Source organism: Callithrix jacchus, chromosome 9 (assembly GCF_049354715.1).
Source record: "Callithrix jacchus isolate 240 chromosome 9, calJac240_pri, whole genome shotgun sequence".
NCBI lineage: Eukaryota > Metazoa > Chordata > Mammalia > Primates > Cebidae > Callithrix > Callithrix jacchus.
This window is the reverse complement of record NC_133510.1, coordinates 67,385,335-67,447,951: the sequence shown is the minus strand read 5'-3', so window position 1 is coordinate 67,447,951 and position 62,617 is coordinate 67,385,335. Positions and strand designations below refer to the sequence as shown.

The window sequence follows — 62,617 nt, the reverse complement described above, 5'->3', positions numbered from 1 at the left end:
CGCGACGCAGCGCAGCGCGGCCGCCCCTGAGAGCGCGGCGGGGGCTCGGCCCTGTTCCTTCCGCCCAGGCGTTCCGGCCGCGGGCCCCTGAGGGAAGACCCACTGGGCCAGATCCCATCTCTGGCGACGAGGAGAGAAATTTGGAAGCCGGCGCGGGAGGATGACCAAACCTGCTCTCCTTTGGGAATGCGATTACGGGCCATCCACTTCGTAAATCACGCAGGCCTGGAACGCTCGCGTTTGTTTACCACGAGCGTGTTTGATTTTGTAATTTAACAAATACAATTGCAGGGAATTTTTAAGAGCCCTGGCCTGGATGTAGGGGAAATCTCGCATTCATTCCAGTCCGCCATTTCCGGTCTAGTGACCTTGGTCACTTTCTCCTGGGGCCCTGACGCTTTCCATGGCAACTCAGGAGAGCAAATGTGGAGACGCCTCGACCGAGTGCGGCTCCTCGTCCTTCCGCAGTTTGGAGAGTGTAACCCCATCTGGGCGGTGTCTCTGGACAGCCCCAGGAAGACCCTCTTTTTTTGGCCCTTGAATTGCTCTTAAGCCTGGGGAGAGGTGGGGGGACTCCGGCCAGGTAGTTGTGAATCCACAAGATGAGGGAGGAAACATGAAGGGAATCCCTTCCACAGCCCCTCTCCTTATTCAGGGCCAGGGCCTGAGCAGGGGAGCCCCTTCTTGGCCCAAATGCCCTAGGGAACCCTCCTGACATCCTTTGACCCCCGCCCCAGAGGGCCAGGGTGGAGGTGGAGTGGAAGGGTGTCTCCTAGGCAGGGTGAAGTTTCAGGTGCTGTGAGATGGAGGGCACCTGGGGAGGGCCACTAAGTCCAGCCCATGGTCCTGGGTCCTGTGGCTCACCTTGGCCCGCTGCTTTCCACTCTCAGGATCTCAGCCCTGCCCTGCCACATACCTAAACGTTGGGGGCAGCTTCTCTCCTCCATGGAGTGCCTTTCCTCTGTCCCCTGCCTGTCCTGTCTCTCACACTGGGCCCTACATTCTCTTCCTCCAGGGAGGCCTCTCAGACTAGTCTCTAGATTCCACCCCAATGCCAGCTCAAGCCTTCTTGGAGGCCACTTCTTAGATCTCCTGGCAATGTTTTCACACCTAGTCTTGTGTCCTGCCTCCCACCAGACTAGAAGCCAGCTTTCTGCGGAGGAGTCTGTCCTCTAGGAACCTCCCACACTGTGGGGTGGCACTGGCCACGGTGCCTGTCTGCCCTCTGCTCCTACTCCCTGGGCCATGCCTTGTTCATCTTCTCTCTCCTCAGCTTTCCTATCTGCAGTAGGGGCTGTGAAGCCGTGCCTGTAGAAAGGAGAGGAGTCAGATATGAAGAAATGCGAGGGTGCGTAGAAAGAGCGCTGGTCTAGGAGTCGGAAGACCAGGACTATGGTTCTGGCTGGGCCACTCACTAGCCAAGTGACCTGGATCAGAGAGACAGCAACGGGGCTGACATGTACTGGACCTTTGTAATGACTAAGAGGCAACATTGCTCCTATCTGTGCAGCCCCCAAGGCCCCCAGTATTCCCAATCAACATACCAGCTGGGCAAAGCTAGGGTAAGCACCTTGGATACACAGCTTCAAGACATGATCCCAGCCCTGGCTGTCCTCCAAGTCCTCCTGTATGGAAATGGCAGATCTGCCACATTGTGCCACACTCCCCTTCATGCTTTATGTCTGCTATCAAAGAGGGACTCTAATGGCAACTCTATGAAATAGGTTTCTTATCTTTGTGTTTGAGGTGAGGAATCGGAAGCCCCAACCCCATTGCTCCAACGTTGGCCTGCCTGGCCTTCCTGACCAGAGAGGGCAAGTAACTTCCCTGAAGTCACACAGCTGGTAAGAGACAGAATGGCTTGTGGATTAGGGGAATCAGACTCCTGGGGCACAGCAGGGAGGAGAACTAACTCTGAGTGTCTGCTGTGTACAAAGCACCTCCATAGCTATTCAGCCCTCCGACCAGTGTCAATCCCTAGGCCTCTAGAGACTGCTTCTTCCACCATCTCACACCGCCTCCACATGCCACCCAAAGCGTGCGTGATCTGGCATTCCACATTTTAGAATATGTTTTATTTGATTATAAATAGGAGAATATATAATAAAGACAAGTTATGCTAAAAGTATTTATGGAAAGGAGAGACCTCTGTGGGCTGGAAGCCTTCATGGAAAAACTGGTAACTGAGCCCTTTTTTTCCCTTCCTGTCTAAATAAATGTATTTCTCCCACACAGGCAAATATTTTAAAATGTATTTCAAAAGTTAGACTTCTGGAAAAAGAAAGGAAAAGAGGGAGTGGGGTAGCTGCTTCTCTAAGAAGCCCATCTGAAAGGAGCTGCTGGGTGGCAAAGAGGAGGGCACGGGTGAGTGAGGAAAAGCCCTACCCTTTCCCCCACCTGACACCTTGTCATTTTTGAAGCCTCAGTTTCTCTATCTGTAAATTGACCTAATACTTGAACCTGGGAGAGAAATGTACAGGTTATTGGGAGGTGATTTTGAGACAAACGAGAGGTTCTTGGGATCATTATGAAGAAAGAGAGAAAGGGAATTCCGAGTTGTGCCGTTAGGATCGGTCCAGCAAAGGATTTCTGGGGGTGGGCAGTGGGGTGGAGAGAGGAATGCAGCCCTGGAATGAGGGCTGAGTGGAGGTGTGGGGCCTCTTTTGGAGAATTTTGAGCACAGAAGAGATTCTTTGCTGCGTGGGGCCTGGCCTGGTGCTGGGGATTGTATAGCATGCTCATCATTTAAGGTGGCTCAAAAAGGAGCAGGGCTAGTGGCTGGCACAGCAGGGCACATGACTGGATCCTCCCTAACTAGTGTTCCCCAATGGCCATGTCTGTATGGGGGTACAGGAGCAGTGATGGTAACCCCCAATCCCACCCAGTCAGCCCCAACCCCATTGCTCCAACCTTGGCCCGCCTGGCCTTCCTGACCAGCCACTCCTGAGTGGGCAGCTGCTGGGGGAGAAGGATTTGCTAAGGAGAGGATGGTTCCCCCCAATCCCACCCAGTCAGCCCCAACCCCATTGCTCCAACCTTGGCCTGCCTGGCCTTCCTGACCAGCCACTCCTGAGTGGGCAGCTGCTGGGGGAGAAAGATTTGCTCAGGACAGGATGGTTCTCCCATTTCCAAAGACGGCTCCAGTCACGTCGGAGACAGGAACATTCCAAGTGCCTGCAGCCCCAGGAAGATTCTTACCGTGGAAGCCTGGGCCTGGAGACTCTGGTTAGGCGAGGGTGGGCCTCCCAGGGCTTCCTGGCCACGGCGGTGGGCCACTGAGAGCATTAAGCACTCTTGTGGACTGGGGAGAGCAGGGAGGAGAACCAGCTCCGAGGGTATACTGTGTACAAGGCACCTCTGCAGCTGTTATTGTCCTGACAACCAGAAAGGGTGGATAATCGGACATATCATCTTCATTTTAGAGCTGAGGAAGCTGAGGCTCCGAGAGGTCAAGCGACTGCCCTAGGCCACACAGTGGCATGGGAGCAGCCAGATCAGTGAATCCATCACCTGGGCTTTGCCGCGGCCTGCTCCCGCTCCTCGGGAAGTGCCCTCTTCAGGAGAAATCTCACCCTCTGAGGAAGTCGTTTTTTTCTATAAGCTGCCTTCTCGTGTGGAAGCTGGGTGCCCTGCTACCTGGGATTTTTTGTTCTTGGGGTGGCATGAAGGCCAAGCGATGCAGGCAAGGCGCCCGCAGACTCAAAGGCCAGGCCCTGTCTTCGCGAGCAGACGAATTGCTGTGTGACTGTGGGCCGCCACCGAGCCTCTCTGAGCCTCGCTCTTTCCACTTCTTCCTGGGGAAGCCCCAGGTAAGTTTATTTATAACCTAGCCCCGGGTGCGCCGCCTCGGGAGGTGTGAGTGAGGCCTCGGTTCCCTCACCTGAGAACCAGCTCCCCGGCTCCGGCCGCAGGAGGCGGGTTATGTAACCGGGTGTGCGGCGTGGGGGGAGCCGCGGGGCGGGGCGCTCGCGGCTATTCCGGGCGCCGCTATTTTTAGCCCCATTGATGAGGCTGCGTCGGCCGCCGCCGCCGGGATTCCGGAGACGTCAATGGGCGCGCGTCACGGTCCCCGCCCCTCCCGCCGGGGGAGGTGCGCCGGGGCTGGGGCAGAGCGCGGGCGGCCGCGGGCGCGGGGGCGGGGAGCGCGGTGCTGCCGGAACTGCGGGCGGGGGGCTACCCGGGGGCGGGGGGCGCCGAGCGGCGGCGCGGCTGCAGGAGCGCGAGGCGGCGGTGGCGGCGGAACTGGCGGGATCCCAGCGCGGCACCCTCGACCCCCGGCCTGCCGGCATGGGCGCCCCTGCGGCGCGGAGCAGCTTCGGGACTGCTGGGGCGCGACCCCGGAAAGCGGGGGTGGAGAGGCGAGCGGAGCCCGCAGGGTCAGGTGAGGGGCCGTCGGGGTGGCTGGAGGTGGGCCCGGGAGAGGCCGGGCAGTCTCGGGGCCTTGGTGGATGCCTTGGGGCGGGCTCGGGGCCATGCCGGGAGTCCCGCTTGGAAACTAGGGGAGTCGGGGAGAGGGACTGGATTCCCAGCGGAACCTCCTGGCTCCGAGTCAGCCCCCAAGAGCGACCGCCAAGGCTTTCTCTCCCCAGCCCGCCAAGGGTGGGGTTTGGCCCACGAGGGGCGCTGGAGGTGGCCAGGCCAGAGAAATTCCTTCCATTTCCCCGCCGGCTGCGGGAACCGGTTCCAGGAGCGCGGGAGCTCGTCTGCCAGGAGACCCAGCCGAGAGGGACCGATGCTGCGCGATGCAGCCCCTTAGCGGGACTGAGTCGAGGAACCAAGGCTGGGGATCTCGTGGAGTCAGGCGGAGCTGGGGCTTAGGACTCGGGGTTCGTGTCTCCCAGGCGTGTTGTTGTTGTTGTTGTTTGCCGCAACATCTTCCCTCCTTACATTGGGTGGGGTGGGGGCGGGTATTTCCAGACCTTCTTACCCTGGTGGTCTGTGTTGAGGGCCCGGGGCACAGTTCCTTGACTTCTCTCATTCCCTTTTTATGTCTTCATTTTTGATAGATGACCTGGTGGACTCGAGAAATGCTGCAGAGGTGGTTTTCAGTGAATTGTGAATTTGGGTATAGGGCTATATTAGGGGCACATTGGGAAAACGCAGGCTGGGCAGAGGTCGTTAGGTTCCCTACAGTTATGCCCAATGGGTGCTGATGGATTTGGGGGCTGCTGTCGGCCTGGTCTGGGGCCCTAGTGGTGGGGCTACAAGGCTTGCCCCTAGACCTACTCAAGTGAACGTTCTTATCAGTGACTTGGATGAAGACTTAAACAGGAAGTCAGCCAACTCCTTGTAGTCACCCAGAGCTGTGAGGAGTGACACTTACAGTGTGATAACATCAAGATTCTAATTGCAGGCGACTGGGCAGAAGGATGGGCTGAGATTAACAATGTGAATGTGACTGACATCCCGGTTGAGGCCCGTGCTGGACTCAAGAAAATCAGCTGAGGAGTTCAGGCCCTGTGCCTGGCTCAAAGGCCCTTAGCTTCTGACCTGCTCTCTGGACAGAGGCTGTGGGACTGCTCTGTGCAGTGTGTACCCTCCATCCACTACACAGGTCCAAGCGGGTGGCAAGGGGGAGGAAGGATGCTTGATTTGGACTCCTTGGTTGGGCTCCCTGGGTTCTAAACCCAGTTTTGCCAATTCCTAGCTGTGTGACCTTGGACAAGTTGCTTAACATTATAATCCCTTCCTCATAGCATTGGGAGGCTGAAATGAAACAATGTGTCTAAAGTGCTTAACAGTGTATCTGGCACATGTTGTCAGATACACTGTTAAGTGTATTAACTGCTGTTTATTATTATATATATATAATATATATATTTTTATATATTATATTATATTTATACTTATATATATAAGTATATTAGCTGCTGTTGTTATTGCTAATAATAGTAATATGCCCATTTCTGGGTGGGGACATTGGCCAATGCAGAGCTTGTACTCAGGAGGCCACCAGGGCCTGTCAGGCAGAGGGCCTGTCAGTGGTATCCTGTTGCAACAGGCAGTTTAGTTAGGAAATGGCTAAAGTACTCGTTAGGAAGGACTAGAATGAGGCTTCCCACTGGCCAGTACAGGGGGCAAAGCTGGGATCCAGGGCTGGGGAATTTTAGAATCTGGGTTGTGATTCAACATAAGGAAGAAGGCTCTGGCGCTTGGATCTGCCCCCAAAAGGAAGGGATAGCTCTTGAGCTGGAAGGCTCTTCCCTTCTGAGCACCTGCCAGTGCTGAGCAGGGTTTAGAGACTGCAGACTCCGCAGTGATTGAGGGGGACAGCATCCTTAGATTCTGGTTGGTTAGAAAGGTGATAAACCAGTGAACAGATGTGAACACAAGACCTATGGTGAATAAAATTAGGCTAGTGTGGTGGGGTGGGGATGTAGGCCCTTTAGGGAGATGACATGGGAAATGAAACCTGATTGATAAGGAAGAGCCAGTTCTGGGCAGAGGGAATGGCCAGTGCAGAGACCCTGAGTGGGGAGAGAAGGCCCACATGACTGGAGCACAGTGAATGGCTGGGAAATGAAATTGGTGGGGAGCAGTAGCTAAGGACTAAAGTCTGGCCTGATGCTCCACCCCATTTTGGGGGTCACTTGTCCTCCTTTTTTTTTTTTTTTTTTGAGACAAGTCTCACTCTGTTACCCAGGCTGGAGTGCAGTGGTGGGATCTTGGCTCACCACAATCTCCGCATCCTGGGTTCAAGTGATTCTTCTGACTCAGCCTCCCAAGTATCTGGGACTACAGGCGTGTGCCGCCATGCCCGGCTGGTTTTTGTGTTTTTAGTAGAGAAAGGGTTTCACTATGTTGGCCAAGCTGGTCTCAAATTCCTGACCTTGTGATGCGCCTGCCTTGGCCTCCCAAAGCGTGAGCCACCTCGACCAGCCACTTTCGCCTCCTCCAAGCCCACTCAGCCTTTGGTTTGCCCTCTGCACAGTGCACATTGTACTTGACCTTGGTTCATCCCCGGTCAGCTCCTGGGGCTCTGAGATCTTGGTGTGCTCATTCTTGGCTCTCCCATTGTTCAGGGGACACTGCCTGGCTCCCAGGGGGTCCTCAGTAAATGCTTGTGGTATGACTATTGAGGGAGGCATTTTGATCTAGGACAAGCGGGGGAACAGATACCTGTCTGAAGATGTTATGAATCATTTGTGGGCACCACGTGGTGCCAGACTCTGGCCCCTGTTCTGAGAACCGGACGGGGAAGACCTGGGCGCTCAGGTTGGGTCTGACTGTGGTAGGTGGTATTTGGCCCTTCCTACCCTTCCTTCCTCCTTAGCAGTGAGCTGGTAGGGAGAAAAGACAAGGCTGGGGGAAACTACAGACCCATTTCCGGGGATGGAAGGATGACACTGTCACCCTGGAAAGCAGGTGTAGTCCATGGGCTGGGGCACATTGGAAGCCTCGTCTTACTTTCTGTTTAGGGTTAGAGGTGCTCTAGATGTTTCAGTCTGCCCTCCCTTTCCTCCTTCTCTCCCGTGGCCTTTTCCTGCTCCCCTACAGCATTGGGAGGGAGGGGTGTTGGCAATGTTGTAAGGGGAGAGCCTGGGTGCTATGGGCCGGAGGACCTCACCTTGGCCTGGGGACCTCAGGCAGAGGTCAGGAGTGTGAGGAATCCCATTGCCCACCCTCTGGGGTCCTCCTCCTCTCTGCCCCTCCTAGCTTCCATCATCTCTTTCTTTTTTCTCAGACCTCATTTCAGTCTGAGGGGCAGTCCAATAGCTAGTGAAGACATGGTCTTGCCCTCACTCTGGGGTGTGGTTGAAACGAAAGAGCTCTGGAGGGGGTGGAAGAAGAGAAGTGGAGATGTGGGTCAGGGGGCCCTGGCTGAGGGGGGCTTTGGCTCAGTGGGTTTGGGGGAGAGGCTGGGGTGAAGCACACAGTTAGCTTCCACCCTGGAAGGAGAGGTCCGCTGCCCAGTGCTGCCTTGGACTAGGAACTAGGGTCTGGGGCTAGCTCTTATGTGTGTGTCCTCATGGAACTTCTCCTAATAATGGTATGCAGCAGATGTGCACATCCAGCACTGTTATAAGTCTTTTACACGTTAACTTGTTTTAAGCCTGCTGATAACCCTGTGATTGTTAATTTTAGAGATGTCATCATTTCTACAGATGAGGAGTATGAGGTACAAAGAGATTATATAATTCATCCAAGGTGACAAGCAGTGGAACCAGGATTCGAACCCAGACAGTCTGGGATCCCGCATCTGCTCTGCTTTAAGTTGGGCTTCCCATTTGGGGACTGGTGACCCATCCCAGAAGATTTCTGAGAGTCCTCATTGCTCTGATTATAAGGCTGGGCTGCCTGATTCAGGGGCATGGAGCCCCTGCTTTTTAGGGGCCTCTGAGGCTTTAGGGCCCAAACTGGAGCCCCTAAAGGAGAGAAGGGTTTTCCGCTTTTTCCTCACGATAGCTCTCTTCCTGTGCCTGTAACATGCCCTTTTGGACGCTCAAAGGCCGAGAGCCGGGAGGGGTATGAGGCAGAGGGGCGAGGTGCTGATATGTCTGTATGGCTCTGAAATGCTGTCAGCAGCTCCTGGCCACACCCTACACCCCTGGAAGCAGATTGCCCAGGCCCCCAGGCTCTGATGCCTAATCCAGGGAAGTTCTTGGGCTGGCTTGTTCTCCTTTTGTGGCCTGGGTCCTGCCACTGCTCCCATTCCTGTGTGTCCTGGCCATGCTGTCTCCAGGGAATGTGCTTGCTACTCACATCCACTCTCTCTCTGTAGGCCTCCACAATGGACAGAGGCCAGGCCCTGCCCCTCCCAGGCAGCCTGGCTCCTGCTGGGCCCTGCAGGCTGAAGGGATAATGTGTGTTGGCCAAGGCCTGTTGGTCCATCCGGAGTCGTAAGTGCTCTGCTATTGTCCTTTGTATGCCCCTGGGCTCCCCTCCCCCTCCAGCAGGTGGGGTTGGGGGGGCAGAGGTGGGGGTGGAGCTGCCCAAAGCGGATGTGGTTAGGGGGATGGAGGGAAGCCCTGCAGAGGTGGCAGGCAAGCTGCTGTTCAGTGTGGGGGATCTGATTTCTTCAGAGGTGGGGGTAATGTGGGTGTGGGGACTAGGGAAGCCTTACTTTCTTGGCAGGATAGGCTGGAGGGCTCTGGGCCCAGGTGACATGGGCTGGTGGGAGTGGGGGATGACAGCTGCTCCCAAGGCAGCTTATGCCTGGTTCCAGGAAGCAGACAGGGTGGAGTAGAGTAGCTGGGGGCTGGGCTGGGAGCATCATGGGGCAGAGGAGGCAGCAGGGAGCTGGTCTGTCTCTGGGGTGTAGACACTTCTCCAGGTGAGTGCATGAAGGGAAGGCCGGGGACCCCCCCACTCCTCCATTGCAGAAAGCATGGTGCCTGCCCTTTCTCACTGCGCTAGGCCTGGGTGCCTATGGAGTCTGTGGTGTGGGGGGTGGCCTTTGTGAATGGGAAAGCAGGACAGGCCTTCCACTACTGGTGATCTAGCACATCTCCACTTACAGAAGAGGAGACTGAGGCACAGAGGGGAGAAATGACTTTTCCAGGGTCCTGCAGTAAGGATGTGTAGAGCCAAGCCCAGAATCCATGCCTTCTGGGTCGCTGGCAAGTGCAGGCGCCTGGTCTGACGGTGGAGGACATACCTGCTTTGTCTGAGGGTGTTTCCAGAGAAGGCCCATGCTGATCTGTAGGTGAGAGGTGGAGGGTGGGAATGGGATTTCCCTCAGGTGTTTCCTGGGGACATAAGATGGGGCTGAGGGCACCGTAGTCCTCGTTCTGTGCCTGAGGAAGCTGGAGCTCCGCCTTGCACCCCAGACAGGCCATGAGATTCCCTGCCTCCTTCCCTGGAAGAGGGCCATCTCTGAGCAGCAGCTCTCCCCGAACTTGAGAGATCCCAAATGAAGCAGGAGCTGGCTTAGTATCTTCCTCAGCTTTCCAAACAGTTGCCTCATGGGGCATTCAGGGTGCAGAGAACCCTGGAGAGGTGGTTGGGGTGGAGAGGACAGGGTGTCTGGTTGGAGCCTGGAGGGAAGGGGGACACTCTGGGAAGCAGGGCCTCCTGTTGTGGGGGCGGGGTTGGGTGTGTGCCTGACCTCCCGATGGCGGCAGGTGCTGTACCACCAACCTTGGGCAGAAGACAGGGAGAGGAATTACTGTAAGCGAGAGAGGCAGGTGTTCTCTGGTCAGTTGGAGATCTGGACTTGGGGAGCACGTGAGTGAAGATGACAGCAGTGGCCAGGTGTCCCTCCCGCAGCTCGGCCCCCACATCCGCCCCCAGTCCAGACTCGGCTTCCTGAGCACCTAGCCCTCCCTCTGGTACACAGCAGCCCTGGTGGGCAGAATTCCTTGTGTCTACCTCGTTGTCTGGGTGATGGTGGTGATTGGGTGGAATTCCTATGCCAGATACACTGCCAAGGCCACCCTGAGGGGCTGCCAACCAGGGCCCCATAAGTGCTAGAGCTGCTGGTCTTGTGACGTGGGCACCTGTCTGCCAGGCCTGGGCATGGGCCCAGGGTCACGCTCATGCCGGGGCTCCCGTCAGCTGACTATTTTGGGCTCTTGCTGACCTGGGCCAAAGTCAGGCCCAGCCAAGAGGACCCAAAGTGGCTCCCCCCATCCCCAGAGGCCGGCTCTGGTTTCTGCTATAAAAACAGAGGAGGACACGCCGGCTTGGAGGCAGCACCACATCCAGAGCCCGCTCAGCTGCTGCCCAGCCTCAGCCACGAGGATAGGCTGGCTGGGCAGCACTTCTCTCCCTGCAGGGCTCCCTGAGGCCTTCAGGAAGAGCCCCCAACCAATCTTGGGATTCTCCCTTCATGTGGTTGTCTGGGACCTTCGTCCAGGGTCAAAGCAGATTGTCAGGAGGAAGCTGGTGAGTCTTGGATGGGGACATTGAGGAATGGGAGCTGGGCTGTTTGGAATTTTTCCCATTGTGACTGTCGTGCCAAACCCTTTGGCCTTGGATTTGGGGGAGGAAGCAAGGGTGGCTGGCCATCGGAGGCATGAGAGTGCAGCTTGACCCCAGTTGGATGGCGGTAGTTGGACTTGGGAGCACTGTGACTGACAACCAGGAGAGGTGGACAGAGACAGGTGATGCGGTCCAGTTCCTTCCTCACAGCTTCCCCACAGGGCCTCTGTCCTCCTCTCCCATCCACCCCGCCTGGCCACTGTGGCGAGTTTTTGGTTTCCATCAGGGTACCTCAGGATTGGCTTCTGAGTGGAGCCCCTGAGCCCCCACTGGTTGGGACTGAGTGGCTGGGCCAGGGGCTTGGCGTCCTGCTGAGCCCTCAGCCCCTGGCCTGCCCCCTTTGCTGGGCCTCCCAGTTGCTTTGGGTGCCTGAGAAGCAGGGCTGGAGAGAGGTCTGGCAAGTCTGCCAACCAGCTTGCCACAAACACACTCCGGGACCGGGGCCAGGGGCTCTGGCCCGGCATGGAACAGGCAGCAGCTCCTTACGTGGGAGGCTCCTGTGCTCTCCTTCCCAGTTCTCAAAAAAAATTTTTTTTCCCCTTTCTGAACGTGAGTCTCTAAACGAATCCAGAGTGCGCGACTAAAAATACTTTAACAATAGGAAAGTGCATCAGTCTTTCCGGCTGGGACTCGTTATCAGAGGGTTTTTATTTTGGAATTTGAAATTTTGCCCGCCTAGGCTGGGTGGAGACCTTGGGCAGAGGCAGGGGAATTTGGTGGGTGTTGATGTTCTGGTGGTGGGAGACCATCCAAGGTGAGAGGGGAAGGGAGCTGGCCAGGAGCTGAACAGACTGAGGGGGAAACTGAGGGAGGTTCAAGGCGGGGGCCAACCTTTCCCAAACTCTATGATCTTGTCTGTGTTTTCTAGCCCCTCTGGCTGTTCGTCCTGAAGTCTGATCTTATTCTTTTGCTCTGGATGTTCATTTCTTCTGGCCTGAGAGGGAGGGGTGTAGGGGTAGCCAAATCACTGGACTGAAGAGAGCCTCTGTGGCCGTAGTCTGACTTCCTTAACTAACTAGTTCTCTCCAGAGTATTAATTGAGCACTTGCTGCATACACAGTCTGGAATTCTCCCAGAATTCTTCCCACTAAAATGGGTACTGGGTAGAGCCACATCTCTGGGCACACTCTCGTTTCCTCTCAACTTAGCCCGGGAGTGGGAGAGAGAGAGATGTTTGTCTGTAGTTCCTGGAGCAGGAGGGCTGCTGGCTCCCCTGTCTAGCTGAGGACCCTGCTGTCTCCTGTCCCTGCCACCCTCCCTGCCAGTCCCAGAATTCTGCTGTAGGCTGCTCTGGTTGTCCCATTGCAGACATGAGTACCACAGGGCTGAGTGCAAGACTTTAGTATGCGTGGATTTTGGTATATGGGGTCCTGGAACCCATCCCCCTGTAACACTTCCCCGTGCCCTAGAGGCACTGCCTCTTCCTGACTTCCACCCTACCTTTCCATCACAGGTTTCCCACGACAGTGGGGGAGCCCAGGCCTCAGGCAGTGCTACATTTGGATTCTGAGCTTCTCCCTTCTGTGGTGAACTGAATTCTCCCTGCACTGGGACTGGTGATGTCTGCATTAGGCAGATGAGGAAGCTTGGAGAGGACAGGGGACTGGCCTCAGGACACATATAGGGCTTGCTAGCTCCTGGTCAAAGATGCCTCTGATAGCTCTTTCATCTTTCGCCCCGCTGAGAGCTAAGGGGAGGAGTGGGGGCACTGGCTGACCTAACTGCATCCCCAGGAGCCTGGTTTGGGGATGTAATGATATGTGTGCTCATGGTAGGGCTTGGGCAAGGGTCAGGAGAGCAGAGCCAGGGACCTGGGCCTGACCCTTCACCCTTGGTTCCCAGAGCTGCCCATGGGAAGCCCCGGGGCAGCAGGCAGTGCTTCCCTGCCCACAGTACAAATCCCCTTGCCCACTGCCAGAGCAGGAAGAGGAAGTGGCCAGGTCAGGGCTGGCAGTAGGCCCTGGGGTCAAGGAGGGGAAGCTCCCAGGGCAACTTCTGAGCGGGAGAAGGCAGGCAAAGCTTACTCCTTCTGCCCACCCCAGGGGAAGGGCGTGGAGGCCCGTGGGTGGGGAAGGTCTCAGTGAAAGTAGGGCAAGTTCCTGACCGCTGCTCAGTAGGGGCGGGGCCCAGCCCAAGGTGGAGGGCCAGCGTGGGAAAGGGACTGTGTAATTCCACTTCCTTCTGTTTACCCATCTCCACCCCGACCCTCTGGGCTGGGGGATGGTGGTAGACATTGGCTGCTCATTTGAGTCCTGCCTTGGACTACTTACTGCTGAGAATGTACAAAGGGTCTTCCCACCACGGGGTAGGAGGCAGTGTCCTTGTCCTCATGGTGTTCACATACTGTTGGGTGAGGAATGGGTCTGAGTACATGCTAAGTCCCTGGGCCCCATAAGATTTGACTAGGAGGGTTGTAAGGGCCTGGTGAACTGCTCAGAAAATACACTGTGTTATCAGCAGGAGGGCCCCTTTCTAATGAGAGATGGTGCATCCCCTCCTAACCGTACTTGTTTTCTATCTGTTGATAGAACAAATACATAATGAGAAACAGCCACCATGCTTTCAGAAGCGCACACTTGAATGAATTTGTTCTCAATAAATTCCAGCTGCATCTGCATCTATATGAAGACTATGTCTCTCTCATTCAGGCATGGCTATTTTAAAATAAACTTTGGGGAAGAGTATAACATACATACAGAAAAGTGCACACATCATAGGTGTACAATCTTTTTTCTTTTTTTTTCTTGAGACAGGGTCTCACTTGGTCACCCAGGCTGGAGGGCAGTGGCTCGATTATGGCTTATTGCAGCTTTTGCCTCCTGGGCTCAAGCAATCCTCCCACCTCAGCCTCCTGAGTAGCTGGAAATTACAGGCACGGGGTTACAGGCACGCACCACCACACCTGGCTAATTTGAAAAATTTTCTTGTAGAGAAGGGGTCTCACTATGTTGCTAATGCTAATTTCAAACTCCTGGGCTCAAGCAGTCCTCCCTCCTCAGCCTCCCAAAGTGCTGGGATTTCAGGCATGAGCCACTGTGGCTGGAGTACAATCTTAAGAGTACAGTTCGATGATTTTCCCAGAGTGAACATGCTTGGGTGATTATCGTCCAGATGGGGAACTAGAATGCTTCCATTTCCACAGAAGCCCCATTGTAGGTACCCCTATTTTCAACTTATAGGTTGTGTGTGTGCCTGGTTTTGTGGTTCACTTATAAAACTCAAGGCCCATGGGGCCAGAAGCCACAGCCTTTGGAGGTTAGAGTTCAGGGTAGTGGGTCCTGCACAAAACTGGGATTTAGAGGACCTAAGTTTCAATCCTACCCTTGAGCCTCTGTTTCCGCCTTTATACAACGCAGATTGTAATTCCAAACCTGGAAGGGCTGGGCGAGTGTTAAAGGGAAGAATCCCTGTGAAGTGCCCTGGCCAAGGTCTGACCCACTCCCAGTGAGAAGGAGCTTATTATGAATGAGTTGGTTGGATGCAATGACTTAGAAATTAAAAAAAAAAAAAAGAAAAGAAAAGAAAAAGAGAGGAAAAAAAATAGAGATGGGCTGGTCCAGGCTCTAAGCTGAAGTCTTGGAGGATCAGCAGGATTAGAATAGAAGGAGGAAGGGAAACAGTATGCCCAGTGGGTGAAACTGTATGTACAAAGTGGGTGGTGGGAAAGTTCAGCTCAAGGTCCTTATATGGGTTGGTGGGGAACTGGGGTGATGAGGGCAGGAGGGTAGGCTGGGCCACGGTTTGGGGGCCTGACTGGGTGGGGCTGTCCCTTATCTCCAGCCTGACATCTCTCCCTGCCTTACCTTCAGATCCCTGTCTCTGGTTTTGGATACCTCTCTCATTACCTGTTCCCTCCCACCCCGTGTCTCTGACAATAAGCTGTTTACTGTGACCTTGTTCTTGAAGGCTAGACTTGTGGTGGGGGTAGGTGTCCATTGGGAGTCTCTGGCCATTGTGGGACCAGCATTTGCTCTAGGCATCCCAAAGTCCACATCAATTGTACCTTTCTCCAGAGTTCCACTAGGTGGACTCCACTCTCTCAGAGCATCAGGCCGTCCTCACTGGAGGGCCCCTGAGGCCTGGGATCCCCAAACCCCTTTCACCTTTCTCACCTCTAAGTGCTCCACATGGAAACCTGCATGGGTGACCTCAGCTGTGTTCCCATAGAGGGCCTTGGCCTTTTTCTCCTTATTTACTTGTTTTCAGAATGTGATGTGTTGAGCACCCTCACCATCCCCTGCAAGCATGGCCAGGTGGCAGCTGTAGTTCCTTATCCTCCTCCAGGCTTTAGGGTAGCAGGGCTGCAGGCCCAGATCTGGAGGCTAGCTGCTGAGATTCAGACCGGGGACCTGGACAGCACCTCACCACACTCGCTTTCCCTTGGGCTTATGGGTGGGCCTACCCCATAAAGATGGTCTGTGTCACTTTTTACAAATGCCAAATTGTGAGGAGGAGAGGAGGGTGCCGGAGCTTGAGGCTGGTTCAACTCTCAAAGAGCTAGCAAGGCTGAGATTGAGCACAGGCTGGTTAAGCCACAGATAATGCATCTGTTCTTGCTGGTTGGTGGGAAGAACATTGGCTTGGCTGATCATCTTTTGCTACCTATTAAAATTGGTTTTACTTTCTAGGGAAGGCCCAGCTGGGGTGGAGGGAGACATCCTGGGGCAAAGCAGGTGCTAGGTGAGAAAGCCAGCCTGTGGCACAGCAAGGACCAGTTCCACCCAGCAAGTCTTGCTGTGTGCTCCTGAGCAAGGTACAGCTCCTCTTGGAAACTTTGGCTCCTAATCTGCAAAATGGGAAGACTTGAATTCTATTTGTGTTTTTAAACCTTTTTTTTTTTTTTAAGCTGTGGAGTCATTTGCCACAAAAGGATTCCACAAAATCTAAGCAGACTCTTAAGAAAAGCCTAAGAGAACGAAAAACAAAACTTTGGCTGAAGTGAGGTAGAGATCCTGGATGGGTCCAATTGGCAATAACCTGCGCACACTTCACATTCAACCAGGTGGCCTTGAAGGTCTTTGGGAGATGGTTTGGGGCAACCCAGAGCTCTCTGCAGATGCATTCACATTGAGATTGTATGCTGGGTTGGAGGGTTCTGGCAGGTTCTGACCAGATCACTGAATGCCATCAGCATTACAGTCACCCCTCAGTATATGAAGGTGGTTGGCTCCAGGACCCCAGTTTGTACTGTGAATACTCAAATCCCGGTGTTGGCCCTGTAGAATCTGCAGATACAAAAAAAATGGGCCCTCTGCATATGTGGGTTTTTCAATCCATGTTGGATTGAAAACAGACCCCATATAAGTGGACCCACACGGTTCAAACCTGTGTTGTTCAAGGGTCAACTGTACATGAAGACTGCTCCATCTGTGGTGGACAGTGAGGCTTTAGAAGGAGGAGATGGGCAGGCTAAGGGTTGATCTTCATGGGTGTGGGCAAGGAGAAGGAGTGGTCATTGGGTGCAGGCAGTTGGTCTGTGGGACCAGTGAGGCATGGGCAATGACTGGCAGTAGGAAAGCAGGAGATGCTGGGTGCAGTGGCTTTTGCCTGTAATCCCAGCACTTTGGGAGGTCAAGGCAAGAGGCTTGAGGCTGGGAGGTCGAGGCTGCAGTAAGCCATGATCATGCCACTACACTCCAGGCTGGGTGACAGAACAAGATCTTGTCTCAAAAACAACAAAACAAATGGGGAGGGGAAAGGACCCAAGAGATGCTCCAAAAAAGAATTTCAGGAAACAATGAAACGTTGCAAATGGGGCATCAGGAGCAGAGATTAGGTGGCAGGCAGGGGTTGCAGAAATGACAAGCTCTGCCTGGAACAGATGAAATTTGAGGTGCTTGTGGGTCCTTTGAGTGGGCAGAAGCGGGGGCTGGAGACAAGGGTGTGGGAAACCTGTGATGGGAGTTGAGGGTGGAAATTAGCAGCAGGCAGTGCCTCCAAGGTAGAGGAAGTCCCATGGGGTGACCAGATGAGGTGAGAGCTGGGTGGGTGGGTGCAGGCTCGGTGGAAGCAGAAACTCTTCTGGACATTGACTTACATGGGGGAAGGGGAATGGTTGGTTGCAGTGGGGTGGCAGGGGTCTCTTCTTTGTCACGATTTGCCCTTCTTTCTTCTCCTACCTTGCCGTGAGGGCTCCCCAGGCTCAGGAAGAGATCCGGGTGGAGGAGTGACGGCCCAGCCAGGGGAGGCTCCAGGTGGCTGCTGCAGCCTGGTCTGTGCCTAGCAGGGTCCTGGTGGGCTGTTCCGCACTCCACTGGGCAGGTGATAACTGGCCAGTGTTGCCTCCCCACGGGTGCTAGAGGTGGGGTGGGGGGTCGGTGCTCCTTGATGTGGATAGGAGGAGGGGGATTGATAAAAGGCTTGGAGAGAACCCTAGAGATGCAGTCTGTGGCCCTGGGTTCCACCCCAGGGTGCCACCGCCCTGGGTGTGTGACCTTGAGCAAGTGCCATTATTTCTCTGGGCCTATTTATTTATAAAATGGGGAAGAGTTGGCACAAGTTTGAAAAGATTTCTCAGACTCCCCCCGCCCCCCGTTCTGAAATTTGGTAATTTCCCAATTAGGGTGCATTCACCCTGTAAAGGGCTGGAGAGGGGAAGGTGCGAAGCCAAGTTCAGCTTGTGGAGCGGAGCGGGAGCAGTTGCCCGAGCTTGGGCCTGGCCAACCCCTGCCCTCGGAAGGTCCTGTGCAGGGAGACCGCCAGGAGGGACTAAGCGGGGGCACCCTCTCAGCCTGAGACCCTGCTGGGGAGACCGCGTCCTGTGCACCAGTTGCACCTAAGGCTGAGGTGAGGGCGCAGGCTCCCCAGGGTGTGTCCGAGTTGCCCGCCCCAGCCCACGACCTGCCTTGACCGCCCAGCAGCGGTGCGGCATCACCCTAGGCTCTAGGAAGGGCTTGGGAAGGTGCAAAGGCGGGGCTGGACTCAGAGGGAGCCGGAGGGACCGGGCGCGGTTGGCTCCCGGGAGCAGCTGGAGGGTGAGGAGATCCTCGTCTGGGGAAGCCCAGCGATCGCGGCTCTACAGCGCCCCTTCACCGGTTCTGCCCCTCCCGCCGGTTATTTTGGACTTGGGGGCCCTCAGTTGGGACCCGAGTCCGGTGTGGGGAGCCTAGTGGGCCTGGGAGCTGCTATTTTTAGCGGACTCGGCGGGCGCTAGGAGCCTATTTATAGATCAAACAATCCGCGCTCCCTGCGTCAATGGAACCCCGCGTGCGTCACGCGCGCAGACATTCCAGGCCCCCCTCCTCGCCCCGCCCCCTCGGGCTCCCCGGGCCGCGCCTCCCCCTGGCCGCCTCCCGCCGGAACCGCACCGCCCCCCGAGCCCTTGTATGGCCAAAGCTCGCCGGGCGGCCTGCGTCAGTGGCGCCCCCGCCCCTCCCCGTGCGTCACGGAGCGCTTAAGAGGAGGGTCGGGCTCGCCCGGGGAGTCCCAGTGGCAGAGGCTGCGAAACTTGGGGGAGTGCACGGAAGAACTTTGGGAGCGCACGCAGGACCAGGGACCAGGCTGTGACTCGGGGCGCCGGTCCGGGCAGGGGCAGAAGGAGCCGGCCGGGTAGGTTCCTCTCGGGGGTGTGCATCTGTTTTTGGGGGTGGTGCATGAAGGATAGGAGTGTACGCGCGGGCAGAAAGGATGTTGCAGGGTCAGCATGCAGGAGGGCGGGTGTAGTGTGCAGCTCTGGCGCAACGGGATGAGAACCCAGGTCCGACTGGAGACTACTGGCTGCGGGGGTAGGAGGTAAGAGACGTTGACTACCTGCAAGGTGGAAGCTGCAGGGGGTTGGGGTTGGCGGCGGGAGTAGGGGCTTGTCCAGCCGGCGGCTGGCCTTAGTTCAGTCTCCCAGGGTGCCCAAGTGGGCGCACGGTGCTCTGAACTTGGGTGGGTGTGGATGGGGGGGGGTCACAGTACTGTGGGGGGAAAGGTACACCGCGCTTTGGCTCTGCTGGGATCCATGCGACTCCAACTGGATTGGATTTCCAAAAGGCTCTTCTTCCTCCCAGCCTGTCAGCCCCCTCCCAGCGCCCCGGTTGTTTTCTTAACACTTTAGAGGCTGTGGCTGATTTGGGAGGGGTTCCCCACCCTGAGCTTTCTGCTTGAGCTGCGTTAGGAAGCCTCTGGATCACTGAAGGAAGTGACTGGCTTGGTGGCTGAGCTGTGGAGGGCTGCTTGCTGTGTGTTCAATAAAGGAGGCCTCTTGGGGTCAGGGGTAGGGTCTCTGGAAGCACTGGGAGGATTGATTTTGCTGGGGCTTGGATCGTGTGTGTGTGTGTGTGTGTGTGTGTGTGTGTGTGTTTGAGAGAGAGAGAGAGAGACACAGACAGGGGTGAAAACCCTTGTCCTTGGGGATCCTGGATAGAAGTTGTCAAAGTTGGAGTCTTGGGGCGGAGCTACCTAGAGGATACCTCCCAACCATTCCAGCTCCAGATGCTGATCACCCCTCTGCCCCCTCCCCCAGTAGTCCCTGTTGGATCTTACAGGTAGGGTGCAGCCTGAAGCTTGTTCAGCAGAACAGGTGCAAGCCACATTGTTGCCAGGACCTGCCTGAAGCCGGATTCTCCCCACTCCCTCCTTCAACCCCGCCTCTTCCTCCTCCTGTGGGACTGCTCCCCCCTCCCAAGAGGCTAGATGTAGGTCCATATCTTGTGTTGTTAAGAACTTGCATGAAGGGGGAGGGATTGATGGGGGTTGATCCGGATGTGGGACGTCCAGGTGGAGAAACAGGATTTGAATAAGGCAGGAACGAACGCCCAGTTCTGCCCAACTGCTGTCTTTCCTCCTTCACCCCCAGCCCATCCCTGCCCAGACTGTCCTAGTGCAGGCAGATGTGGCCACCCTTACCTCACAGGGTGCTACATGCCTGTGGACGGGTGCCACTGGGTGGGTGGGGCCTGAGCTACGAGGGTCTCTGTTGTCTTTGTTGGTTATGTGAATGTCAGGCTAGGGTGGAGGTGCCCTGTTCAGGGCCCGTTGAGTTAGAAGAAAGGCTAGGACCAGAGAGGACTTCCTGGGCTCTTGGACAGGAGGTGGTGACAGCCTTTGCCCCCATCACTGTACCCCTTAATTATGGTACTCGCTGTTCCAGCTTGATTTCTTCTCCAGTTTCTCTCCTTGACTGGTGAGGCCAGAGTTATGCAGACTCCAGGCATGGAGGTAGGGAGGGAGATTGTCCTGGAGCCTCCTCTGCATTAGTTTTTGACCGTTCTGTGAATGTAAGGATCTGTCTGAATGGTGCTATCTCTGTTTAGGCTCCTCAGGACCCCCTTTGCCTTAGCTCCTGGATTATTTAGGGCACAGACCCTGCTTTTGTGGAGGGACCCAGGCAGAGGCAGAATGTCTCCCACCCACCCACCAATAGGCTTCTCCTTCCTGCATAGCCTCCTTAAGTCTTCTGCTGCTGCTGGACTCTGAGAATTCTCTTATTAAAATAACTGGGGGTAGCAGAAGATTCTTCTTAGGTACTGTCTTCTATTCTCCTGGAAGTCCAGGGAGCTGTGGTCTCCTTCCTCCCCCTTACCCTGTTCCCAGCAAATGGCCCTTAAAGGTCTGGAGCCAGGTTACTGATGAGGAGGCCTAGGCTCCCTTTCTCTTTGCTTCTGGGAGCATCTTGGGCAGTGCAGAGTGGCTTCCCAGCCCCAGATGGCAGGACTGGGGTGGGTTTGGGATTTGCTGCCTTTGCTCAGTATGGGGGTTTGGGATGGAGGGGGGACAGGCTGGGACCTCTGCATTAGGCTTCTTCCATTTCCACAATGTTCTTCCTAGGCACCGTGAGGGGAAGAGAAAAAGACTAGGGTGTGCCTGGGAGTATTCCCAGGAAGTGCCTGGTTGGCAAAACAAGCAGGGAGCTGCTCCTGAGAGCTGGGCTGAGGCTTTCCTGGGCTGTCTCTCCCACTCACCCTTCTCCCAGCCCCCACCATGCCTTCCCCAGTAGGGGAGGGGCAGGGGGCTGGAGGAACACAGCTTCCCCCTGTTCCAGCAGAGAAATGCTGGCTGGATGCCTCCCCGAGGGTTCCCAGGCTGACTAGGGTGTGGCTGGCCTTCTGATGGAGCCCACTCATGCTGGCCGCTGCCCAGGGGCTTTGTGGCACATAGGTCAAGATGGTACTCAGGCCAGGGGTCAGGATTCCTGGGTGCTGTGGTGGGCTGTGGTCCTGCTGCCTCTGTCCCATCTTTAGGCTAGGATTCTTGCCACCTTGCTGCTCTGGGGCCCAAATACTTTGAGACCAGGCTGTAGGCTTCTCCCACTGACTCTCCTTTCCCTCCCTGGGGTTCTCCCTCTCCAGAGATGCCCTGTATCCAAGCCCAATATGGGACACCAGCACCAAGTCCAGGACCCCGTGACCACCTGGCAAGTGACCCCGTGACCCCTGAGTTCATCAAGCCCACCATGGACCTGGCCAGCCCTGAGGTGGCTCCCACTGCCCCGACTACCCTGCCCAGCTTCAGCACCTTCATGGACGGCTACACAGGAGAGTTTGACACCTTCCTCTACCAACTGCCAGGAACAGTCCAGCCATGCTCCTCAGCCTCTTCCTCGGCCTCCTCCACATCCTCATCCTCAGCCACCTCCCCTGCCTCTGCCTCCTTCAAGTTCGAGGACTTCCAGGTGTACGGCTGCTACCCTGGCCCCCTGAGCGGCCCAGTGGATGAGGCCCTGTCCTCCAGCGGCTCTGACTACTATGGCAGCCCCTGCTCGGCCCCATCGCCATCCACGCCCAGCTTCCAGCCGCCCCAGCTCTCTCCCTGGGACGGCTCATTCAGCCATTTCTCGCCCAGCCAGACTTACGAAGGCTTGCGGGCATGGACAGAGCAGCTGCCCAAAGCCTCTGGGCCCCCACAGCCTCCAACCTTCTTTTCCTTCAGCTCTCCCACCGGTCCCAGCCCCAGCCTGGCCCAGAGCCCCCTGAAGTTGTTCCCTTCACAGGCTGCCCACCATCTGGGGGAGGGAGAGAGCTATTCTGTGCCGACAGCCTTCCCATGCTTGGCACCCACTTCTCCACACCTTGAGGGCTCGGGGATACTGGATGCACCCATGACTTCAACCAAAGCCCGGAACGGGGCCCCAGGTGGAAGTGAAGGCCGCTGTGCTGTGTGTGGGGACAATGCGTCGTGCCAGCATTACGGTGTCCGGACCTGTGAGGGCTGCAAGGGCTTCTTCAAGGTACTGCGCGGCCCTAGGCGGGGCTTTTTACAGGAAATTGAGAGAGGCTAGCCTTTCATCCCATTGGGACCTGTGGTAGACCCCTGGGTTCTCCTCCCAGCCAAGTCTTGTCCTGTAGGATGGGCTCAGACCTGCCAGGTGGGCTGCCTTCCTGGAGACCCATGATGCCAGGGCTGGAATCTTTGATTCACCAGGACACTCAGGGGCCCATGGGGTTGCAGAGAGCTGGAGTGAGCTGTGAGATACGGGCTGGAGGGGTGCCTGGCCAGTCTCTGGTTTTCCTCTGCCGGTCCTCCCCTAACTCAAGGTTCTAGTGGGAAAGAGTGACCCTAGGCTCTTGTGTTCCTGGCATGAGATGAAAGGATCCCAGCAGAGGGTTTAGTTCTTGAGGGCTGGGGGTGGACTTGAGAACAGGCTGTGTATTTGTCCCAGTGCTGGTGCCTGCTTAGCTTCCCGTCCCCACCCCCAGCCCCTTGGCCCTCTCCTGTCTGCCCCAGGGAGAGGGCAGGCGGACAAACGCCCATGAAAAAGTACAGGTGTTTGGATTGCTGGGGAGACTCTGGCCCCCAGTATTGTGTCTTGGGCCCTTCCTCGGGGGAGAAACCTCCTCCAGTGTCTTCAAGACTTCTCTTTCCCCCCAACCCCCTATCTCTCCCTCCCTTGCCACCCAAATGTTAGAAAAATAGCTGTGAACAGAGAGTGCTTTTGTCTGCAATGGCAGCAGGATCTGGACAGTCCTCTCTCCTGGGCTCCCCCCTCCCCACCCCACACTCTGACAGCCTGTTCCGTGTTGCCCCCCCACCCAGCGCACAGTGCAGAAAAACGCCAAGTATATCTGCCTGGCCAACAAGGACTGCCCTGTGGACAAGAGGCGGCGAAACCGCTGCCAGTTCTGCCGCTTCCAGAAATGCCTGGCCGTGGGCATGGTGAAGGAAGGTGTGTGGCTGGGGAGCGGCCCAGCAGGGCGAGGGTAGGCTTGAGTGGGATGGGACCCCAGGGCCCTAAGCCTTCTGCCCTGGATGACCCAGGGGAGGACACATCTTATTTCCATTCCCCCTCTGAACCCCAGGCTTTAGGGGGAGGCAGCTTCCACCTGCCTGGATCGTGAGGGTGGTGGCTGGGAGGGGGTCCCTCTAGGGTACCTTATATCTCAGGGGCTCTGGGTCCTAGGGACTTGGTGGGCTGCGTCTCAGCAGTAGTGTGCATGGCTTGGACTGAGAGGTCCTTCCTTAGATCCCTTCCTTTCTCAACCCTACCCATTCCTTTGCAGTTGTACGAACAGACAGCCTGAAGGGGCGGAGGGGCCGGCTACCTTCAAAACCCAAGCAGTCCCCAGATGCCTCCCCTGCCAATCTCCTCACCTCCCTGGTCCGTGCACACCTGGACTCAGGGCCCAGCACTGCCAAACTGGACTACTCCAAGGTGAGGCCCCGCCTGCCACATCCCTCGCCTGGCTTGGGGAGGACTGGTGTGAGCACACATGATGCCTTTGTGCATGTTAGGAGAACTACCCCTCTGGAAGGATTGAGTGAGAAAGGAAGTTTAAAAAGGAAAGAAAGAAAAGCTACCCCCTCCAGTTCTGTTGATCACCCCTCTGGGGTGACCAGATGGGAAAATACACCCCTTAAGGCAGGTGGCCAATTAGAAAAATGTGTCCTTTTGGCAGCTGCAGCTCTGGGTTAATATGTGAGACTTGGCAATCGAGAGCCTGGGGTGGATCTCAGGGCTACTACCACTCCCGGGATCTGGCATCCAAGTGTCTGACACAGCCGTACGTGGTGGTGGGTGCAGGGCCCTGCCTGGGGTGCTGACCCAACTGGACCATCCTCCCAGTTCCAGGAGCTGGTGCTGCCCCACTTTGGGAAGGAAGATGCTGGGGATGTGCAGCAGTTCTACGACCTGCTTTCCGGTTCCCTGGAGGTCATCCGCAAGTGGGCGGAAAAGATCCCTGGCTTTGCGGAGCTGTCACTGGCTGACCAGGACCTGTTGCTGGAGTCAGCCTTCCTGGAGCTCTTCATCCTCCGCCTGGCATACCGGTGAGCTGCCCACTGACTGCCCAGCCCCTTTCCCTCATTACACCTGCCTGTGAGCCACCCTGATCACTCTTCAACCCATCTGCCTCCCAGGTCTAAGCCAGGCGAGGGCAAGCTCATCTTCTGCTCAGGCCTGGTGCTGCACCGGCTGCAGTGTGCCCGTGGCTTTGGCGACTGGATTGACAGCATCCTGGCCTTCTCAAGGTCCCTGCACAGCTTGGTTGTTGATGTCCCTGCCTTCGCCTGCCTGTCTGCTCTTGTCCTCATCACCGGTAAGTGACCAGCACCACACCAGGTCCTGCCCTGGATGACCCAGGGGATGACCCAAGGGGGGTGGGTGTCAGGGAGTTGACTGGTCCTCAGGAGGGCACTGTCCCAGGGAGTCTGGTGGGCTGGGATCTAGCATTTTCTGGCCCCTGCACTGCCCTAGGCTCATACTGACAGTAAAGTAGGGACCACAGGAGCTGGAGACAGGCTCAGCTGCTTCCAGCTCTAAAGCTTAAGACAGCCTTTAGCCCCAGATTGCCCAGGATATACATGGCAGGTGTCAGGTATGTGGCCTAGGGTATTGGTTTGTTTTTAAAACCTTCCTGTCGATTACGCTGCATGTAGAAAAGTACACGGATGGTAAATTTTCATAAACTGCACTTACCTAACCAGCATCTTGGTCAAGAAAGAGCACATAACTGCCCTCCAGGACCCGTGATTGGGCCCCTTTTAGTCATTTGCCCTCCCCAAGGGTAACCACTACTCTGGTTTCTATTTTTTATTTTAAAAAATTAAAAAATATATAAGATGAGATCTCACCATGTTGTCCAGGCTAGTCTCGAACTCCTGGGCTCAAGAGGTCCTCCTGCCTTGGCCGCTAAATTGTTGCGATTACAGGTGTGAGCCACTGCGCCCGGCCCTTCATTGTGACTTCTGCCAGTGCAGATCAGATTGGCCATGCTTGTTTTGGACTTTATGTAAAGGTAGTCCTGCAGGATGGAATCTGAATGCAGAGCTTTTCAGATCTTTTTTTTTTTCTTTCTTTCTTTTTTTTTTTTTTTTTGAGACGGAGGAGTTTCGCTCTTGTTACCCAGGCTGGAGTGCGATGGCGTGATCTCAGCTCACCACAACCTCCGCCTCCTGGATTCAGGCGATTCTCCTGCCTCAGCCTCCTGAGTAGGTGGGATTACAGGCACACGCCACCATGCCCAGCTAATTTTTTGTATTTTTAGTAGAGACGGGGTTTCACCATGTTGACCAGGATGGTCTCGATCTCTTGACCTCGTGATCCACCCGCCTCGGCCTCCCAAAGTGCTGGGATTACAGGCATGAGCCACCGCGCCCGGCCGTCTTTTTCTTTTTTTGAGACAGAGTCTCGCTCTGTTGCCAGTCTGGAGTGCAGGGGCACGATCTTGGATCACTACAACCTCCGCCTCCTGCGTTCAAGTAATTCTCCTTCCTCAGCCTCCTGAGTAGCTGGGACTACATTTGGGCACCACCATGCCCTGCTAACTTGTATTTTTAGTAGAGATGGGGTTTCACCATATTGGCCAGAATGGTCTCAATCTCTTAACCTCGTGATCCACCCACCTCGGCCTCCCAAAGTGCTGGGATTACAGGCATGAGCCACTGCACCCAGCCACCTGTCTTTGTTTTTTAAAGCAAAGAATTCACCCTCATTCCTTTTTTTCACTTAAATTGCACAGGGGACTCAACTATATAGAACACAATCAGAGGTACTCTGGGCTGAGGGAGTGCTGAATTCTGAGTCTGGGCCTTCTCAGTACAGTCTAGATTTTAAAAACCCAATGGTCTAGCCAGAAAATCTAGGTTAGGATTTTATTTCCTAACCTTGGGCAAGTCATTAACCTCCTGGGCCTCAGGTTCTCACTTGGAGCATGAGAATCATGAGGGTTATTGGTTCTCAGACTTGTGATGATGCTTACTAATGCCAACATGTGAACATGCTTTTGTGAAGTGCCAGCAGAGCATGAGAGTTGGCCAGGAGCAGCAGTTTTAGGGGCCTAGGGGAGGCTGGGGCTTTGGGGCCTGGTTCTCAGATGTGGGGCTAATTCTGTACCCTCCCCACAGACCGGCATGGGCTGCAGGAGCCACGGCGGGTGGAGGAACTGCAGAACCGCATCGCCAGCTGCCTGAAGGAGCACGTGGCGGCTGTGGCAGGTGACCCCCAGCCGGCCAGCTGCCTGTCACGTCTGCTGGGTAAACTGCCTGAGCTGCGGACCCTGTGCACCCAGGGCCTGCAGCGCATCTTCTACCTCAAGCTGGAGGACTTGGTGCCCCCTCCACCTATCATCGACAAGATCTTCATGGACACGCTGCCCTTCTGACCCCCGTCTGGGAACACACGTGCACATGTGCACTCTCATATGCCACCCCACGTGCCTTTAGTCCACGGACCCCCAGAGCACCCCCAAGCCTGGGCTTGAGCTGCAGAATGACTCCACCTTATCACCTGTTCCAGGAGGTTTGCAGGGAGCTCAAGCCCTCGGGGAGGGGGATGCATTCATGGGGGTGACCCCACGATTTGTCTTACCCTGCAGCCTGGCCCTGGCCTTTATGTTTTTTGTAAGATAAAAAAATGTTTTTAACACATACTGCCGTGCTGTAAATAAGCCCAGGAAGAAAGAGATTGAGGTGGGAGTGGGGGGAGGAGGAAGGGACGGGCTCCACTAGCCTGGGCAGCCTTTCCAGCCTCCTGCTGGCTCTCTCTTCCTACCCTCCTTCCACATGTATATAAACTGTCACTCTAGAAAGAAGACAAATGACAGATTCTGACATTTATATTTGTGTATTTTCATGGATTTATAGTATGTGACTTTTCTGATTAATATATTTAATATATTGAATAAAAAATAGACATGTAGCTGGAACTGGGATTTAGTGTGTCTCTGAGGCCCCCTTTCCCCTCTCCCACCAGGCACACCCCGTCATTACATAAGAGGTGGGTTGCTCGAGATGAAACTTGGATATTACCAGCCTGAGCTATCAGGCCTCAGTGTACTCATTTGTAAAAGGTGGATAATAATGACACCTGCTTCACGAGGTTGTTATGCAAAGCTCTTAGACTAATTTCTAGCACGTGGGACGCCTCCACGAAACGTGCCTAGCTCATTGCTGGGGCCTGCAGTGGCTGATTAGCCCAGGGATTACTGCAGGGTCCTATAGCCTTGGCTGTAGATCTCAGGGTTGTCACGGTTCCGAACCTGGACACATTATTCTCTGATTTTTGATTTCCACATCCATAAAACAGGAATAGACCCGGCCTCACACAGCTTTTAGGGTCAGAGGATTATGTGTATAAAGCTTAGCTTGGGCTGGGTTGAAGTAAGCCCAAATTGGTAATAAGTAGCTGTTGTATTCAGGTTTTTTTTTTTGAGACAGAGTTTTGATCTTGTTTCCCAGGCTGGAGAGCAGTGGCATGGTCTTGGCTCACTGCAACCTCTGTCTCCCGGGTTCAGGTGATTCTACTGCCTCAGCCTCCTGGAGTAGCTGGGATTACAGGCACGTAGCACCATGCCCAGCTAATTTTGTATTTTTAGCCGAGACAGGGTTTCTCCATGTTGGTCAGGCTGGTCCCGAACTCCTGACCTCAGGTGATCCACCCACCTCAGCCTCCCAAAGTGCTGGGATTACAGGCGTGAGCCACCACGCCAGGCCTTGTATTCAGTTTTTTGACATCCCCATTCTCAACATTCATCCCCACTCTCCTGCCACCCCAGCAAGAGGATCCAGGGAGCTGGTGGCCCTCACCTTCTCGGCAAGAAGATTGTACTGAGGTCTCTCGATTGTACCAGGATGGTCTCGATCTCTTGACCTTGTGATCCACCCGCCTTGTGATCCAACCCCAGGCTCAGTTTAGTCAGCTGGCTTGAAATACAGATTCCTGGGATCTGCCCCGAGACCCAGGTTTGGGGAGGCAAGGGGGCCCACGAACTTACAGTTTTAGCAGGTACTCCAATGCTTGTGATGCAGGTGGTCTGGGGCCACCATTTTGAGAAACACAAACCCAGATGGACCTAACCTGAGGCCCACAGAAGTTTGTCACCATGCAGGGCCCGGCACCCTTCCTGTGCTCAGTGCTTGCCCGGCCTCACTGTTTCCTTCTCTAGGACCTGGTGAGAGCCCTGAAGGCAGTGCCTTAACAGCTGTTACTCATGGCCCTTGGCCCAGGACTCCTGATCTCCACCTCCATGGCCCCTGGGAACTGGCTGGCTGAGGGGTCAGCCCCGACTGGATGGGGCCCAATAGAATAGGGCTCAGCTGTGAATGAGGGGAAACAAGGGCCTTCCCCAGTGCTCCAGCCACAGCTTGCAGGGAGCCCTCATCAACTCGCCCTCACTTGGATTCTGGGAGCACAGTCCAGCCTCAGGCCTGCTGAAGGGTCCATGTGAGGCTGGAGTAGGGAGACGGATGAAGGCCCCAACCCTGGGACTGATGCTCCCAGCAGTGCTGTGGACTTCTAAGCCTGTATCCCTGGCATCATGCTCCTCCCCCGTGCCTGACTCCTGAGTGAGCCTTTGTCAGCTGTACCTGTACCTGACGACACAGGGCCATCAGTAGGTGGGCTTCTGTTTGCAGCCCTGCCTCCAACTCCATGCTGAGAAGCCCCTCCTCCTCACTGAGTCTCAGTTTCCCATCTGTTGAATGGGGAGGTGAGACTGGTTAGGAGTAAAGCTTGCTGGGAAATCTGCCGGCCAGCTGGACCGAGTCCTTCTCCTTTGGGTGACTCACCTCCAGCTCCCTGCCTGTAGCACAGACAGAGGTAGGGAAAGGACAGGCTGCTAGGGAAGGCAAGAGGGCTGCTCAGAGGTTCAGGGAGGGGCCAGGGCTGGGAGTGGGGTGGAGCCTAGGGTTCATCTCCGTATTTACGGACGAGGCTAGCAGGTAGATTGCAGAGTCCACCCCGGCAGACTATTTTCAGCTGACACGTGATTTCCAGCCCTCGCTGCCATCCGCTGAGGACAGCCTGACTGTCAGAACCTCACAGGAGCACCATGGGAGAATGGTGAAAGCAGGGACCCTGGAGCCCTCGGGCTGGGCTTACACTTGGCTCCAGCTCTGACCAGCTGAGTGATTTGGGGCAGGTTAGTTCACCTTGCTGTGTCTCAGTATTTTCACCTAGAAATGAGAAAATGAATCTATTTTATGAAGTTGCTATAAAGATTATAGAAGTGAATACATGCAAAGTGTTTCTTGCAGTGCCTGGCACATAGCAAGCATCCAATAAATGTCAGCTATTGTTTTTAAAAAGGAGAATTCACTTCAGAGAGAGGATATGACTTTCCCAAGGTCACCTGGCTTGTGAGTAGCTGAGCCCGGTGCTTCTGGCTACTTCACCACTAGGTCTCCCTGCCCAGGGCCTCAAAAATAAGAAGCTCCATTGATGGTGGTTCCTTTTTGGGACCCTGGCAATTAGGGTACGGGCTGGGGGGGCTGGTTCCTCCAGCCCACCCTGCCCCACCCTGCCCCGCCCAAGGGTTGGAGCCCAGAGGCAGGCCCTTTCTTTCCACTCAGCAACTGGAAGAACTGGCCTCCAAGTCTTGCTAGAGGATGGGAGGGCAAACAAGGGGGCATTGAGCCTGATGGGGCCTCACAATGGCTGCTCTGTCCAGGCTGGGGGGGGGGCTGGGCCCATTTCCGACGGGGACAATAGTCAAAAGGCAGTGACGCCGGCAGGGCCTGGAATCCCAGGCGGGATTTTCCAAGGCCTCAAAGTCTGCTGTTTGTCCTTACGCGGAGACCCAGGAAGCCTGCCTCTCTGTCTCCCCCACCCCACCCACGCTGGGCCCAGTGCCCTGAGGCCCTGGCCCCCTCCTCAGTCCTGAGGTGCCACTGTGACTCGGGAGGGGTGGCTTTGAGGTCTGGGGACTGAGGGGGAGCTCTGCGCCCCCGGGGTCTGTGCCTGTAGCCCTTCCCGGGGGCCAATGTGGAGGAAGCTGCCCCACACCTGGGCTCCAGCCACCTGGTCTCAATTATGAAGGTGGGTGGTAAGGGTCAGCCTCTAGGAGGTGAGAAGCTCTTGAAGGTCATTGGTGACCGTGATATAATGGGGTATCCTGTCCACATGGCCTGCTCTGAGCACCCAGCATGCTCAGCTGTGTGGTGGCGGCTCTGCTACTGCAGAGAGCAGCATGAGAGAGACTTGTCAGAGGCCGCTGTGTGGTCCGGACAGTCAGCAGTGACATCCTCTTGCAGCTATGAGGCAGTTGTGCCAGACACGTCAGAGTTGGACCCTGGTGAGGCAGTGCTGGGGGGCCTTGTGTGAACTGGGCCTGGAATCCTAAGAGAGTTGTAGCTTGGACATCTGGACAAGTCCCAGCCCCTCTCCCAAAGTCCCTGGCTGCAGCAGAGCCCCAGGGCCACTGGGCCTCCTCAGAGGATGAGGTTGAAGGGGTGAGCCTCTGTCCATCTGGCATCCAGCCCTGCCAGGGCCTGGCCTTGCAGCCTCATAGCTCCGGGGGCAGCTGCTCTGTCTTCCCTGGGGCAGCCAGTGCTCAGATCCAGGCTGCAGTCTCTGCCCCAAACCTCTGCCTCCATCCTTGCTCCAGCCTCAGGCTCTCAGGCCTCTTCCTGGGCCCCAGGTTGGGAGACTGTTGGGTTTGGCCTGGGCTGGCCAGTGGGAGTTTGAAACCTCCAGCCTCTGATGGTGAGTACAGGAAGGAGTCAGTGCAAAGTAGAGGAAAAGGCCTTTTCAGTTCCCAGTATCTCCTTTTCTACACAAGCCAGAGAACTTCTCAGGGCAGGAGGCACATTTCTGAGTCTTCAGCTGGACTTGGAGCCTGCGGGAAGCCTATGGGCCCTTGAGGCCTTGGCGTCCACATCCTGCCTGCCATGCCTGGGCCCCTGCTCTGTTCATCCTCCCCAGCACCCTGGCTCCCCATCGCCTCCTCCTGGGCCCTGACCCTGCCAGGCCAGGGGTGCCACTTGAGGTCTCCTCAAGGTCTGACCCAGGTGCTGGCACTGTCCAGCCCCAACTCAGGACCATAAATCAGGCCTGGCATGGCTGCAGGGGCTGGGGGTGGCAGCTGGGACAGGAGGGGAGTGCGGGGGGGCTGTCTGGGTACATGCTGCGTTAGCAGGGAGCAGTGCCCAGCTGCAAGCCAGGCAGGCAGGGTGCTGACTGTCGCTATGCTCCTAGCCCAGAGAACATCAGAGGGAAGAGGCCTCCAACCAGGGAACTCAGCCTTGGCATAGCCACGCAGGAAACCTGGACTCCACCCCAGGGCCCCAGGTAGCTGGGATACCATGAGGACAGATAGAGAGATGCCCCCTGCCCCACAAGAAACCAGAAGCAGAAAAACAACTCCTAGAGGCAGAGACAGAGAATCCCTTATCAGGGGTGGTAAACAGCCCCCCAACCTTTTGCAAGCACAGTAGTCCAGAATCTCCTTCCTTAAAGAATGACAGATACTCGGAACAGCCCTCAAAGGAACAGAGCTTGCAGCAAGGAGAGACAGTCCCGCACCCCCAAGGGACCGATGCACAGAAATAAAGCCTGGCCCTTACCCCAACTTGGCCAGACAAACACAAACCTTTCTGGAAATAAAAAGCCACACAACCCTGCCCCAACATGGACAGATCCCTGGGTCCTTAGGAGAACGAACAGACACAGGCCACTCCCGGCCTGCTCCTGGTCTCCAGGCTGCCTGGTAAGGTTGGCAGGTTGGGGCTGGAGGCGCCCCTTTCTCACACTCTCTGCTACTCTTTCATCCACCCAGCCATTTTCCCTGTCAGGGAGGGTGGGGTCTGGAAGTGACATCCCAGAAAGGGTGGGAGGTCGAAGAGCACCTGCCCGTGATCCCAGGGGGCAGATGTCAGAGGGGGACAGCTGGTCCTCCTCACCCCTGCAGCCTGCCCAGGCAGGAGGGTCGGCAGGCAGGGTGCTGGCTTTCCAGCCAGCCCGGCCACAGTCAGGAGCCCTGGCCTGACGTCAGTCGCACTCATTGTTGTTGCTGGGACTTGAGTCACTCCCTGTGATGCCACTGGGGTCAGCTCTGGAGCGGCTGGGGTGGCTTGCAGGGGCAGCTTTGGGGCTCCGCTCTCCCCTGGGCACACACCAGGATGAGTTGGGGCCATCCGAGGCCGCGCTCGCCGTGCAAAGCCAGCTGCCTGCTCCCAAGGTCTTGGGTTGGCCCTCAAGGTCTCCCCATAGGCCTTTGCTGCAGGCATGGCTCAGACAGTCTTAGCCAGTCGTCTGCCTGCTTGGCGGCCGTGCTCTAGGCTCTGGCTGAAAAGTCTGCCCTCTCTATTCTTGCCTCTCTCACCCAGAACCCTCAGTTTTCACTCTCTGCCCCTGCCCCCACCCCCAGCTTTTTCCTTCTCCCTTCTCCAGGAAGCCTTCCTAGAGTAATTCCCACTTCTTCCTGGAATCATCCCCCTTCCCTGCCATCTCCTTAGGTTGCTGCCTGGTGCTCTCTCAAGCTGTCCTGGTTTTCTCCTGGTGCCTGGGACTTGCTGAGAGCAGGGCTTGGGACTCCTCTTCACTCTGAATGTGTCACTTTCTATTTTGTTTTTTTTGAGACAGAGTCTGCTCTGTCCCCAGGCAGGAGTGCAGTGGTGCTATCTCGGCTCACTGCAACCTCCACCTCCTGGTTTCAAGCAATTTTCCTGCCTCAGCCTCCTGAGTAGCTGGGATTACAGGTGTGCACCACTGTGCCAGCCTAATTTTTGTATTTTTAGTAGAGACGGAGTTTTGCCATGTTGGGCAGGCTGGTCTTGAACTCCTGACCTCAAGTGATCTGCCCGCCTTGGCCTCCCAAGGTGCTGGGATTAGAGGTGTGAGCCACCATGCCTGGCTGAGAGGGGTTTATTATAAAGAATTGGGTGACAAGTTCTAGGATCTGAAGTCAGGAGAGCTGCTGGTGTCATTTCAGTCTCGAGACCCAGGAGAAACCGATACCTGAAGGCAGTTGGAGTCTGAAGGCAGGAAAAGACTGATGTCCCAGCTCTAAGGCAGGCAGGCAGGAGTTCCCCTTACTCACTGGAGGGTCAACGTTTTTATTCTACTAGGCCTTCAGCAGACCGGATAAAGTCGCTCCACTCAGGGGAGGAAAATCCGCTTCACTCAGTCTGCCGATTCCAATGTTAGTCTCATCAGAACACCGCAGGATCATACTTAACCAAATGTCTGGGCACCCTGTGTCCCAGTCAAGTTGACACATAAAATTAAGCATCACAGCAAACCACTATGCATCGCTATGTATCACTGGGCTTCAGTTACAGTATCAGTAAATCAGAGAGTGGGGTGATGGGGAGGTGGATTGTATCTACTTTGAAAGGTAGTTGGAAAAATCAGCAAAATAGGGCCTGAGTGCCGGCATGGTACCTAGTAAGGCTCAATGCCTGGTAGTGATGATGATGATGATGATGTCAGGCTAGTGGCAGCAAAGGGCTCTGAGACGGAGTGTGTCAGTGGCTAGAGAGATCAGTCACCCCCTTACTCACTGGCAGTCCCTGGGGGTAGGCTCTGGCACCTCCTCCACCCCAGGACTGGTTCCAACCTCCCTTGATTCCCTCTCCTTCAGCTCCTTACAGAGCCTTCCCTCTCAATATTCCGTCCTAATTGCCTTCTGGTTTTCTGCAGCCTCCTGAAGAGGTTGCTGGTCTACAGGGCAGGCAGCTTTCTCTCTCTCCCAAGAGAGGCAGCCACACCTGGGATATGAGGCAAGGGCTGTAAAAGGGCAGAACTGTGGGGAGGAAGGAAAGAGGACAGGGAACAGATGATGGGGGAAGGTCAGCCAGAGCAGGAGGAGCTCGTGCAGCTAGCTGGCTTTGGAACAACTGAGCAGGAGCAGGAAGCCTGAGGGTGACGTGGTGACAGTGGTGTGCTGGAGCCAGCTGGTACTGGCCCTCAGGAGCTGATTCTAACCCTGATAATCAAGATGCAATAATCCATCCATTCTGGACTCCGCGTTCAGTGATGTCTTGTTGCTTGAAATCGGGTATGGTAGAAAATGGGCAAATGCTACAAATCAAGGCATTTCCCCTACCCAAGAGCAGGTGCCAAGTATTTACCAGGACACTACTGGTGGGTGGAGGTGTATTGGAGAGTGCTGGAGCATAGGAAATAGTTGGCTGGAGAAGCCAGCCAGAAAGAGAGCTCCCGAGCCCCTGCAGTGGTAAACAGACTTGGACTTGAACTCCAGGCTCTGTTATTTACTGAGTGACCTTGGGGAACTTACTTAGCCTCTCCCAGCATCACTTTCTTTTATTTTCTTTCTTTTTCTTTTTTGAGATGGAGTCTCACTCTGTCACCCAGGCTGGAGTGCAGTGGCACAATCTCCGCTCACTGTAACCTCCAACTCCCAGATCCAAGCAATTCTCCTGACCCAGCCTCCCAAGTAGCTGTGATTACAGGCGAGGGCCACCACTCCTGGCTAATTTTTTGTGTTTTTAATAGGGGTTTCACCATGCTGACCAAGCTGGTCTCAAACTCCTGATCTCATGATCCCCCGGCCTCTGCCTCCCAAAGTGCTGGGATTACAGATGTGAGCCACCACACTCAGCCTTTTTGTTTTCTAAGATGCAGTGTCACTCTGTCGCCCAGGCGTGATCTCTACTCACTGCCACTTCTGCCTCCCGGGTTCAAGCAATTCTCCTGCCTCAGCCTCCTGTGTAGCTGGCACTATAGGTGTGTGCCACCACTCCTAGCTAATTTTTTTGTATTTTTAGTAGAGACGGGGTTTCACCATGTTGGCTAGGCTGGTGACCTCAAATGATCCATCTGCCTTGGCCTCCCAATGTTGGGATTACAGGCATGAGCCACCGCACCCAGCCCAATTTCTTATCTATGTTGCAGGATTGATTAGCATCAGGTTTAAGTTTATATGTACACATATATGATATTTAAAATCATGACCATTCCCACCTAATAAATGTTATCTGTTATTATCTATTATTTTGGGAGATAAAAGCATGCATTAGGAAAAGAAGCTTTTTTTTTTTTGAGACAGATCTCCAGCTGAGATTGCACCAGACTGGAGCACGTGGTGCAATCTCGACTCATTGCAACCTCCACCTCCCAGGTTCAAGCAATTCTTCTGCCTCAGCCTCCCAAGTTGCTGGGATTACAGGTGCCCACCACCAAGCCTGGCTAAATTTTTTTTTTTTGAGGTGGAGTCTCACTCTGTAGCCCAGGCTGGAGTGCAGCAGTGCGATCTCAGCTCACTGCAACCTTCACCTCCTGGGTCCTGGTTCAAGCAATTCTCCTACCTCAGTTTCCCAAGTAGCTGGGATTACAGGCATGAGCCACCATGCCCAGCTAATCTTTGTATTTTTTTAGTAGAGATGGGATTTCACCACGTTGGCCAGTCTGGTCTTGAACTCCTGACCTCGTGATCCGCCCGCCTCTGCCTCCCAAAATGCTAGGATTGCAGGCAGGTGTGACCCACCACACCTGGCTTTTTTTTTTTTTTTTTTTTTTTGGAGAGAGGATCTTGCTCTGTCATCCAGCCTGGAGTGCATTGGTGTGATTATGGCTCACTGCAGCCTCAACCTCCTGGACTCAAGTGATCCTCCACCTCAGCCTCTGAAGTAGCTGGGACAACAAGGGCACACCAACATGTCCAGCTAAGTTTTAAATTTTTATTTCAAAGATGGGAGAGTCTCACTATGTTGACCAGGCTGCTCTTGAACTCCTAGCCTCAGGTGATGCTCCATCCTCAGCTTCCCGAAGGGTTGGGATCACAGCCGTGAGGTACCCCAGTGGCCAGAAAACAGCATCCTAATCCCTAAGTAACATCTTAAGAGTGCCTCCTAAAGGGCGTGCTGGCATTAACAGAGCTCTCTAACCCCTGTCTGCTCCTGGCTTACAACCTGCATGGAGAACCGGACACGTTCCAGGAAGTTACACAACACTAAAAGTACACTTGTACTGATATTACACTTTACAGGTCACATATCTTTCATATGAGTTATCTCCTGTGATCCTCACCACAGCCGCCTGTTTATAGAGAGCATCAGAAAGGATGAGTGATGTCAAGGGTCACGCAGAGAAGCAATGGCCGAATTACAAGTCTCCAAAGGACTGTCACCAGACTGGTCACTGGGGAGTACCAAGTAGTGCTGCTGTATAAAGCCAACACTTCGAGATGAAGCCCTTTCTCCAGCATCTGTGTGGTTGGGAGGCCGGGGATCCAGTTATGCACATTGAACAAGCTCAAGTTTTGCAATCCACTGGGCACCCTACAGCACAGAGGTGTAGGACCTCTCTCTACGGGGTATGCCCCTCATCTTGTGGAGATCGGTGCCCTTTCCAGGCCTCTCAGTCTGGACTGAGTTGGGCACATGTCTGCGTTCACGGGCCGGGCACGCAGCCGATGACTCCGCTCGGCCTAGGGAGGCGGCGGAGAGCCCATCCGGCTCCTTCCTTCCCTCCCGTCTCTATGGCGGAAGTGAGTTGTGCCGGCCGAAACACCACTGCGTTCTCAGAGGTGGGCTGAATGGACTCGTCCATATGAGGGGGATCTTCCTCACCATCAAATCTTAGAATCCGAGAAAGAACCACGAAAGGAGTAGCCTCCAGATCAGAGAGCAACGCATGACTATCTGTATATGCTCCTGTGACTATGCGGACGATGCGTCCGGCTGCATGCGTGCGGAGGCCCGGCCAGCTGGGCACGTGCCCCCTCCGGGGCCGCGGGATCTGGTGAGCCTCCCGGCGCGCTGGGGGCGGTGCGGCTTCCGGTCCCGGCTCAGCCTCCGACCGGGGTAGTCTGGTCTCTGAGAGCCCGGTCGTGGACGGGGTTAGGGGAGGTGGGAGCTGTTTTAACTGTCTGGCCCCTCTCCTGTGCAGGCGTGGGCATCCCCCGGGGTGGCGGAACGAGGGTACTCCTCCAGCTTCCGAGTCCGGTCAGCCTGGGCGCGGGGCGCCGCCCCCGAGACACCCGAGGACTCCAGTCCTCCCTGGTTCCTTGGACGGTGGAGGTTCGCGCATAGTGGCGGCGAGAGGTACGGGACCCGGGCGGGCATTCCTTCCTGCGTCCCTCCCGAGTCTCTTGATATGAAGCCAAATAGCTTTCTGTTTTTTTGCCTTCAGCCTGTCTCTTGTGGCTCAGCGCCGCGGGGAGGTTGACGCATACCTGCGGAGGTCGCACCTGGGCGTGAGGAGGAGGAGGAGGAAGGGCATGAGCCAAGCCTGAGGAATCCGTGGTCCGGACTCTACCCTCTAGGTGGGAATAGGCGTACCCTGCCCTCCAGCCAGGCTTGAGAAGGAGGCTGTTAGCTTCTGCCCCTCGGGGGCACCAGAGGGATGAGACTTTGCAGACCCTAATCTGGTGGGCCCTGCTGCTTACTGCTCATTGTGGGGCAAAGGACAAGGTTTTCCCAGACCAAATGTGGCTGCTGGGAAGGAGAATGGGGTTGGTCAGGACAGATTTCTTGGAGGAGTATATCCTAAAATAGCATGTAGAATGAGGGGGGAACCCGGGCTTAGGTCAAAAATGAGCTGTATGGGTTGTATGAATGATTGCGGGGGACACAAGAGGGAAAAGTCGTGGAAGAAAGGGCGCCAGACCAGAGCCAGGAGTCTCTAGATGGGAAGAACCTGCTGGATGGAGTTAAAATAGAGGGCGAAATGAGCAAGAGAGCCTTTCTCTCTCTCTCTCTCTCTCTTTTTTTTTTTTTTTTTTTTTTTAGACAGATTCTTGCTCTGTTACCCAGGCTGGAGTGCAATAGTGCCGTCTAGGCTAGCTGCAACCTCTGCCTCTCAGGTTTAAGCGATTCTCCTGCCTCAGCCTCCCGAGTAGCTGGGACTACAGGCGCCACCACCATGCCTGGCTAATTTTTGTATTTTTAGGAGAGACGGGGTTTCACCATATTGGCCAGGCTGGTCTCCAACTCCTGACCTTGTGACCTGCCTGCCTCGGCCTCCCAAAGTGTTGGGATTACAGGCGTAAGCCACCATGCCCAGCTGCCCTTCTCGTTCTTGCTGCAAGCGTGTATGATAAACTAATCCAGCAACCCCTGCAAGAAGCTGGAATTCCTGGGTTGGGATGAATTGAGCAGTAGTTTTGTACTAGGTACTAGGAATCACCATTATAGTGATGAATATGGTCTCTGCCCTATAAACACAATATAGGAATTGTCTGTCTAGTGGTAGAGACAAAAACAAAACATGATGGTGCTTGATACCCGATCGTGCTTGATACCTGATTGCCAGGTGAGAGGCAGAACTGGGCTGATCTCTGTGCAGTCCAAAGACTGTTGTCCATATCCTGTGCTGAGCACCAGTTTAAAAGGGGCAGAGATGGCTGGGCACGGTGGCTCATGCCTGTAATCCCAGCACTTTGGGAGGCCGAGGCAGGCAGATTACCTGAGGTAAGGAGTTCGAGACCAGCCTTGCCAACATGGGGTAGCCCCATCTCTACTAAAAATACAAAAATAAGTCAGGGATAGTGATGCATACTTGTAATCCTAGCTACTTGGGAGTCTGAGGCAGGAGAATCACTTGAACCTGGGAGGTGGAGGTTGTAGTGAGCTATGATCGTGTCACTGCACTCCAGCCTGGGTGACAGTGAGACTCCATCTCAGAAAAAAAAAAAAGATTTTAAAAGGGGCAGAGACAAACTGAAATATACTTCTTATATTCACCATCTGTCAACCAGATGAATGAAATATACTTAGAGGAGAGGTGCCAGGATTCCATGCAGATAAGAAATGACATGGCACAGGCATGGTTTTGAGGACTGGGGACCTTCAGCCTGTAGAAAGGGTGAGGGGGTGGTGGAAGAGCTGCCTCTAAATAAAGGCTCACTGTGGAAAAGAGGTGAGACTTATTTTGTGTGGCTTTGGGTACCAGAACTAAAACCAGTGGTTTGAAGTGCTAAGAGACAGATTCCTTCAGCAGAAAGAATAACTGGACTGGGTGTGGTAATCCCAGCACTTTGGGAGCCCAAGCGGGTGGATCAGGAGTTGGAGACCAGCTTGGGCAACATGGCGAAACCCTGTCTCTACTAAAAATACAAAAAATTAGCCAGGTGTGGTGGTGTGCGCCTGTAGTCCCAGCTGCTTGGAGGCTGGGATGGGAACCTGGGAGGCAGAAGTTGCAGTGAGCAGAGGATCATGCCACTGTACTCCAATCTGGTTGATGGAGTGAGACCCCATCTCAAAAAAATAAAAAAAATAAAAATAACTGAATAGAACTGGTTGTTGTGAGAGGTAGTGAATTCTCTGTCAGGGAAGTTTGCAAGCTGAACACTCTCAGCTGAGGAACTTGAAGTTCTGTCTCCCTCTGGGCATGGATTTGTTAGTTTCTACATTCTGGTTCTCAAGTCTGTTGTTCTGTCCTCCCCACTGCCTCCACTCCTGCGGTATAGCCTTGCATCCTCTCTTGGCAATAACAATATAATAATGAATTACAGCAGCTACTACTTCCTGGATGTTTACTGCTTGTCAGGTTCTGCTTTCAGTGTTTTACAAATGCTCACTCATTCAGCCCGCAAGATAACTCTTTCACGGTAGCCATTATTAACTCCTTTGCATACATGGCAGGTAGCTGTTAAGCAGTCTGCCCAGATCATGAGCCTGGAGCAAGTGGCAGAGTGGAGTTCCAGTCTAGGTTGTCTGGCTTTTAAGTCATGGTTTTTCACTACTAGTCTACTGTATTTTATGTGTGTTACCTTAACTCTCACTACTATCCCAGTTTGCAAATAAGAAGTTCAGAGAGGTTGAGGGATTTACTTAAGGTCACAGAGCAAGATGTGGATGAGGTGGGATTCAGAGCCAGGACTGTTGGGCATGAAACCCCCACACCTGATTATGCTGCTTCCATAACTACATCCACCGTAGTGGCCTCTAACTGACTTCTCTGCCCTGCCTTTGTGCCTTCTTTAAATCCACAGGTTTTTACCCTAGAATCTGTGGTGTGGCTGTCCCAGGTGAGACTTGGACTATGTGCCTCAGTCATGGTTTAAAGCCCGGACCTCCTGCCTTCATTGACTTCTCAGGGCAGCTGTGACCTCAGCACAGTAGAGAGCCATCCTTTGCCCTTTAGCCCAGACCTCCTGCCTTCATTGACTTCTCAGAGCAGCTGTGACCTCAGCACAGTAGAGTGCCATTCTTTGCCCTTTAGCCAGAGGTACTTTTCTTTTTCAAAAATTTCTTGTATTACTTTTTTTTTTTTCTTTTTGAGACAGGGTCTCACTTTGTCACCCAGGCTGGAGCACAGTGGCATCATCTCAGCTCACTGCAGCCTCAACCTCCCAGGTTCAGGTGATCCTCTTGCCCCAGCCCCTCAAGTAGGTGGAACTCCAGGCACTTGCCACCAGGCCTGGCTAATTTTTTGCACTTTTGGTGGAGATGGGGCGTCATCATGTTGCCGCCCAGTCTGGTCTTGAACTTTTGAGCTCAAGTGATTTGCATTGTCCTCCCAAATTGCTGGGATTACAGGTGTGAGCCACTGCACCCGGCCCAGAGGTACATTTCTAATGCACAGATTCAATCTTGGCACAGTGATGCATTGACTCTTCACTGCTCTTAGGACAGAGTGCTGATGCCTTAACCTGGTCACTCAAGGTCCCAGGAAATCAGACTCCAATCTTCCTGTGCTGCTTATTCCCCACCTCGGACTCTCTCCATGGTGATAATGTTCACTTTGCCTACTTTTCCTTCATCCTGTCAGCCTGAGGGCAGGGGCTGTGCTTGCCTTTGAATGGCTAGTGCCTGACAGATGTTGCACAGTGAGCATGTGCTGTAAACTACATTGAAGGCCATAAAATGGAATCCGGGCCTGTCCTTTGGACGATAACTTTGAAGCTCTTGCCCTTTCTGATCCTGAGAGTTGATGATTCTCTCTGGTAGTCTGTGCTGCCAAAATGCAGAGAAGGGCCAGTGGAGGCAGAAGCTGAGCTGAGCCTAGAAGGAAGTGAACAGATAACCTGTGGACTGTTGAAGAAGATGTCAGCATTCTGACCTGCGCTTCTCTTGCAGGGTGGCCCTTGGGTAGGAAATCCCTGTCTTTGTCCTCGTTCCCCACGTTGGTGTGGGTTACTGGCTGCAGGATGAACTGTCGCTCGGAGGTGCTAGAGGTGTCGGTGGAGGGCCGGCAGGTGGAGGAGGCCTTGCTGGCTGTGCTGCACACGGTGCTTCTGCACCGGAGCACGGGCAAGTTCCACTATAAGAAGGAGGGCACCTACTCCATTGGCACCGTGGGCACCCAGGATGTCGACTGTGACTTCATCGACTTCACCTACGTTCGTGTCTCTTCTGAGGAACTGGACCGTGCCCTGCGCAAGGTTGTTGGGGAGTTCAAGGTAAGGGTGTGGCACAGCGGGTGGCAGGGGGACCTCGAGTGCCCCTCCATCTCAGCTTGCTCTGGACCCAACCTCCTGAGTGTGTGTATTGGATTCTTTCAGGTTCTGAGGAACAGGTGTGTGGAGTGCTCCTCTTCAGGGGAGGGCGTGTGTGTCTGTGTGTGTTGGGGGGTGGAGTGGAGGAGGGAGACACTCATAAATGTGCCTAGGGGTAAAAGGGATAGCAGGAAGCCCTAACAGCGTTGGCGGCCAGGCCCCTCGGCCATCCTTGCTTCTGTGGTCTTGACCTCTCTGGGACAGCTCTCTCTACTTCTGCTTCCACTTTTCCTTTCCCACATGAGACTCCCCTAGAGGGCGGCTTGCTTAGCTCAGGTGGCTGCCATCCAAGATGGAGTGTCCCTGATGGCAGTGTGGCATGTGTTTGTGAGTGCCTGGGTAGGAAAAAGATATGGAAGGGACACAGCAGGCTGCTGATGTTGGTCACCTCAGGAGGTGGGAGTGGTAGTGTGGTTTTCCTGTGGTCAGAGTCAGTGTCATCATTTTATTGAGTGGGTACTTTTAAGTTTTAAAGTAGTAAACATAATTTTTATTTTCTTTTATTTTTTTAAATTGCATTTTAGGTTTTGGGATAATTTTTCTCTCTTCCTTTTTTAATTTTTTTGAGACAGAATCTCACTGTGTCACCCCAATCGTGAACTCCTGGGCCTTGAGCAGTCCTCCCACCTCAGCTTTCCAAACAGCTAGGACCACAGGTGTACACCACCACCACCATCCCCAGCTAATAGTTGAAGAATTTTTTGTCACGGCTGGTGGCTCACAACCAGTTGTCTCAGCACTTTGGGAGACTGAGGTGGTGAGATTGCTTGAGCCCAGGAGTTGAAGACCAGCCCTGGAAGCATGGCAAAACTCTGTCTCTACAAACAATAAATTAGTGGTACATGGCAGCACATGCCTATAGTCCCAGACACTTGAGCAGCTGAGGCGGGAGAACTGCTTGAGCTTAGGAGTTCGAGGCTGCAGTGAGCCATGATCATGCCACCGTACTCCAGCATGGGTGACAGAGCAAGACCCTGTCAAAAAGAAGAAAAGAATTTTTTTTATAGAGAATGGGTGTTACTGTGTTGCCCAGGCTGGTCTCGAACTCCAGGTTGGTCTTGAATTACTGGCATGAGCCAGTGTGCCCATGCCTGTAATTTTTCTTTTAAAGGCATCTGCTCTGGTGTTAGAACACAGGGGAGCGGTGTGTCTGACTGTCATTCCATAAATGTTTACAGAGTTCTCCACTGTGCTAGACACTGTGTGCACATTGCAGGGGGTTGCCCAGGGTCACGTAAAAGCTATCCCCCGTTGGCCCTCCAAACCCAGAAAGGGCAGGTCTGTAAGCGGTTTCCTAGTCACCCTTAAGAGAAGCAGTAGCATTCAGCCCTCTGTCCTCCAGGTGTCCGTGAGAGGAAGGTGCCACAGAGAGGTTAAGAGCATGGGCTTTGGGGCCGGGCTCTACCACCCGGCAAGTGTGTGACTTTCGGCTAGTGGCTCCACTCAAAATTGGAATAATAATCCTATTTACCTCAAAGGGCGGTGCACCGCAAGGACTAAATAAGTCAAATATGTCCAATGTTTGGAACAGAACCTGTTACACAGTAAGCATTACAGGTGTGTTAGCCATTCAAGATTGCATGACCTTGGTTTGTCAGTGAAGGAGAGCCTCTTCCCTGATAAGGATTTTAGGCATCCTTATCCTCTGGGGTGGCATTAAGTCAGGCGGAAAGGAGCTTCTGGGTCCTGGGTGCCCTCAGAAGAGGAGTATGGGGCTACCCACACCCATGGGGTGGCATGGGCAGAATCACTGGACTGGATGGTCATATTTGCTTCTCAGGGTAGAGGAGGGAGAGGCGCCAGGTATGGTCTGTCCTGGTACTTCCCTTCCCCATTCTGTTGCTTGGTTTCCTTCTTTATGAGTAAGGATCCCTGGGCTCTACAATTCCCTCTTCCTGCTTTCATAAAAGAGACTGTGGACTGGGCGCAGTGGCTTTCGACTGTAATCCCAGCACTTTGAGAGGCTGAAGCAGGAGGATTGCTTGAGCCCAGGAGTTCCAGACCAGTCTGGATAACGTAACAATACCCTGACTCCAACAAAATAAAAAAAAAATTAAAAATTAGCCAAGTGTGCTTACAGTATCAGCTACTCAGGAGGCTGAGGTGGGACCCAGGAGTCCGAGGCTGCAGTGAGCCATGATTGCTCCAGTGCACTCCAGCATGGGTGACAGAGTAAGGCCCAGTCTCTTAAAAAAAAAAAAATACCGAAAGGATTATGTTTAATTGGCAGTGGAGAAGACAAATACAGGTTACAGCGAAGAGGGAGATGTTGATGAGGTGATTTGAGAGAACATTTTGAAGGACATGGGCTAAAGGGGTGGTGGTGTGGAAGGAGAAGGCCTTTAATGGAAAGGTGAAAAGCAAGGATTTTGAAATGAGACAATCCAGATTCCAACCCCGGTCCAGCCATTCATAGGCATGTGACTCTTGCAAGCTACCTGACTCCTCTAAGCCTCGTGCTGCCTGAGTGAGAGTTCACGGGGTTTGTTGAGAGGAGCCAGTGGGGTTGTGTGTGTAGTTGCTGGCTCAGAATACGTGCCTACAGACCAGTTATTCCTGTAATAATCAGTTCTTCACCACGCTGGAGGAGTTGAGTTTGGAGACAGATTTCGTTGGTTTGCTTGCACTACACAATTTCTGGCTGGCAGTTTGCTGTGTCACTTCACCCAAGTCCTTTACCCTCTCCCAGTCTTGTTTCCTTGCCATCCCTGCATGATTACTGTAGCTCAGAGAGCATAATTCCTTGGGGCGTGGGAAGCAGCACTCACAGGCGGGAGCTCAGAGGCCTCAGCTTGCTCATTCGTTCCCTTCTTCCCCAGGATGCACTGCGCAACTCTGGTGGCGATGGGCTGGGGCAGATGTCCTTGGAGTTCTACCAGAAGAAGAAGTCTCGCTGGCCTTTCTCAGACGAGTGCATCCCATGGGAAGTGTGGACGGTCAAGGTGCATGTGGTAGCCCTGGCCACAGAGCAGGAGCGGCAGATCTGCAGGGAAAAGGTGGGCGAGAAACTCTGTGAGAAGATCATCAACATCGTGGAGGTGATGAATCGGCACGAGTACCTACCCAAGATGCCCACACAGTCGGAGGTGGATAATGTGTTTGACACAGGCTTGCGGGACGTGCAGCCCTACCTCTACAAGATCTCCTTCCAGATCACTGATGCCCTGGGCACCTCCGTCACCACCACCATGCGCAGGCTCATCAAAGACACCCTTGCCCTCTGAGCCCACCCGGTTTCTGGGAGCTCCTCGATGGCTCCCAGACCTCGGCTTTGGGGGGTTGTGCTGTTAGGCCTGTGGGCCTTGGAACCTGCCCTGGGTCATGCGTGAGACTTGGAAGGGGCGGTGCTGGTTTTGTTTTGTGGTTGCCAGCCTCTGGTCATCCTTTCACCTTTGCAGACGGTTCAGTCCTGCCTGTACTCTCTCCATACCCCTGGTGGGCCCCTTCCTTCTCTACTGTATAGAAGAGCCACCACTAGCATGGGGAATAAAGTTGAGAATGTGAGTTTGGGTGGAACCATCTCCCCTTGGCTTGTGTCTGCCCCGACGTGTTAACACTTTCTGGCATTCCTATGAGGACACAGGTTTGTATTGAGAGCATTATTCCAAGATGAAGTGGGCGGATGGGATTAAAGGCATATTAAAAACTCTGTCTGGATATTCACACAAAGCAGGTGTTACCCAGATGTGGCCGTAACCAATCCCATGAATGAAGGTACATTGGAGGGTGAGGGTCTCTTGCTTTTGGATGTGACTAAGCTGCTTCTCCTCCCTTTTTCTCCACCAATCTACTCCCTAGTTTAATACTTCCAAACTCTACTTTTTTTTCTAAACGTTCATTTTGCAGATTATTTCATCACCCAGGTATTGAGCCCAGGACCCATTAGTTATTTTTCTGATCCTCTCCCTCTTCCTACCCTCCAAAAGGCCCCAGTGTGCATTGTTCCCCTCTGTGTGTCCATGTGTTCTCATCATGTAGCTCCCACTTAGATGTGAGAACATGTGGTATTTGGTTTTCTGTTCCCTTGTTATCTCCTCCCTTTCTAGGGAAGCTGTGACATCCCTGGCCTTTATGTTACTGGTCTTGCTTCATCATGGACCCAGAGAGTAACTTCTCTGCCTTCACAGAGTGCACACAGATCCCCACGTGCACCAGAAGGGTCATCTGATGTGGGGAGGTGTCTGGAGACAGATGGGTCAGCTTGAGACTACCTGGCATCTGGTGACACTTCTAGCTTGGGCTGGGTCTTACCATTGCCTCAGGAACTCACATTCATTTCCACACCCACATACTCCAGCCCCCTTGTGTGCTGTGCGCTCATCGATACAGTCCATGTTTCACAATGCTTTGGGCTGCTTCTGAGCCAGTTCTAAACAGACTAAGTGAATTGTGTGTAGGGAGGGATGCTAATGGGAGAAATGGGGTGGGAGTAGGGGGGTCTTGTCTATGGTCCTGGAGCAGGGTAGGTAGCCAGGATGGCCAGGAAGTGTTTGCATTTGGAATGTGCTTTTCCCATTTCAAGTCACCCTTGGCCACGTGTTGTTTCCTGATAAGTTTTGTGATGTTCTACTCGATCTCTGGGGCATCAGAGTTGGAGCATTCAGGAGGGGTGTTTATAGTTGGAGAAGGCCTATTTGTAGCAAGTTCTCGATAGTATGTGATCCCCACTTGGCATGGTGCAGTTCGGGGACTCTTCCTGTTTTCCTCCCAGCAAGCCGTCAGCTAATCTAATCCCTTCTGAGGGGTTGACTGGTACAGGTATTGGCTGGTAGTGACTTTATTTTTTAAAAGAAGACTCAAGGCTTGCTATGGAATTTTTTGGTAGACCTGGCAGGAGGGTCTTCCTTCCCTATCTGCTTTTCCAGTCTGTGCTTTTCTGCAGCTGGACTCTGCTCCACAACTCCTCCACTGGCTTGGCCACGAGACGCCTAGTTGGCAGTGGGCTGCCCGGTGCACAGCACAGCAACATTTCCATCCCTTCTGGCATTGTGATTTCCCTGAAGTGAGGGACTGATTTGTCCAGGGTCAGGACTGGAGTTCTGGTGGCTCAAATCTGTGCTCTCCTGTTGGTCTGTAAATGTGGCTCTCCTTGGCCTGTGGGGCCTGAGAAAATGTGTGGGGTGGACCTTGAAATCCCCATGCTCTGCTCTGCTCTGCCTGAATGTCTCCCTGCTGTGGAGTCTGCAGGAGGCACTGTCTTGCTTGTCCAGCCCCAGGAAGCTTCCAGAAGGGATGACAGACAAGGAAGGGTGGGAGTCACTTATCCTCAGGGCTGCCTGTGTGCCTCCTGGCTCAGCAGTCACCTGGGCCACCTGGCAGCATAGAACTTTGGTATAGGGACAAAAAGCCCAAGAAAGGGGACAGTCGCTTTTGTCTCCTTTGTCTTGTGTCCTGCTTAGAGGGGCAGCACCCCAGCCTGCACGTGGGAATGGGGTCTGAAGATCTGCTCAGGGCTCTGCCCAGGTGGACCTCTTGGCCCTCTTTGCGAAGGGGAGGGACTCTTGGGGACAGGGTTCCTGGTTTTGGCTGGCTAGACTCGCACGGGGGTGCCTATGGGCCAAGGGGATGAGAAGAAATAAGGCGGCCCCGCCCCAGAGTCCCGGCCTGTGGGCCAGTAGCCCACAGCGGCTGGAGCTCTGTCTAGGAAGGGCACAAGCACTCTGCGCAGCGGGTGGGGGCGTAGGGCGCCTGGGGTCCGCCCCTTAGTTCCCTCCCTGACGCAGCCGTTTGCCCGCCCGCCAGCCTGGCCTCCCGCACATCTGGCGATCCCACCACATCTGGGCAGCAGGCGCTGGAGCATGAACGGCTCTCAGGCGGGCCCTGCGGCTGGAGCCGCCTGGCTGAGCTCCTGCTGCAACCAGTCGGGGTCGCCGCCGGAGCCCCCCGAGGGGCCGCGCGCGGTGCAGGCGGTGGTGCTGGGCGTGCTGTCCCTGCTGGTGCTCTGTGGGGTCCTGTTCCTGGGCGGCGGCCTCCTCCTCCGCGCCCAGGGCCTGACAGCGCTGCTGGCCCGCGAGCAGCGTACGTCCCGCGAGCCCGAGCCCGGCAATGCCCGCGGAGAGAACAGCGATGACGACGACCACTCCTAGGCGCCCAGTTGCGCTCGGAGGTCTTCCGTCCCCGTGCCGCCCCGGACTCCGCGCGGACGGCTGCTGCGGTTCCTACCCCTTTTCCGAAGCGGCGTGCCCCACACAGGTGAGAGGGCAGGGATCGGGAGTACGGGCGTGGGGGCCTGGAAGGCTCCAGTAGCTTCCTTACTGAGGGGCTTATCCGGTTGCAGCAAGGCACCTGTTTGTCAGCGACTCCGGTTCCCAGCTCCGTAAGTCCACGGTGGGTGGGGCTGCAGCCACCCAGGTGTGCGGGATCACACACCCTGCCCCGGATGGTGTCTCCCGCAGCTCTGGCCCCCTCTTCCCGTCTTAAGTTTTCCCACCTTATGCCCTTTTTCTAGGAGCAGAAGCTGCTGTGCAACTGTAGGGTGGTTGTGGAGGCAGGAGGATGACAGAGGAGGGAGTCCAGAGGCCGCAGCGTGCTTTGGGGGCTTCTTCCCTGGACCCTGCCCTCACCTCCACGGTCTGCATCTGCTCCAGCCCCTATAGGTCCTAGGCCCAATTCTGCACTCCATGGGGCTGAGGAGACAGGCAGACAGCTTCAGCCTTTGGTCTCAGCTTCCTGAAGTCTTTTCCCTGGAAGGGGGCTTGAGGGAGATTCTTTGCCTGGACTTCCTTCCTCTTGAGACAGGGAGGAGAGTGTGGTTATGTTGAAGGCAGAGCCAGGGGCCTGGGTGGCCCTGGGCATGGGGAGGTGTGTGGAAGGCTCTTCCCTGGCCGCTGCTTATGTCGTGGAGCAGTGGGGTGGGGGAGCAGATGTAACCCAGAGCAAGGAGCTTTGTGTGGTGTGTGTTGTGGGGCGTGGATGGCAGGGTTCCCAGCAGCTGGGGGGCCTCAGAAGCACTGCTCCAGGAAGTGGGGCTGAGGACTCCCAGCTATGGGGGCTCTCTCTGGGTGTCTCGCTCTGTCTCTCCAAGGACAGGAGCCATCTGGAGGGAAGGGCCTGGATGACCCGAGGACAAGGTAACTACAGACCAAGGCCACCTGGGAAGAGCCACAGAGGCTGGAGAGGCCTTCACTGTTCCTTCCCTCTGTTCAGCTTTGCACCTAGGAGCCCCTGGAGGTTTCTGTGGGTGGAAATGTTTGTTTTTTGAGGGTGACTTTGGCCTCTCTTACCCCCTGATTCTGGAGCCCCCCCCCAACTTGTCTGGGGTAGGGCAGGGTCCCGGTTTCCCTCCAAGAAAGGAGTCAGGTTGGGTGCCTGTGAGGGGCAGGGGGAGGATGCGGGCAGGTGCAGCTAAGTAGCTGCGAAGCTGATGACGACGTGTGATCTCTGCCCAGCAGCCCAGGATTTGGCGTTAATCCCACACTGGGCTTGCTGAGCCAGGGACTTCTCACCTCAGGGCCGCTGCCCCTGCCCCCTAAGTAGGAGGGCTGTCCAGGGCCCTGAGGGGTGTGTGCCACGTGTGTGTTACTGTACCTGGCACAGGCAGGGGGCTGGGTCCAGGGGACATTCCTGCCTCCCTTTTCTGGAGGAGAGGATGGGAACTTCCTCTCTTGATTGTACCCAGTTTCTTCCAGACGCCTTGCCTGTCACCCTCTGGCCCCATGCTCTCCTCTCCTTTCCCCGCTGGGAGAGAGGGTCCCCAGATCATGGGGAACCCCTTCCTTATACATACAGGGAAGCTCAGAGAACAGTAAGTGACATGCTCATGTGAATGACAGAGCCGGAAGCAGACTCTGGGCCCTGATTCCAAGTTCATGGCCCATTCTGGCACTTGGGGGCCCCTCTTGTTCTGTCCTCCCCTGCTTTCTTTTCACTCTTTGAGATGCTGGTGCAAAATATGGCCTCTCTTCATACATTTGTGAATCAGGTGTGGACCCCCAAACCTCTGTGTCACTGCCCCCTTCCTGTCCTTGCTTCCCCAGGGCCCTCCCTGCCCTCTGTCTACAGGGAGCAGTCTTCCAGATGCCAGCAACAGCTTCCTAGCCAGCTGGGCTCAGCTTTTCTGGCCTGAACCTGAGTGGGGGATGGGCTCAGAGGGTCAGCTGGAATAAACATCCATGGAAAAAAATCCAAGCCGTCAGAGCCAGGGATCAGGGCTGAAGGCTGATGACCTTTGGTTTGGTCTTTGGGCTCAAGTTGCTGTGGTGTGAGGGTATAGAGCAATTTGGTGCTGGGAAGGGCTTTGCCCCCAGCATCTTCATGTCTGCTCACACCCAGGACAGGGCCGGGGCTGGGGATAGAGGCAGGGGCAAAGGCTTTCTTCCTCCAACTTCCTCCTGTTACTGTTCCTGGGCCCAGTGCTTGGAAAGGAGGCCGTGGGGTGTGCCAGAGACCTCAGTGTTCCTTCGGGAAGAGACTGAGATGTTTGTCATGGAACTCTGACCCCGGTCAAGGCTGTTAGGCTGAGTGGGCAGGAAAGAATGTGGAAAATTGGGAAGTGGGTGCTGCTGTCACCCCATCTCTCAGGCTCCAGCTGGTAGTGAGAGGTGGGGGGATGGGTGCAGGCCTGAGTGCCAGGGAGAGAAGCCAGGTACTTGGAAACCCAGCCAGCTCCCTTAGCCTGCACTGTCCATGGGGGAAGGGCTGGGGCAGCTGATGGGTTCAGACCTTGCCCTCACCTTCCTCCAGCCCCTGAGATTTTCCCTAAGCTGGGAAAGGCTGTGAGGGGTTTATGCAGTCCCTTCCTCACCATCCACATCGTGCGGCTCCCTCTCCAGAAAAGATGGGGGTGGTTCTCTCTACAGATTCCTGAGCCCTGCATCATCTGCTGACCAGAGAGCCCACTCTCCTGCTGCCCCTCTGGGGAACTCATGCCACCCTCAGCTCATTCTTGATGCAGATGACAGACTGGGAGATACCTGGCTCGTGGTGAGACCTCAACCTGGGATCCTTGCACCCAGCCGCTGCCTCTGAACTGCTCTGCTGGACTGCAGGAAGTCCTCGGTGTGGGCCTGCACACTCCCAGCCCGCTTGGGGCCTGCTGCATGTCCTGGGCACTGAAGTGGCCACACGTCCTGGATGCTTGGCGCAGCAGGTGCTGGCTGTGCCCTCTGCCTTCTGGCCTCTGAGGACATGAGTGCACACCTGTCCTGTCTGGTGTGAGGCAGCAGTGGTCTGACAGTGACCCGCCCCTGCTCCGAGTCAGTGCCTCCCATTTGCAGACCTGTGGCGCCCCTGCCATCCAGAAATGCTGCATCACTTTCGGTGGCCTCTCATTAAATATGCTGGTGATGCAAATTTCTGGTCTACCCTCTATGTCTCCAGCTCTTGACTCTAGGAGTTAGTGGTTTGTTCCCTGGCTCCCCTCCAGTTTGACCTGCTTCTAGCATATATAGCAACCTCAGCCCCTGTCCCCTGGCCTCTTCTCAGTGGTGGCCTTTCCCCTTGCACCCTCAGATCCACATCTTCCAAGGGTGGGTGTGAGGTGGGGGGGGGGGGCGGGGGGCAGAAAGCCACTCTCGTCAGCACTCGGCTGCCCCCGTGTGGCCAATGTGGGCAAAAGCGCCACTTCATTCAACCACTCACTGCTGGGGTCTCATCAGAGTCCAACCTGAGCCCTGGCTTTTGAGAGTGGATTCGTGAACATGTGCATGGAATTCTAGATTGCAAAACCTTCCTAAACCTCAGTCTCTTCGTTTATAAAGTGGCGATGACAATATCACTGGTTTGTCATTGACCAAATAGGTAACATGCTTGTTCATTGAAAAAAGTCTTTCTGCACAGTGATCATCCTGTAGCATCATTATTTTCCCTAAATCTGACCATCCCCAGAGAAGAAAGAAGAGAAGAGAAGAAGGAGGAGAGGAGGAGAAGAGGGAGAAGAGGAGAGAAGTATAGAACTCATCAGAAGTATAGAACCAGGAGAGAGGCATAGAACCCACTCTCTGTTCCTGGAAACACTTCATCATATTCTTTTTCATGAGTGTTTACTGAGTGATCACTCTGTGCCAGGCATGCTCTGGGGCGTGGGGATGAGGAGATAAACAAGACAGAGCCCCTGCCCCTGCAGAGCTCACAGTCTAGTAAAGAGCGGGCTCACAAAACTGAAGTTAAAATAGACAATAAAAAGAGCCCAGAGCAAAAGAGCAGACAGCAGAGAGTGAGAGCTCCACTGGGGTTAGCAAAGTGCAACTCACAGAGGAGGTGGCATCACCACTGGGCATTCACCTGGCAAGAAGGGGGCAAGAGCATTTCAGGCAGAGATTTGGAGGGGTGAAGCAGCGAGCTTCAGAAACAGGTGGGCTGGGGCAGGGCAGGCAAGGGAGGTGTGACCAGGGCAGTGGGTAGGGGGGCCTGGGCAGGAGTTGGAGCTTACACCAGGAACAGCGAAGCATCTGGAGGGTTTCAAGCCAGAAGTGACATGGTAAGATCTGGATCTGAAAGAACTGGGGGGTAAGTTTGTGGTGGGGGTAGCAGGCTGGAAGCAGAGAAGAGGCAAGGAGGCTGTTGTCAAAACCCAGCAAAAATGATAGTCGCCAGGACTGGGGGTAAGAAGAGGGCCAGAGCTGGGACACTGGCTTTGGTCACTGATCAGATGTGAGGGATGAGGGAGAGGGAGGAGGGGAGGATGATGCTCTGGTTTCCGGTCTGAATACTGCGTGTGTGGTGGTGCCACCCACTGAGAGGATGTGTTATCAGTTAGGACTTTTTTGGTCTGAATTTATAGAAAACGCAAACTATATTTGGCTCAGGCAGAAGGGAACGTATTGGCCCATGTAACTGAAAAGTCTAGGGGTGGCTCTGGCCTCAGGCCCAGCATGATTCAGGGCCCCATGGTGGGAGCAGGCCTCAGTTTCCCCTCCTCCTGTAGCTCTGCTTGCCTGCGTTGACTTCTGGCAGTAGAGCCTGGTGGTCGAGAGCAAGGACTCTGTAATCACACGGCCTGGATTTGAATTCAGGCACCGTAGTGATTAGCTGAGTGGCCTGACAAGGCCCTTAACCTCTCTGTGGCTCAATTCCCTCCTCCTTAGGGTTGGAAAAATAGGGCCCAGCTCATGCCACGTTTTGTCAGGACAAAGTAGGATCCACACATGTAGGGAGCTTGGCAAACACCAGACGCCAAGAAAATGCATGTGAGTGTTGGCGGTGTGCGTTCCCCGCCTCCACATGAGGCAGACGTTGGCTTTACGGCCTCTCGGGTTCAAACCTATCAGGAAAGAGGGAGGGCTTCTCCTACGTCACTTGGACCAAACCCTGGAGTTTGCTGCCATTGATCCTGGTTGACTCTGTGCTAACCCTGAAACAGTCCTATGCTGAGAATATGGAATGTTCTAGACTTTGGTCACATGCTGTACTTGGATTAGGGTAGAGGTGGAGGGAACACCACAGACCACAGGGTCCAAAGTAGGGGGCTGTCTGTTCACCAGAGCTGGGCCTGGTCAGTCTGGGGTGAACAGATGCTGGGTGGCCACAAGCTAACCCATGTCTGCTGCTGATGGGGCATGGGCAGAGGGGCAGCCGATGAGCTCAGCTGTGGCACCTTGAGTTGGAGGGGAGCCATCAGATGGACAATGAGTGTGTAGGACTGGGGTTCAGCAGAGAGAGTTCTGAGCCCTGATGCTGCTGGAGGTGGAAAGTGAAGCTGCAGGAATGCATCAGAATGAGGCGAGGAGGCAGGAGATGGGGGCCGCAGCCCTAGCAGGGGCAGGGATAGGAGCACTCAGGGAGGTGGGGGGAGGCCGTGGAGTGGGCTCTCTTGGCAGCTGAGGAAGAGACGATTTTGGAAACTGAGGGATTGGCCAGGGGCCTCCGTGCCCCGAGCAGTTCTGGGCTGCTGGGAGGGGACCTCCAGCCTGGAGCCTTGGAGGGGAGAAGTGGGGGAGACTTCTGCCCAGCTGAACTGCTCCCACCCCTACGCCTCAGCCTCCAAACAAAGCTCCATACAGAAGAAGATGGTGCTGCGGTTGCCTGTGGCCTGCCAGCCCACTGCAAGGAGAGGAACAGACTTGCGAGGACACACTCCTTCATGCTGTGTGAATGCTTTCCCAGGCACCTGTCTTATCTAGGCATAATCAGACGATACAAAATCAAACAAACATGCAAAAAGGATCCTCATCCTGCTCCACAGCTGCCAGGCTGCCCTCCCAGTCACATCTGACTTCCGCAAGGCTTCTGTGAATCCTGCCAGGAGGCCAAGGCTGCAGCCGCATGCCCATAACCACGCCCACGCCCACGCCCACGCCCACACCTACACCCACGGCTCCTCTGGATATCCACTTGCCCCAGCTCAGAGTTGAGGCCTCTCAAGATCCCTTCTTGACAGGCTGTGCTTTATGGCCATGCCTTCGACCCTTTCAAACTGCTCACTCTGACATTGTCACTCTGGTCCCTTGACCTCCTTTACCTCTGCTTCCTCCCTGACCCTCAGCCCCTTCCTGCCCCGCTGCCCCACTTCCAGTGTGGATTGCATGTGCATTACCTCAGTCACTGTCTTGCCATGTGCTAACCTCACTCCATCCACAGAACCATCCTGGTGAAACCTGAATCCTGGATGACTGCAACTCTCTGTTCTTTGAACTTTTACCCAAGCTGCTGCTGCCCCCAAAGAACATCACACCCCTGAGCCGACTGATGGCATGAGAATGGTCACTGGGTCACACTGCCTGGCCTTCGCCATAGCCAGCTCTCTCTCCTGGTGCATTGTTGCAAACCTTCCTGCTCTTTCAAACCTGACCTGCCGCCTCCCAACTCCGCTCAGGTGGCCTCTCCTCCTCCTACTTCCCACGGAAAAGAAGCAGGCAGAGGAGGGCCAGGCCCCCGCCCCTGCAGCCCCTCCACCCCATGCTGAGCCGGTCCCCGCCCCCCACCCCCACTCGATTCTTCAGTTGCTCCTCTGCTGGCTGTCGCGTCCAAGCACACTCCGGTTTCTGCCACCTTAAAATAGCGCTCTTTTGCACCCACTGCCGCCTCCGGTTACTATCCTATGTCTCACTTGTCTCTATAGCCAAACTTCTCCAAAGAGTTACCCACGCTTGCTGTCCCCACTTCCTGGCCTCCACCCCACCTAAGCTGATGGCCAGGTCGTCAGATCCCCTGGGTGGTTGTTGCAGAAGCTGCTCTCCCAGCCACTTCTGCGGTGGCTGACCCCTTCTCACAGCTCTCCTCCTGCTCCTGTGGCAGTTCCCACAGAAGCTCGGTGCCATCAACAGGAAGGAGGAAACTGTGGGCTCCAGAACACTGCTGGGGCTCCCGCCGGGTCTGCTGCTTACGGTGTGAGTGAAATCCTCTCCATCCTCAGGAAAATGAAATCATGATCACACTCACCTGTCGACACTCAAAGGAGATGAAGTGCACCTCAGTGTCCAGGCACCTGGGCTCTGGTGCGCTGCCGGGTTGGATCCAGGCTCCCTCAGCTGCCAGTCCTGCCCTTGGGGCATCCCCCTGTCTCCTTGAGAGTCTTCCTCTTTCTTCTCCCAACACCAAGTTCCTCCGGGCTCTTTCCTAGGCCTTCCCCTAGGCTCCCTCCACTTCCCCTGGATGGAAATCGCCATCTCTCTACCCATGGCTCTGAAATCAGCAGCCCCAGCCTAACCTGGCCCATGAATGCCATGTTAATCTGCCCACCCATACTACAGAGATTTATTGGGCGGCTGCTGTCCCAGGCACTAGAGAGCATGTTGTATGTGGGACAGGGGGTCTCTGTCCCATGGAGCCTGCAGACTTGCTGGTGAGAAGGGCCCTTCGGTGTGCTTGTAAGCAAATGCATGAGGTGCCTGCAGAGAGTGATTGTGCTGCAGGGTGACGGGATGGAGACCTGTGGGTGACTTTGGTGAAGGTGGCCAGGGAAAGCTTCTCCAAGGAGATGACACTTGATCTGAGACCTGACCTGTGAGGAGACTCCAGCCAGGGAAGATCTGGGGCATAGTGTTCCTGCCAGAGGGACAGGAAGCTCCTGGGGTGGGAGTGAGCCTGGTGTGTCTGAGGGGCAACCAAGAGACCAGTGCGGCTGGGAAGGAATGCGGTCGGGGTGGAAGGCGCCAGAGCACGCCCACAGCCAGGTTTTTCCCTCGGGAGCCATCTCCCTGGCAGGTTCTGCATCTAGAGGATGGTTTCTCCACCCCAGCAGCTGTCCCTGATTCCCCTCTGCAGCCAGTGTGTCACCAAATATGGTCCTTTCTGCCTGATGGAAAACTTCATTCCATGTCCCCAGCCACCACCTCTCCTTGCACCTGGTCCCCGTGTCCCTGGGGCTTCTCAGCCCACCCATCCTCCACACTGTCGTCAGAGTTGTCTTTAGAAGAGGAGCGTTGTGTCTGGCCACGCTGTCCATTGTCTGTTTCACACTCCCTCAACGTGGTGTCCACTGCTCATAGAATGGCCTCTTTCTGTGGCCCCCAAACTGCTGCCCTCTTGGGTCTCTGCTCCTGCATCTGTCGCTACTGTGCCTCACCTGCTCCACCATCTCCAGTCTTCTGGGCCTTTGAGGATGCTGTGCCCACCCCTCTGCCAGGCACCGAGACTTCAGTGGCCATGGAGGAGTGCTAGGCTCCAACCATTCACCTGCTCACTCATCCAGCTTCCACTGCTTATAAAGCTGGTACTGTGTGCCAGGCACTGCTCCAGGCACTGAAGGAACAAAACTGGTGGAATTCCCTGCCCCTGTGCTGCCTGCTTTCTTGTGAGGTGAGATGGATGATAAACCACACAATTTAAAAATAGAGCCTGTCAGATGGCATATTAACTCCTGGGGCTGCCCTAACAAATACCACAAGCTGGGTGGCTTGAAACAGCAGAAATGCATTCTCTGATTGTTCTGGAGGCCAGAAGTAGGAAAGTTAGGTGCTGGCAGGGCCATGCTCCCTCTGAAACCTATAGGGGGGTCAGGCACAGTGGCTCACATCCCTAATCCCAGCACTTTGGGAGGTTGAGGTAGGAGGATCACTTGAGGCCAGGAGTTCAAGGCAACATAGTGAGACCCCTCCCCCATCTCTACAAAAACATTAAAAAATTAGCCGGACATGGTGGTGGGTGTCAGCTACTCTGGAGGCTGAGGCAAGAGAATCACTTGAGCCTGGAAGGCTGAGGCTGCAGCGGTGATTGTGCCATGCATTCCAGCCTGGGCAACAGAGTGAGACCCCCCCATCTTCAAAAAAGTAAAACAACTCGGGTGCAGTGGCTCATGCCTGTAATCCCAGCACTTTGGGAGGCTGAGGTGGGCAGATCACCTGAGGTCAGGAGTTTGAGACCAGCCTGGCCAACCTGGTGAAACCCCATCTCTACTAAATACAAAAAATTAGCTGGGCGTGATGGCGCTTGCCTGTAATCCCAGCTACTCAGGAGGCTGAGGCAGGAAAATCGCTTGAACCCGGGAGACAGAGGTTTCGGTGAGCCAAGATTGCACTGAGCCAAGATTGCGCCGTTGTACTCCAGCCTGGGCAACAAGAGTGAAACTCCTCTCTAAATAAATAAATAAATAAAACTAAAATGAAAAATACCTGCAGGAGAATCCGTCCTTGCCTCCGCCTGGCTTCTGGTGGTGGCTAGCAATATCTGCGTCCCTCGGCTTGCAGCTGCACAGCTCATGTCTCACCATGTGGTGTGCTCCCAGGTCTCCTCCAAATTTCTTATAAAGACACCAGTCATTTTGGATTTGGGGGCCTGCTCCAGTCCAGTATGGCCTCATCTTACTCTAACTAATGACACCTGCAATGATCCTACTTCCAAATCAGGTCACGTTCTGAAGTTCTCAGGGATAGAACTGTAGCACGTCTCTTTTTGGGGGGACACAGTTCAACCTATGGAGCAAAGCAAAGTAGGGAGGGCACATGAGAGAGCAGGGGAAAGGCTGGAATCGTAAATGGGATCATCAGGGCAGGTGTCGCCAGGAAGTTGTTCTTTATTTATCTATGTGTTTATTTCTCGGCTCACTACAACCTCTATCTCAGCTCAGCCAACTCTCTTTCCTTGTTTTTATTATTTTTTCTTATGAAAACAGGGTCTCATTCTGTCGCCAGGTGGGAGTGCAGTGGTGCAATCCCAGGTTCAAGTGATTCTTCTGCCTCAGCCTCCTAAGTAGCTGGGATGATAGGTGTGCACCACCAACTTGGCTATTTTTTTTTTTTTTGAGATGAAGTCTCACTCTGTTGCCAGGCTGGAATGCATTGGCTCGATCTTGGCTCACTGCAACCTCTGCCTCCTGGGTTCAAACGATTCTCCTGCCTCAGCCTCCCAAGTATCTGGGACTACAGGCACATGCCACCATGCCTGGCTAATTTTTGTATTTTTAGTAGAGACGGAGTTTCACCATATTGGCCAGGATGGTCTCAATCTCTTGACCTCATGATTTGCCCGCCTTGGCCTCCCAAAGTGCTGGGATTACATGTGTGAGCTTCTGTGCCTGGCTAACCTGGCTCATTTTTTGTATTTTTGGTAGAGATGGAGTTTCATCATGTTGGTCAGACTGGGTCAGGCTGGTCTTGAACTCCTGACCTCAAGTGACCCACCCACCTCCGCCTCCTACAGTGATGGGATTACAGGCGTGATTCACCATGCCTGGCCAAGAAGGAGTTATTTGAGTGAAGACCTAAATGAGAGTGAGCAATAGAGGGGGGAGGGGGCGGGAGGAAGCACTTCAGGCCATGGGACAAGTGCTGAGACCCAGAGGAAGGAGCGTGCCTGCTGTGGTCAGGGAAATGAAGGGAGGCCCAGGGCGCTGCAATGGATGAGCAAGGGAGCACTGATGGGAACACAGAGAGGCTGCCCATGAAGGGGCTCTGCCGTGGAGAGCCAGAAAATGGACTTGTCTTGCACATTTTTCTCAGGAAGACACTGAAGAGTGTGCTCTACCCAAACCAGAGTGTCAACCTGGAATGACGGTGACCTCTTCATGCTCTGGAGAGAGGAAAGACCAGACAGCCTGTCTCTAAGCTCTCAGGCCAGAGAGTGGGGCAGTCTTGCTGGCTGGAAATCCACAGATGGCCAGCGAGAAGGACAGCTTCTTCTTGAATACAGTCCCCATGCTTGGCTGCCATCCTCACCATCCTCCCAATACACACCGAACCTCACTGGATGCCCAAGATGCATTTTAGTGAAGGATCAAGTAAGGGTTCTAAACCCACAAAGAGATGGAGCTTAGCCAACTCTCTCCTTTTTTTGTTTTTATTTGTATTTTATTTTTCTTATGAAAACAGGATCTCACTCTGTCACCAGGCTGGAGTGCAGTGGCGCAATCATGGCTCACTCTAGTGTCAGACTCTTGGGCTCAAGTGATCCTCCCATCTCAGCCTCCCCAGTAGCTGGGATTATAGATGTGCACTGCCACATCTGGCTATCTCCTTTCCACCATATACAGCTCCCTGACGTTTTTGCTCCATGGTCCCCTATTCGTTCCCATCACGGGTTTCAGGTTTCAGGTGGCCATTCAGGGAGCTGTTCTCAGCCTGAGCTTCTGCTCTTTCCACAGGAGGAGATCCTGGGGGCTTCAACTCCAGCTCCATCTTTCTCTGCTGGAATCTGTCTCTTCTTGAGCAACCCAAACCCCTTCACCCCTACGAGAGCTACTCTTCGTTGAAGTCCACAGTCTATGTGAACTCTCCTCTTTTCGTGACTTTGAACCCATTCCTTGCAAAACAGTCTGGCTCAAGGTGGATGTACCTCCATCTTGGACTGGTTTGCATGATAAGAGCCCCTATATTAGCTGGGAACTTCCCTGCTGGAGCCATCTGCTTGAATGCCTGGTCCGTTAGGATGGGGATTTCTGTGGTTTTGCACTGAACATAGAGACCCATGGGGAAAGATGCTATTGAACAAATGGCACTGCCCTTAAATTTCTCAGTTGATCACAGAATGGTGGTGGGGGTGGGGTGGGGGCGTGGAGGACTGTAAATGTATCATAGCTCCTTAACTTTCTTTCTTTCTTTCTTTCTTTCTTTTTTTTTAGCTCCTTAACTTTCTTAAGCAAAAATGCGTTAACTCCCAGAAAGTCCTAGAATCTCACGGAGGCACATTGGAGTTGGTCATATGACATGCTGCGGGCGTGCACAGAAGATTTAGGAAAGTGTTAACAGCAAAGTTTCAGGAGGACAGCTGGTAGACTTACTGTCAAGCTCATCTTTTGGATTTAGCAATAATGAAGTTTTGTGGGGAAATGGAATAACCCCAAAATGTTTTCAAGGCTGTCAATTCTTTAATTATCACTCTTCATGGATTTGCATTTTTCCCAGTATGCAGGCGGGGTGGAGAGGGACATGGTCTGTAATTGATTGAAAATTTAAACAGCATGCTCTGGTACCCCAGAGGGCGTTCCAGAGGCTATGAAAACATGGGGGCCAGACTCAGCCACTTCAAAAGCGCAGGTGGCTGGTGAATTTTGAATGTATCTTTTTGTTTCAAATGTCTTTGTCACAAACCAAATGTTACAAGAATTGCTGGGGCAATGAATTAAAAGTAGAAACAATGTTTCATCCTTTGTCATTTGAGAGAAATGATGAATATTTCAAAACCATTTGTCAGAAAGCCGGAGTTAAGTCCCACTTCTTCTCCCCCAGATCAAGGCAGTGTTCCTTTCAGTGGGTTCCAAGGTCCCCTAGCCCCAATGGACTTTCATGGATGTTATTTGAAAAAAGGGTGGTTAATAAACTTTGGGATTTTGTGTTAGGCAAAGATAAACAGGCTTCTTTACGGCAGTTATTTAAAGAAGCATTACTATGCCAATATTATGATGAATCTAAAAGAGAGATAGAGGATTTCACAGCAGATTTGGTCAAATAATTCTTTTTCCTCCTTCTTTTTTTAAAGGAGCATCTCATGGGACCGCCATTCCAACAGACATGCTTTGGGAAACATTCTAAAACCTTCCCTTTGGAAGAGCAGAAAAATTTTAGAAAAATAAAATAAAATCATGCCACTTCAGATGCATTTCCTTTGCTTTGTCAGGACAACAGTATAAAATTAATTTCGCCGGGCACAGTGGCTCATGCCTGTAATCCCAGCACTTTGGGAGGCCAAGGCGGGTGAATCACGAGGTCAAGAGATCGAGACCATCCTGGTCAACATGGTGAAACCCCGTCTCTACTGAAAAATACAAAAATTAGCTGGGCATGGTGGCATGCACCTGTAGTCCCAGCTACTCGGGAGGCTGAGGCAGGAGAATTGCTTGAACCCAGGAGGCAGAGGTTGCAGTGAGATGAGATCGCGACATTGCACTCCAGCCTGGGCGACAGAGTGAGACTCCATTTCAAAAAAAAAAAATTAATTTTATTTCCAAGGATTGTAGCGCCCTATTGCTAAATTTAAATTTACTTTTTTTTCCCCCCAAAGAGTGATTTAGAAAACACACATTTTGGAACTACAACTTATATGAAACAAACCTCTACAGGGAGTGAAGACCAAGTACGTTTGATAATTTCATATAGGATGGAAACGTTGTCCCAGAATTTCATTTTTGCCGCAACTACTTTACTCAAACTTTGTTGTACTCTGCGGTTCTGGCAACTTGGCTGGCTTTCCTTTAGCGTGGTCATCGCAGGAAGGCCCGTTCCTTGCAGGCAGGCTATTTTGTTTGCTGATCTCTAAGGCGGCCCAGCAACCTTGTTGTCTAGAATGAACTGACCCAGAGACTGGGGTCAGTAGCCTGGGCCATTGGCTGAGGTATGGGGATTCGGGGCCAAGCCCAGGGAACCTAAAGGCCTGACCTGTGTCTCTGCTGGGAAGTTGGCTGTATTGGCCAAGAGACTGGTGATGTTTTACTAAATTAATCGAGCTTCTCTTGGTATGTCTTTACCATGTTATACATTGGGAACTTTAGCTTCTGAGTTGTACTGCTGGCTTCTGTGGTTATGGCTGGAGATCGTCATGTTGGCTCCATTGCTGGACTAACATAATGGAAATGGACAGGTTCTTTATTTTTATCTTTATTGTAGACATGGGGTTTCACCATGTTGGTCAGGCTGGACTCAAACTCCCGACTTCAGGTGATCTGCCTGCCTCAGACTCCCAAAGTGCTGGGATTATAGCCGTGAGCCATTGTGCCCAGCCAGATTCTTTATTCAACTAGATTATCGTTGAACAAAAGCAATGCTTTTGGAAAAAACTGGCCAGTTGCAGTGGCTCACGCCTGTAATCCCAGCACTATGGGAGGCCAAGTCAGGTAGATCATCTGAGGTCAGGAATTTGAGACCAGCCTGATCAATATGGTGAAACCCTGTCTGTACAAAAATATAAGAATTGGCTAAGTGTGGGGGCAGGCACCTGTAATCCCAGCTACTTGGGAGGCTGAGGCATGAGAATTACTTGAACTACGGAGGCAGAGGTTGCAGCGAGCCAAGATTGAGCCTGGGCTATAGAACAAGACTCCATCTCCAAAAAATTAAAAAAAGACAGAAAGAAAGAAAGAAAGAAAGAAAGAAAGAAAGAAAGAAAGAAAGAAAAATATAACTTGAACAATTCCCACAAAGCTTTTTGAATTATTATTATTGTTACTATTATTTGAGATGGTGTCTTGCTCTGTCACCCAGGCTGGAATGCAATGGTGCAATCTCTGCTCACTACAACCTCCGCCTCCCAAGGTTCAAGCGATTCTCCTGCTTCAGCCTCCTGAGTAGCTGGGATTACAGGCTTGCGCCACCACAGCCAGCTAATTTTTTGGTATGTATTTTTTAGTAGAGACAAGGTTTCATCATGTTTGCCAGGCTGGTCTCGAACTCCTGACCTCAGGTAATCTGTCTTCTTTGGCCTCCCAAACTGCTGGGATTACAAACCTGAGCCACTGCACCCGGCCAACACAAGGCTTTTTTTCTTGTTGGGTTAAGGCTCACTAAAGAGGGAAACTCCTGCGCGCACATCCAAGTAACTTGTGCTTTTGTACCCCGTGGGATATTGGTCAAGCTATTGCTTGGCCTCCAAAGGCACTTGCTGCTGACCATTTGCTGCTCCTCCCTCCTGCTGTGCTCTCACCTCTCGGCCTCTGCAGCACCCTTTGCTGTCCTCACCTTCTCTGTTTTCAATCAGTGCAGATGTTCTCTGGATGTAGTGGAGCTTCTGTCTGTCCTCTGGATCTCTCATTTTAAAGTCTAGCTTGAGCATCTTCACATGGTGCTGGGTCTCAAGAAGTTAGTTGTTGTCCTTCTGCTATAATATGACCATGGTCAAGGTAGGTCACAAGT

The 62,617-nt window shown here is 54.2% G+C and overlaps 4 protein-coding genes across 18 annotated transcripts; 3 read left to right on the top strand and 1 right to left on the bottom strand.

The window, feature by feature from the left end:
• The first annotated feature begins 4,092 nt into the window (after positions 1–4,092).
• On the top strand, positions 4,093–26,987 carry NR4A1 (nuclear receptor subfamily 4 group A member 1). 11 transcript variants are annotated; one of them, XM_078336599.1, is made up of 11 exons: positions 4,109–4,381; positions 8,723–8,840; positions 9,461–9,646; positions 10,065–10,827; positions 19,395–19,544; positions 21,198–22,075; positions 22,882–23,011; positions 23,346–23,497; positions 23,909–24,111; positions 24,202–24,380; positions 26,188–26,987. In XM_078336599.1, exons 6-11 carry the CDS (start codon positions 21,200–21,202, stop codon positions 26,442–26,444), a joined length of 1,797 nt encoding a protein of 598 aa, XP_078192725.1. In that variant the 5' UTR covers positions 4,109–4,381; positions 8,723–8,840; positions 9,461–9,646; positions 10,065–10,827; positions 19,395–19,544; positions 21,198–21,199; the 3' UTR covers positions 26,445–26,987. The 11 variants fall into 11 exon arrangements, with proteins under 11 accessions (XP_078192723.1, XP_078192726.1, XP_078192728.1 ...); XM_078336597.1 differs by lacking the exon at positions 19,395–19,544 and having other exon boundaries at positions 4,093–4,381; XM_078336600.1 differs by lacking the exons at positions 9,461–9,646; positions 10,065–10,827 and having other exon boundaries at positions 4,093–4,381.
• LOC144577614 (uncharacterized) lies at positions 10,278–18,058 on the bottom strand. Of its 2 annotated transcripts, none has more exons than XR_013521885.1 (3): positions 17,768–18,058; positions 17,043–17,246; positions 10,278–16,148 (listed from the first exon to the last, which is right to left on the bottom strand). XR_013521885.1 is itself a non-coding variant. In XM_078336605.1 (3 exons), the coding sequence occupies exons 1-3, from the start codon at positions 17,792–17,794 to the stop codon at positions 11,738–11,740; spliced, it is 351 nt and encodes a 116-aa protein (XP_078192731.1). In that variant the 5' UTR covers positions 17,795–18,058; the 3' UTR covers positions 10,278–11,737. The 2 variants fall into 2 exon arrangements, 1 of the variants encoding a protein (XP_078192731.1); XM_078336605.1 differs by having other exon boundaries at positions 10,278–11,857.
• Positions 26,988–36,800: 9,813 nt separating the features above from the next.
• Positions 36,801–44,978, top strand: ATG101 (autophagy related 101). 3 transcript variants are annotated; one of them, XM_035256701.3, is made up of 5 exons: positions 36,801–37,065; positions 37,154–37,286; positions 39,957–40,192; positions 41,044–41,366; positions 44,282–44,978. In XM_035256701.3, the coding sequence occupies exons 4-5, from the start codon at positions 41,115–41,117 to the stop codon at positions 44,684–44,686; spliced, it is 657 nt and encodes a 218-aa protein (XP_035112592.1). In that variant the 5' UTR covers positions 36,801–37,065; positions 37,154–37,286; positions 39,957–40,192; positions 41,044–41,114; the 3' UTR covers positions 44,687–44,978. The 3 variants fall into 3 exon arrangements, with proteins under 3 accessions (XP_035112592.1, XP_078192721.1, XP_009002087.1); XM_078336595.1 differs by lacking the exon at positions 39,957–40,192; XM_009003839.5 differs by lacking the exons at positions 37,154–37,286; positions 39,957–40,192.
• A 2,257-nt stretch (positions 44,979–47,235) lies between these two features.
• On the top strand, positions 47,236–50,753 carry SMIM41 (small integral membrane protein 41). 2 transcript variants are annotated; one of them, XM_035256702.3, is made up of 2 exons: positions 47,236–47,654; positions 50,261–50,753. In XM_035256702.3, exon 1 carries the CDS (start codon positions 47,261–47,263, stop codon positions 47,546–47,548), a length of 288 nt encoding a protein of 95 aa, XP_035112593.2. In that variant the 5' UTR covers positions 47,236–47,260; the 3' UTR covers positions 47,549–47,654; positions 50,261–50,753. The 2 variants fall into 2 exon arrangements, with proteins under 2 accessions (XP_035112593.2, XP_035112594.2); XM_035256703.3 differs by having other exon boundaries at positions 47,740–50,753.
• Positions 50,754–62,617: the final 11,864 nt, after the last annotated feature.

Bases quoted from the DNA above. Each gene is read 5' to 3' on its own strand.
- NR4A1 (XM_035256704.3), top strand. From the start codon at position 4,288: ATGGGCGCCCCTGCGGCGCGGAGCAGCTTCGGGACTGCTGGGGCGCGA. The intron at 4,382-21,197 runs GTGAGGGGCCGT...CTCCCTCTCCAG, and splicing joins AGCGGAGCCCGCAGGGTCAG to AGATGCCCTGTATCCAAGCC. The intron at 24,381-26,187 runs GTAAGTGACCAG...CCCTCCCCACAG, and splicing joins TGCTCTTGTCCTCATCACCG to ACCGGCATGGGCTGCAGGAG.
- LOC144577614 (XM_078336605.1), bottom strand. From the start codon at position 17,794: ATGCCGCACCGCTGCTGGGCGGTCAAG. The intron at 17,247-17,767 runs GCAGGTCGTGGG...ATCCACATCAAG, and splicing joins ACCGCTGCTGGGCGGTCAAG to GAGCACCGACCCCCCACCCC. The intron at 11,858-17,042 runs GTAGGAGAAGAA...CCTCCCTCTCAG, and splicing joins TGGGGAGCCCTCACGGCAAG to GCCAGAAGAAATGAACATCC.
- ATG101 (XM_009003839.5), top strand. From the start codon at position 41,115: ATGAACTGTCGCTCGGAGGTGCTAGAGGTGTCGGTGGAGGGCCGGCAG. The intron at 41,367-44,281 runs GTAAGGGTGTGG...CTTCTTCCCCAG, and splicing joins AGGTTGTTGGGGAGTTCAAG to GATGCACTGCGCAACTCTGG.
- SMIM41 (XM_035256702.3), top strand. From the start codon at position 47,261: ATGAACGGCTCTCAGGCGGGCCCTGCGGCTGGAGCCGCCTGGCTGAGC.